Below are 66,352 nucleotides of genomic sequence, written 5' to 3'. Positions count from 1 at the left end.
AGTGGCCAGTGAGTGTATATTTTAAGGTTTTATGAAAGATCTTTAAAGACTGAATCTTGAAGGCTTTGGTGGCTGACTCTGCAACCGTGATAGTAATGGGTCACACACACCCACAACACACCCACACACACACAATGTCCCTCTTATGGAGAAATATACCATGAACTAATTATTTAGACCTTCATTTTGGTTTATTTCTTTCACAGGCCACAGACTGAATCTCTGCTTCCCCCAGACAAAAGTCCTATTTAGAGCAAAATGAGCCAGTTATTCTTTTTCCCTGCTTTAAAGCCATAGAAAGAGGATAGTGCTCTCTGTGCGAACTTCTCACCTCACTCTTACCTCTCCATCTTTCCCCTTCTCTGTCCTCATCCCTTCTTTTTTCCCCTGGACGTATTATTTCATTTAAACTTCAATCCTATTTATGGCCCCTCTTTCCCCGTAAACTGCCTCGGGCTATCAGACAATTCATCCAACAGCTCTGTGAACCTGCTCCACATGACAAAGATGCAGCAGGGATACAAGAAGAGAGAACATGAGAGAAAGAGAGTGAGAGAGAGAGAGAGAGAGAGAGGATAGAAACTAATATGGAAACTCTTCTATGTGATATTTATCTCATTCATTAAATTCCTTAAATTCTGCTACATTTTATTTCATGAAGGGTGCCAATAATTTTGAAGTTCACCATGAGTGTGGACTTTATAGAAAACAGTGCTGGTCTTTGCTTACTTGGTAATATTCCTACATGCATCACATTACTGTATAGTCTATATGACAGAGGCAGACACTGTAGCACACATGAATAAAATAAATGTTTTTTAAAAGAAGCTTGTGAAAGTGTAAAAAGGAAGATCGAATGGAGGACTTTGTTTTAAAGTGAGTGTGTGTGTGTGTGTGTGTGTGCAGCATCAGAAAAACATTAGGAAAATCTGCAAATTTGGCAAGTGGGAGGAGAGAAAAGTAAGAAAGAATAAAAGAACTCACTCTAGGAGGAACTATTTCTTTTTCTCTGCCTTCCTCCTCTCATTTATGCCCTGAATATAGTTTGTTGTCCACATCAGCAGAAAGATGGCTTTTCCTCTCATCTCCGGCATTCTAGATGAAACATCACATGTTTGAGAGGAAACGTCATCTTCGGCTACGTTCCTTCTGTTCTGCTCCTGTTTACCACCATACCAATTAAAGCCAGACACGTAAACAGCCGACTCAGCGGAGTTAGAGGCAAGCTGTTTGTAGATGAGGACTAACACATTCAGGTGTACTTTAGGCAAATCTCTCCATAAAGTACAAAATTACCTGAAAAAGCCTCTAAGCATCATCGTCCTGGTTCTTTTGAAAAAAAAAAAACCTTTATTGTCAAACACAAGTGCCTTAAGCTTTACCGCAGAACCTGGTTTGATCTCCTTTAAAGGAATAGCACATCCTGCTGTCATAGGGAAGGAGGAAGTAAAGGGAAAAGGAGGAAAGACCCAAGAGAAAGAACTAAGGAATAAGAGGACATGTTTTCAAATGATGATTTGAATGATTGCATTAAAAGGAAGGTCCTGTTTTGTACTTGATGTCGCTGACTTCTTACTCGTCTTTATGCACAGAGACAGAGCTTTGCTTCTAGGCTCTTCTTCACATCCTTTTATTTTGAATAATAGAAACTGAGATTGGACTGCTGGAAACAATAAAGATTTGTCAAAGATTGCTTTTTGCTTTGCTACACTACAATATCCAGAAGCTGACATAAGGAAAGTTATAAATATGAAAAAGAAAATGTTCTTTGTCTGAATTTTACTCACATGATATTCGCTACTCACATTCCCCATTTTTCTCTCAGAAAATGAACTGCAGTATGAAGTGAGCAGCATGGATTTTTTTAATGGTTACTGTTTTGCATGTATGGAAATTAACTTGCAAATATGTATCTGTCCAGACGTGCAAGCATGTGTGTGGGTCTGAGAAAGAAAGGGACAGCGAGAGAGAGAGAGAGAGAGAGAGAGAGAGAGAGAGAATGAGAGGGGGGCACAGGATGAGAAGGGGATGTGAAATCATTTGACTGCTGACTGTCCTGCTGAGTAGCCTGAGGCTCTACCACATTTCCATTGAGTTACTTTATGATCAGGCCACTATGTTATTGAAATATTATCTCTTTAGTGCCGGCTCATTCGGCCTCGAAATGGCAGCCTTGCACTGCACCCATACACACCAAACACACAGAGGACACGCACATTTGGGGTTCTTTTGATTCCAAAGTTCTATCTTTGGTCTAACAGGAAAAAAGATATTCATTATATTTCACACTGCATGATATTTAACCAGTAAGTGGATGCGTGACAGCGTGGAGCTGGATCTTTTCTTTATTCTTTTTTCCTGCAAGTTTCAGTCAGATGTTAACGTGAAGGTTAAAGTGAATTTGTATATGATATGCAAACTATGCACCAGTACAATCAGCAAAGTCTTAAACTAAATCAAGATTTGTGTTTCACTTTTTGTGCATCAAAGTATAGAAATGTGCATTTTGGATTCATGAACATGTTAAACATTCACCTAGACAATTAACAGTTCCAAGAACAACAGAATAAACAATGACTCAATACAATGTAATCCATCAATTACAATTCCTCTGCATTAACTTTAAAAGTGAATACAAACATTTCCATACAACATTTCATAGTAATTAAATGCTCTGTGATGGACTGGGATAGGTTCTGAATCCACCGCAACCCTGAATCTGCAACCCTGACCAGAAAAAATGTAATCATTTGAAAATGTAATCATTTTCATAGATAGATAGATAGATGTTCTTTATTGATCTTTATTGTTAAATTTGGGTGCTACAGCAGCAAAGGACATTGATGTACAAGACAAAGTTAAAACATTCAACATATATTAACAATTAACACAGTGCAAAGAGACACCAGTGATTAGTTGCAAAAATACAATATAATAAGGTGCAGAAGAGTAGCATCTAAATAATAGAATAGGTGCAAAACTACAACAAGGTGCAGATTAACAGCATCAAAAGAAGGAGCACAATCCTGAAAGCTGATTAACAGGGCCATTATAATTACAGCTACAGCTGGTGTAAAGCTTCACTTTATATTCACATATGCAACACTGTTGTGATTTCTACACGAAATTCATGATCTAATAATGTGAATACAACACCACTAAGCAAACATCTGGGTTTGTAGGGAAAGAAGCTGTTTGAAAATCACTCATCTAATTTATCACCATCCTGACACAGGCGTTTCATCAAGGAGGAGACATGCAAATATTTTATAACAGACTTTACCTTGAAAAAAAAAATATGAAAAGGGCTAAATCATGAGGTCAAGGAAAGGGAGACTTAAACCAAAACCTGACAGTATGTAATACTCACATAAAATTTCACAACTGTCTGTTGATACTCTGACTTCCTTAGCTTGCTCATAAGATTCCTCATGATTCCTCATCTTTCTGGATCCTGCTGATATATCTGAAGCTTGAAATCAGTGTTGCACAAATAAATTTAAACACGATTCAAGTTTAAACAGAATGACACTGCAATGCCACACAGCTGTCTAATGCACATGTTCTCCTGAATGTTCTGTCTGTCCTTTCTGAATCAAGCTGCTATCAGTTGCCTGAACTGGCCGGGTCTCTGCACTGAGAGCTCCCTCTGTTCTCACTCTTGAAATGAAGGTGAGTGTATCCTCTCTCTAAGCTGATGTTTGGTGTGAATTAGTGAATTTGCTTTGCTGTTGTAGCTGCTGCTGACAGGGTGATTTGAGTCTGCTGACTTTGTGACTCCATGGGAAGTAATTTAGGGGCAACAACTGGGTCTGTATGTGAGTGGCTTGCTTGAGATGGAGAGAGAGAGAGAGAGAGAGAGAGAGAGAATACCCAGTTTCAGTGTAAGTATACATAAATTTGCCCTTGGTGAACAAAGTGAGCAGGTGAATCCACTAAAACATGAGACAGATTTTCAGTGAATTATTTTCATGCAATGTTTCCATGGATGATTCTATGAAAGAAGTGGACATACAGTACTGTACAAAACCTGAACTTTTCTATATAAAATTACACTTAGATGTTTATATGTCTTTTGCAAAAATGTTGCAGAGAACTTTTGCAGGCCATTGAAGAAAGTAACATATTAAATGTAACATATTAAATGCTCACTATTCTAATAAAACATCATGGACGCTCTCTCTGATTTTGCAGAGACACAATTGAGCAAGACAGCCAAACTGTACAAAGGAACTGTGCCATGTTCTCCCAGATATTTGGAACAACCTACTAGCAAATTTACTTGTAAAACCACACAGCCTGAGAGAACGGATGCAGTTTTAAAGGTGAAGGCTGGTCACACAGATTAATTAATACATTTTTATACTGCTTGCTATTATAGTTAGAAACTTTTCATTTCAATTTGAAAACATATCTCATGTGCTTTAAATACAGGCATCCTGAAATACAGCCAATCATTCAAGACAATTCAATAAAACAGAGAGGGGTACAGCCATAAATAAGAGTGCAAACATCACAAAATATCAGTATTTGTACATGAATTGTGAAATTTGCATTGCTGGCTTTATAAATGTATCAGCACTTGTTGCAAATATGTGCTAACAGGTTTGAGTGTCAGCCCTACAGCCAGACAAAGATAACTTCTGATTACAGTGAGGACAAGTGACTACAGTAAGTACAAACGAGTTAGAACAGGGATGTACCAATGTGATACTGACATAGAGCTGATACTGGCCTATAATGCTATAATGCTATAATGATATAATTTATGGTGTGAACATGTGTATGACACAGAGCATTACACAGTGTACTGATAGCAGCACTGTCTCCAAAAATGCTATTAAACATACTGAGATTCAGTGTTAATTTCAACTTGTAGCATGAAGCCAAAATCCATTGGAATCAACGTGGATCAGCTGGCTTTTTATATTGAACTTTTATTCCAGTACTCCTGGAATATTTGTTTTCTTGTCGTTATTGATCTATAGCACTACAAAATAAATCTGATAAACTCAGACTACTTTGTCTAACCTTTCTTTTATGAAAGTGGGCGAAAAGGTCTTTGCTACCAGTCCTGATAACTATAAAGCCATCTAAAAACCACACACACACACACACACACACTACCCATTTCTCCCAGTTTTCATCTTGTTAAGTAAAAGAAAGAGAGATCAGATGAATGGACAGAAGATTTACATATTCATATACTTACATACTATCCTGTCTGCACATTGGCAGTTTTAATAACTTTTTCATATTGTTTACTGAAGTGGCATTCATTAGGTAGCGGCTGCTATCATCTGTCTGGCAATGGAGAGATTATTATTGCTTTAAATCATCTGTCAATATACCTGTGTGCCCTTGACTGACTGGCATTCTCTCTTCCTCTCTTTCTCTCCCTGATGGGATATGAGTTTCTGATGAAAGTTTTATTAGCACTGGGTGAATGCTACTGACCACTGCTGGTATCTCTCTCTCTCTCTCTCTCTCTCTCTCTCCCTCATTTCTGTTACCATTCTGTCTCCACTCTGTCAACTTTCTCAGTCTATTTTCCATCTCAGTCTCCCACATCTTGATCTTCTTCTGCTTTTATAAAATACATCATTTTAAGAAGGTGCAGTAGCTCTCTTTCCTTCACTTATCTCTATCTGTTATTCTGTATTTCTTCTGTTACTATTATGTCCTTTCATTTGCGCATTTATTCAGAGGCGGCAGTTACCTATATAGTGTTGACTTTATTTTAGTATATACTACACTGCACCTCTTGCTCTACCTCTGATAAATCTGCTTAGCTGAATACTACATCTTCCATATCTTTTGACTTTGAGTCTTTATTTTGATCTCTGAACCTGAAATCTGCAATGCATCAGTTCCTATATCATTACCTGGTCTGGAATCAGAGAATCAGACCAAGCACATACATATGTGGACACCTGACCAATCACACCCATATATGCTTGTTGAACATCCCATTCTAGATTTAGTCCCCCTTTATAATAACAACCTCCACTCTTCTGGAAAGGCCTTCCACTAGAGTTTGGAGTGTGGCTGTGGGGATTTGCACATTCAGCTACAAGAGCATGGGTACTGGGATTGGGTACTGAGCAAGGAGGCCTGGCACATTGTCTGTGTTCCAGTTCATCCCAAAGGTGTTCAATGGGGTTGAGGTCAGGGCTTTGAGCAGGTCACTCAAGTTCTTCCACACCAACCTTAGCAAATCATATCTTTATGGAGCTCACTTTGTGCACAAGGGCATTGTCATGCTGGAACAAGTTTGGGTCCCTCAGTTCCAGTGAAGGGAAATCATAACACTACAGCATACAAAGACATTCTAGACAGCTGTGTGCTTCAAACTTTGTGCCAATAGTTTGGGGAAGACTCACATACGGGTGTGATGGTCAAATGTCCACATAACCTACTTTTGTCCATATATCTAATAAAAAATTAAATATGAAGCAAAAAAAAATATATGTCAGAAAACCTAAGCACAAATTAAAAAAAATGGAATTACAGTTAAACAAAATAAAAATATTTACATAGAGAACATACAGTACCTGTATCTCAGTCATAGATTTGACAGTTTTACTCCAGACACATCACCAGATTAGTATATTGCATATATATTGCATTTTTTCCCTCCACAAAACACATTAGTGCCAACACTGGAGACTCCTTCCAAACAAGCTAAATAAAAATATCCTTACAGCATCACCATATAAATTACTCACATTTTTAAAAATCTGTTTATGTGGGGTGTCCAACATACAGGTACCATAGCATAATAGCAGTTAATTTACCCCAAAATACTCTTACTCTCAAATCATTTTCGACACACCAACTATACATGATGTACTCAAAAATTAATAACAAACTTTTTCACAGAGCACCACATAGTGTCACACTCTCCTACAGATTGCTGTTAAAACCAGGAACTTATTTTCTTTTTTCTTCTAATGTTTGTCCAAGAATATTACAGGCAGATTCCTTTCATCTGGTTTTACAGAATACATTTAATTATAGATTAAATATATTTAAACCAGTCATAACTGAGTACACAGTTAATTTTCTTGCATTTTTATTATAGATAGTTTACTGCAGAATTAGCTATAATAGAGATTTTTAGAGATGCTCATAGCATGCTTTTAATGCTCCTTAGTGCCTCCATATGTTGTGACACTAGGCAGTCTAAACTCTATTGACAATAACAGTGCATACGCTTTTAACAGCCTCAAGCTCTACTGAGAAAATCGTCAAAATGATTCAAACTCAAACTTTCATATCAGCCCAAAAAAATCTTATTTTTTCTTTTAACACCTGGCAAAAAGGAATGGAGCAGAACATGTGCGTTAGTCTGTGTAACTGCAGCTGGGCCTAACTGATATTTGGGGGAAAGCCCTTTACTACTCAATGTTTACAGTTCACTCTTTATGTCTCTTCTTTTTGTCTGTTTATTCATTTGGTTTGCAGGCAGCAACAAGCCGAGATCATTAAAGCCTTCCTGAATATCCACGTCCTTAGCACCCTTCCATTCTCTCTATCTCTTTCTTTCTTCCTCTGGTCCTGCCTTCTTCCTTTCATTTTTATACCGATGGGCACCCACAGCTTATAATAAAAGGCATAGGATTTTAAATTAGAAATTAATTTGGATAATTTGTCTCCTATGAGCAGCCTTCTCTAACGCGCCTGCCAGGAATATGTTAATATATCATATTCATATTAAGTAATTGCCAGACCCAGATGCCTGTGATTATAGCACTGAAAAGAAGGCTTATCTAATTAGCAAGAGCTGCCTCACCCATGTTAACACCACAACAGAGTCTGCTCGGAGCACAGAGTCGGAAATTCCAACCTTTCACACGCACACGCGCACACACACACACACACACACACACACACACACACACACACACACACACACATGTACCTTTGTGAGGAGCAGAAAGAACTAAATGTCCTCATAATGATAGGATAGTGTCAAATGTCACACGATCACCCAGTCCTCAAAAATGATTTTTTTTTTAAACCAAAAAAAGCCAAAAGAGACTATTCACTTCCCTTTAATTACCGAAGTTAAGGGTAAGGGTAGGTTTAGGTGTAGGTGTAGGAATATCATTAATAAATACAATAATAATAATGCCAATGGTAGGTCCTCACAAAGGTGTGTGTGTGTGTGCATGTACACATTTGCTGTCGGTACGTATCACTCATCTTGATTCCCTATCTACCAGTATGCATCCAAACTAGTAAACTGAAGACTGATCCATTTAACCTGCTCTGAATAGCCAACTGCTCTGCTGCACACTTTCCCTGTAAAGTGTAAATACAACATTAACTATAAATACAACATACAGTACAAATACAACATTAACTATAAATACAACATACAGTACAAATACAACATTAACTATAAATACAACATACAGTACAAATACAACATAAAATATAAACACAGCATACACCATAAATACAGCATAAACTATAAATACAACATACACCATAAATACAACATTAACTATAAATACAACATACACCATAAATACAGCATAAACTATAAATACAACATACACCATAAATACAGCATAAACTATAAATACAACATACACCATAAATACAGCATTAACTATAAATATAAAATACACCATAAATACACCATAAATAAAGCATTAACTATAAATATAAAATACACCATAAATACACCATAAATACAGCATTAACTATAAATACAACATACACCATAAATACAGCATAAACTATAAATACAACATACACCATAAATACAGCATTAACTATAAATACAACATACACCATAAATACAGCATTAACTATAAATACAAAATACACCATAAATACAGCATAAACTATAAATACAACATACACCATAAATACAGCATAAACTATAAATACAACATGCAATAAATGCAACATACACTATAAACACGGTATACACCACAAATGTAACATACTCTAATTACAACATACACCACAACATACATAAATACAAATTACATATATACACCATAGACTATAAATACAGTGTACACTATAAATGCAATCTACAAATACAACATAAGCTACAAATACAACATACACAGTAAATAGATCATGCATTATAAATACAACATTAATTATAAATATAATATATGGCCAAAAGTACCTGACCACTGCGCATCCCATTCCAAAACCATGGGCAATAATATGGAGTTGGTGCCCCCTTTGCTGTTATAACAGCCTCCATTCTTCCGGGAAAGCTCTCCACTCGATTTTGGACCGTGGCTGTGGGGACTTGTGCCCACTCACCCACGAGCAAGAGCACAAGGTAGGGCACAGAAATCCGGCAAGGCCTGGTGTGAAGTTGGTGTTCCACTGGGGTTGAGGTCATGGGTTCTGTGCAGGCCACTCGTGTTCTTTCACATCAAATCTTAACGCTACAGCATACAGAGACATTCTAGACAATTGTGTGTTTCCAACTTTGTGTCAACAGTTTGGGCTTTTTATTTACAGTTAAATTATTAGTAAATGTTTTTTTTTCCACACCTGTATTTAGTGCTGTCTGCTTGAGTGATGGATGTTAATACTGTCTGAACCTCTAAGAATATCTAAGAGTTAAGTCAAATCTACACTGTCACGTCAAGTATATTTATCATTTGCCCAGTATGTCATGACATATGCACATGCACACAAAAAGAGCAACCGCTATCAATCTAATTTAAACAAATATGATAGAATAAAATAGAATAAAATAACTACAAGGAGTAATATCATATTTGAGAATAAACTGATCTAAAGGGTGTCCCAAAAGTCTCCATGTATAGGGGACTATATATGCCGGCACCACGTCGGTTGTTTGTTAATAAGTTTGGCAGCAGTGTCGTGTGTGATGTGCTTGCCATGTTTCCATCGCAACCTTGCGACAGCTTCCCGAGCCAGCCATGTGTTCTTCTTTTGTCATAGGCCTTCTTAAAGGCTATCTGAAGTATGAAAAATTTTGGAAGACATTTTGCTAAAAAAGTGTTAGTTTCCCCTATGCATGGAGACTTTTGGGACACCCGGCACCCTAACCAGTATTTTGCTGTGGAATGGAAGCACACACAATACACTGCACACAAAGAGGAGGTGAAAAAGAAAAATCACACATTCACACAAACAGAGCGAGTGCAACACACACATACAAGTGTTTCCAACCTGCACTGAGCTCTATGGCCTGTGGGTAGGATAAGAATGATGCGGAGAAACAAAGGGCTGAAAGAATATTCAACATACATGAAACAAAGCCATACATCACACAGCACCATTCTAACCAAACACTCCTCAATTGCCATTAAGTATGCCTTTTCCCTTACTGATGTATGGCCACGCCCTCTTGAACGTCATGCAGTGTACCATGTACAATGTAATAGTTTTCACCATTACAAATACAGCAACTCTGTTTGCTATAAGCCTTCCAAGTTGTTTTACATCCCTGTGTTCAACGAGTGCTGTAGACACACATCAAAAACACTCGCACTGACGAATTTGTTGTGTTTTTGTTTCAAGGACAGAGTTTTCCGTAGGCCAGTGCAAATAAAACTTTCTCCAAGTCAGTTTTCAGTGTTGAAAGCGCATGTGAACATTCTAGCCAGGTCACATGAGGCTCACAATGAAGTAAACACACAATCAGAGCGAGCTTGCATGCTTAAAACACGCCTGCTGCCTCGTATGCATTTTTACAAATGTTTAATTAGGTCATATTAATTAAAAGAGCGCTCCCTTCTGTCTCTCTGTCTTCTTCTTTATCATCATTCTTCCTCTTTTTTCAGTAGATCTGCAACATGACCTCTAGTTAATTGAAACCCAAGAGACTTTTCTTGCATAAAATCAGATTTATCTTTCCTTAAAAGGGTTCTGATAAAAATAGTGTGAGCGCCGTGGCTGAGAAAGCGAAGGCCTGGAGCCACAAAGACGAGGCTCGCTGCCGCCCTTTGCCCTTCCTCTATCGGCGTTCTGAAACAAGTGCTACCGTTAACTAGCTGGGGATGCATTAATTAATTGCAGGAAAACAGACAAAATGACTATAGGGAAGATTTTTTTCAGAGATAGAGAAAGGCAGAAGGAGCGAAATGGATAAGAAAATGAGCATCCATTGTGCACGCTTTTCCCCTAGACAATTAAGTGATGAGTGTCATGGATGCCCTGTACTAAAACTCTAATTATATGTGTCATTCATGGTTGAGCACACATGACTCATCTGAGTCTATTCCACCTACATCTCTGTACATAATGTACAGAGTTAACATTTGACTTTTAAGAGTTTGTTATTCTAGAGGAATTGTGTGTCTTTGGAGCGCTTGTCTTATCTGCCCCTATGCAACCACTGCCTGTAACACTCACGCCATTTGATTTCACGTGTGGAGAGACACAAAGATGTCAGCGGTGTCTCAAATGGCTTACCATGCACTACACTTACACTACACACTGTGTGTTTGAGTATGTAGTACCTGGATTTTTGCAAGCTAATAACACTGAAATCAAACCCCAACAATTTGCAGTGACAGGTTAACACTTTCTCATGTACAGTCACCAATTTTAAAATCTGAAATGACTGGTTTAACCTTTTTGCTTCTAATCTGAGTCTGACCCTTTTAGCTGAATTTAAATCTTTGGTATTAACATGGTCAGTATAACATGTTTGCTTAAATTTAAATTGTAACCTGGATATTGAACGCTTCCTTTCTTTGTTTCAAATTTCTGTTTATTTCCAGTTTTAAATGAAAAAAAAAAACCCTTTCAGTTTTCAGTGTGATATTGGGCTAATAATAATAATAATAATAATAATATATATATATAAACATTACAATTATACTATATATATATATATATATATATATATATATATATATATATATATATATATATATATATATATATACTGTATAATTGTAATGTTTTGAAATGTCCAAAGATCAACATTTCATTTCTCACACTACAGCGCTCAGTGATTTTGCCATTGTTAACACATTTGCGCTAAAAGTACAGAAAAGAATACTGGCTATATGTTCTACAATCTTAGCGCTTCTAGCACAGTCTAGTATTAATAGGGTTTAAAGAGGTGTGAATGCACGGACAAAGTCTGCACTTTCAGACAAACTGAGCTCAAGCACTCAGAGATAAAACCACTAGTGAAGAGGGTGGGTCACAATCTTTGTACCCAATTACTGCAAACACATATTTCACATTCAGACACAGACGCCATGCAGAAACAGCCTGGGGGCGACCGTTATTGATGCTACACCCCCAAGGACACACACATATGGGCCCCTATCTCATAGCCTTTTATTAATTCACCATAATATACCTCTTTCATGCTAGCATTTACATTGTTGGGAAATAGTGCTATAATTAAAAATAGACTGTGAGTGTGTGTGTGTGTGTGTGTGTGTGTTGTTTGCTTGCAGCTGGGGTGATACATAAAACAAGCATGTTGTCCCTCAAATCTGCACTCCCAGGCTCCCCTCTCGATCCCCACACAAATTAATAGGCAACCACCACTGATGCGTTAAATTGCCTTGTGTTGGGTGCTGAAGACGACCAGATTATTTATTATTTCTGATTAAAGTACTTCCTTCACTCTGCTGTCAGGGTACAACGGCTTTCTTCTTTATGTTACATTTTAGAAAAGCCAAGACATTTTGAATCTTTGTTACACACAGGGTTTGAATAATTAAGTAGAAAACAGTTTTCTAATATGATCTTTGTATACATACATTATATAATATCATTTACATATAGTTGTCAATCTCCAGTTCTCCAAGCCATGGTGGTCTTTTCTATTCATTTGGTCCAACAATGCCAAAAGGAGCATGAAGCCATTTTGTTAATGACAAGAGAAAATAAATGATACATGTTAAATAAATGTTAAATGAATCATACGATATGAAATGTCAAGTTGAATAAGTTGGCACATTGTAGTATGTGTCCTACAAATGAGCTGTTCATTCTTGGGTCTGATAATAAACTGTTTCTCTGAAGTACTGAAGAAGAGCCCTGATAATAAGAAATAATTGTCAGAATTTTCAAAACGCATAACATTTTATGTAGCTCAATAAAATTGACTCCACAGTTTTTTTGCTCTATTTATTTGTTTGTTAAGAGAAAAATACATTCATACGTTCTGCAGTGCATTCCTGCCTCCTGTTTGCTATCATGCATCTCAGCCTCACCTCTTTTCATATGTGCGTCACTGGTCTTTGTGTGGGGATCAAGTGGAAGGTTATTGGTACTGATGGCATGATAAAATCCCCTCAGGAAGACTGGTAGTGATGTCAGGTATCAAGTCATCATGTTACCTTGCATTCAGTGAGCATATGGTTGCATTGAGGAAGAGATTCAACATGCCATCCAGGCTTATGTGAGCCTGTGAGACTCGTTTCTGCTGCTTCTCGATTTCTTTCAGTACACACCTGCCTTGTACATACTACCTTTATTTAGAGTGGCTTCACTATACCATCGTGGGATCACTATGCAACCTCAAGGTACTACACTGTAGCCCTTTTTATGTGAGAAGATCCAAAGTAGAGGTTCAACTTGAAGGCTGACACTCTGTTAGTGTTTGACATTAAAGGTATGCTGTGCTTTTGCTTTCAGCTGGTATAACAGTTCATTGCTGGGACCAATGCTACCTCAACTTTCATATAGTATGATTCATTGTATAATTTGCAATGATAGAAGTTTAGACTTAAAATGGAATCCAGAGTAATCTTGTCTCTCCCTTTCTTACCAAAGTGTGCGTCTGTGTGAGGGAAATACATGTAGTTTTCCCACAGAGGCAAAGTGCTTAGCATTCTGGATTTGTCCGTCTGTCTGTCTGTCTGTCATAATTTATTGACACTGGTGTGTAACAAGCGCCTGCCACCCAGATTTACGTGCTGATTTGAAAAATAAATAAGAGCTGTGGAGAGCAGCGATGACTTTAATCACAGACTGTAGGAACATGAAGGAGTGGGAATATGAAACATAGGAAGGAAATTAGATATTATGCCCTCAAGACAGCTGCAGCCGCTGGCCCATTCATTATTAGTGTGATATTTATTATTGAGAATTTCTCTCCCTGACTGAGTGTGGAATATTCTCCGAGCTCCAGCAGTCCAAGTTCTTTCATGAAAAGTGGAGCTACCGTCCAGAGCTGCCGTCTGATGCTGACCAGGCAAATCTGTAGCGGAAGATACATCACACACATTATCGTCACATGTACACGCGCACACACACACGTGCGCACACACAAAGAAAATGGGCAGTTTATATAACTTGAACTTTCTTCAGATGAATATTTATAGTTGATTTAATGGCATCCAGATTGACATGAAAGTCTTTGCTGAATTTGGTGAAAGCTGTATTTCCTGATAGATTCTTTTAAAACAGAAGTTTTTTATTATTAAGAATTTTTAAATGTTTAAAATAAAGCAGGTAAATGTTCAATATGTTGAATATGTAACATTCAAGATTCTGCACTATTTCTAGGTCCCTATTTAAATGTAAGCAAAGGTGTGATATTGACCATGTTAACTGCCTTGTACAAAAGGTCAGATTTTCCTCATGCCAGCTCGAGTACACACACACAGTGTCATTAAAGAAAAAAGTGGACATAGCAAATACTAAGAAACTGAAATTCATGTAAATATTTCAAAGATTTTATTTTTCACTCAAGTTATATATATACATATATGCATCTTAAATAAAAGAATGAAAGAAGGACAAACGAGGCATGCCGTATTGACTGAACCAGTGGTTTTACACTTTTCCTGCTCTTACTCACCTGATTTCACTTATCACATAATTGATGTTGGTTTTCTAGAACTTAAAAATGTGCAATCATCAGATTATCAAAATAGAGAGTAGGACTCAAAGATTTATGGGACATTTGTTATGTCCCATTTGTTATGTATTTACTACTAAAGGTCAAATTGTTCACTAAACTGCTCTTAGGGCCACTGCATTTAAAATCATGAACCTTTTCTAGGAAAGTTTGACATAAGAAATAACATTTTCCAGTGTCACTGGACAAGCAGAGCCATTATGGACCAATCCTCCTATTTTCAGGAAAATAGAATGCAGGTCATGGATCAAACACCTAAAGAGATGTGACAAATTGAGTTTTAGTTCCTTGAGATGTCATCACACCGATTCTCCTTCATTGCCCAAGAAAATGATTTTATATCTGTGCATCACTGTGGAGGTTATCAGCTCACCTTTCATTTGTTGCTGATGAAAATTTGATCTGTGTTGGCCTTCCTTTAGCTTTACAAGAGATAGAGAGCTCTAGAATGTCGATTAGATTATAAGAAAAAAAAAAAACAATTTATACTTGCATTAAATTTAAATAACACCACAAATCTCACCAGTGAAGCCAATGACAGCTTTATAGTTCTCTCTTAACTACTCAACTCCTGTATCCTATTTCAATTCTAAGTCAACGGTAATAAAAATGTCTGGTGAATGCGTGTAATCAGCCAATCATGTGGCAGCAGTGCAATGCATAAAATCAGGCAGCTACGGGCCAGCAGCTTCAGGTAATGTTCACATCAACAATCAGAATGGGGAAAAAATGTGATCGCAAGTGATTTTGATTGTGGCATGATTGTTTGTGCCAGACAGGCTGGTTTGAGTATTTCTATAACTGCTGATTAATTAATTAACTGCTACAATTGTGGTGAGCAGAAAAGCATCTCAGAATGCACAACACTTCCAAGCTTGAGGCAGATGGGCTACAACAGCAGAAGACCACGTCAGGTTCCACTTCTGTCTGCCAATTACAGAAAGGCGAGATCGCAGTGGGTACAGGCTCACCAAAACTGGACAGATGAAGACTTGAAAAACGCAGCCTGGCCTGAGGAATCTCAATTTCTGCTGAGGCACACAGATGGTAGGGTCAGAATTTGGCACCAACAGCATAAATCCATGGACCCAACCTGCCTTGTGTCAACAGTCCTGGCTGGTGGAGGTGGTGTAATGGTGTAGGGAATGTTTTCTTGGTCTGTTAATACCAATCAATCATTGCTTGAATGCCACAAACTATTTGAATATTGTTGCTGACCATGTACATCCATCCATGGCCAAAATTTACCCATCTTCTAATGACTACTTCCAGCATGATAATGCACCATGACACAAAGGAAAAGTCGTCTCAAACAGGATTCATGCACATGACAATGAGTTCAGTGTTCTTCAGTGGCCTTCCCAGTCACTGGGTCTGAACTCAATAGAACACTTTTGGGATGTGGTAGAACGGGAGATTCACAGCATGAAAGGAACTGCGAGATGCAATCAGGTCAATCTGGTCAACATTGACCAGAATCTCAAAGGAAGGTTTCCAACATCTTTTGGAATCCATGACATGAAGAGTTGCAGCTGTTTTGAGAGCAAAGGGAGGCCCTACCCACTATTAGTACATTGTTCCTAATAAAGTGCTTTGTGAGCGTATGTGTAAATGTACTATCAATGTATTAAAAACTACAGATAAAAATACTTACTCAGTAGAAATATAATAAGAACTACTGATAATAACAAAGACTTATTCTGATTCATGTCTGACTCATGTCCAACAGTATCTTATTCCACCTCAAAGAAGACTGGACTTTCCTTTTTGTCTCTTTGATTTCAGATGGAGAAAGTGTGCATCCCCCAAATTATTTGTTGTCCCGAATGCAGGTTTTGACCCACTTTAGACCATGTAATTTCTCTTTGAGCCCTTTTGCATGACCACTTTGGCTGTATGACCAGCCTAGGCCGTGTGTTAATGGATGGGATGCCAGTGGGCCCTGCTGAGCTCATGAAGAGGTCGCAGCATTTATATGGTCTTCTACAGGAGCCTATTTACTGCAGTGATGAGCTGCACATGCCCTCCATTATTTATGAAGGGAGGCCAGAAAAGCGGCCATGGGGGTCAGTGAACCCAGGTACACCTGGCATTAATAAGAGCCTCACCAAGGCTCGAGGTGTTTGTCTATACTGTATGTGGGTGAGAGAGAGAGAGAAAGAGAGAGAACTACACAGAAGGCAGAGAGGACATTAAATGAATTTTGGTTGCATTGCACCAAGGACAAATGCATCTTCAAAGTAACATTGGTGTGCTGGTGTGCTGTCTGTAAAACCTTTAGAGCTAATATATTAAACCTTTAGAGCTAATATATTAAAAAGTGTTCATAGAGGACGGTTTGAGCTATTCTGGTTACCTGTTACTAAAGCACTCTTGGTTCAAATGAGGATGATTAACAAGCCTTGTGAGTATAGCACTGGGAAAATGGATAATCTTACATGCCAACACAAATGCTGCACCCTCCTAAAGTCCTTGTAGCTGTGTAGCACGTGTTTGGCATATGCTGAGTGTCTGGGATGGAAAGTGCAAACGTGTCGGTTGATAGATGAAACTCTCTGCACTTTGAATGGATTTAAACCTTCATTATTCGTGTTGCTGCCATTCTTCTCCAGACACTAAGACAAATGGTTGCGTTGGGCGGCAGTCAGCTGGGGTTTTCAGACCTCGCACCGTCCAAATGGACCTTTCAGATACGCGGATAATAACAAGGCCTTCATTTCTGCACCTTGAGACAAATTGGTTGCATTTAAAAGGCTTATGATTTGAAATAAAGCGCTCAGAAAGATAGATAACACCTCCTTCACAACTGTGAACATTTCACTTTTGAGACAGAGGCCTGGCAGTGCTGCTGCTTTTCAGGCAGCTTAAATGCAATAAAAGCTGTGAAGAGGAATCATATGTCTTTTGTGGTGTTGAACATATTTTGTGAATATGGTGTGAAACAGTAAGCTGGAACGACTGCCCTTTCGATTCATTGATTTCACATGCAAGTGTTTGAAATAAAACAAATAAAGCCTACATGATAAAAATATTTTCATTAAAAAAATGAGGTTTGCTACTGATATGGATGACAGAGAAAGCTGCCTGATCAGTGAGTTTTTAACCAGCAGCTGAACTCCATATCCAAATTCAGCAATTAGACATTTTATCCTTATGGAAAACCTGCCAGCATTATGAAATCCTTAAATCCTAATTACCCAGTGTTTATCATCCACCTTGATTTCCTCAGTTTTCATTAGACCACTGACAGAGCTATTAACACACAACACACACACACACACACACACACACACACACACACACACACACACACACAAGCAGATAAGAGCAAGATCTGCCCCCTGCAGCGTGCTGTTTAACTCCTACCAGCCTCTGAGAGCTGAGACACTTGTACACTCACTGTGAAGGACACAATGACTTTTTAAACAGTTTCTTTTAACAGTAACACACATTCCCTCTTTCAGAATTAAGACACTTTGATTGGTGACAACAATAAGCTTTGAAATGAAGCAGACAGCCTCCACTGAATTTACATTTTTTTTGTCATTTCACCTGGAATATAACTATGAATAGCTGCTTTTCTCTGCTGGACCACTTTTGAGTCCATTTACTATCTCTACCCCTCTGTAGGTTGTCATTATACAGCAACAAACATCTGGTTTGGAACTTTTTTCAATGTATGAAATCCAACGCAATCACTCTCGCTCCTTTTAATTCACACTGATTTTGCATAAGATCATGTTTCTTCAGGAATAAGACATGACCCCTAACCCAACTTTCTGGGACTTCCTTGAGTTAACAGCACTGACATTTTATTTTTTTTTATTTTTAATGAACTTGAATAAGTCTTTTAAATGCAGTGATTTGAGACATTTAATTGATCAGTTGAGCTGGTAATGCTGATTTGTATAATTTGCTGGCTGTGATTAAAAAAAAAAAAAAGAGTGGTACTGCTTACAACAATCATTTCTCTAACAGTCCCTCTCTTTTACACACACACACACACACACACACACACACACACACACACACACACCCCTAAATTAGGTCTAAAGCCAAACCCTATGAACAATGTTGGTTTTCTTTTAAGTGCTATCTTATTCCAGGACTCCTAATCAAACAAGCCCTGGGCTATCGGAGGGGTAAACATCTGAGAAGCTGCTTGGCAGCCTTTCAACTCTCTGAGCTGCAGCCGACGGATAAGAGATGCCTGGCAAGCTACACACATTTAGGAAAATGCTTCAAACTGCTTGAATAAACTTCTCTGTTTGTTTTTAATGTAAAAAGAGCTACCCTTTCACCAAACAAATGGATAGCAAATATGGCAGTTGACATACTCATACACTCCCAAACAACAGCCTTTTAAAGAAACAGTAGTGTTACTCGCATTTCCCTTGTCCAATCACAGATTAAAAAAATGAACACAGATAAAAAAGAATAGAAATGACTGACTTTTGTGTGAAAAGATGCCATCAGTTAGTGGCACATGCAGGTGAAAAACAGATGATAACGATTCCTTCCCATCAAAATCCAGTTTGCACATGATTAGTAACGATTCTGCTGCTGCACAGTTTGTGTCCTCTCTGATCAGCTTAGAATTCAGTCCAGTGCAAAAATCTGGCCAACTTCACCAGACTTCATGTCACTGTGTCCTTGATAAAAGTGTGAGGGTCTGACCGTTCCCATAACACCGGTGTGACGGTGGGTGGAGAAGCCTATAAAGTTTGGTCAGAGGCCACTAATTTACACGGTCTGAGAGAGCAGTCTGCCTTTCCTGCTGCTGAGCACTCGTTTCCATAACTCTGCCAGCGGAGGAAGCTTCATTTTATCCTTGTTTTTGCTGTAGACATTAAGGAAGATCCCGAGGACCACCAGTAGGCCTCCCCACACATACCTGAACGAGAAACAGTAACACAATGATATACAATAAACACTATACACCAAATAACACCAAATAATAAAAACCATGTAGACCATCAGCACAATCTTAGAATAAAGAAAAGAACAAAATAACAGCAATAATTCTGATTTACTGTAAAGGACTACAATGGGAAACTATACACACTAAAACTCTTATGAATTATAGTGTTTGTTAGATTCTTTTTGTTTCAGCACAGTAAGCAGTAACCCCGAGCAGACCTATAAAATGCATTCACACTATATAATAGATATAAAAAGTCTACACACCTGTTAAAATGGCAGGTTTCTGTGATGTAAAAGAATGACATGATAATTGTATGATAATTACTTTTCAACATGAGATTGAATGTGATTGGTTCATTGTAGGTTTTTTATTTTTCCTATTTTTGCCTAAAATGTTTGATTGTTTTTCACTGAATTTTTAAATGTTGTAATTTAACATTGAGGGTGGAAAAAATTCTGACACGATTTATCTTGGTTTAATTATTTTCATCACAAAAACTTTCTATATCCACTGTACATACAGGAGTATGCATATAATATAGTCAAATATTTGCATATTCAAGGACTTCTGGTTTTATCCATAAAAGAAGCTGAAGTCCTTTTACTTAAAAGTGAAATGTGGGTGAATCATGCAACGATGACAATCCAAAGGCGAAATCAACAGAAAAATCATTTGATATGTTTTGTTTTGTTCTGACGCAGGCAGTGTATGCTATCCAGCAGAGTTAGAACAGATATGATATAAGGAGAAGGTGGTAAGGAGAAAATTATTAAAGAATTATATGTTATATATTTATAGTTTTATATTTAAATTCATTAGCTAGCCCATGAGGCTGGAGGAAGCTCCAGGGTGCTTGCTCATGTTCTGGTTGCCTGGAAACTTACAGGCTAATATTATTTAACAAGCTCGTTATCTAGTTCAATGCATTAATGCTGACTAATGAAAATAAATGAATATTAATTCCTGGGGAGGGGAAGATTCAGTGGAGACATAGTCCTCATCTTCTGCTGATGACTCTGCAAATGTCTTTGATGACTGCATCTTTATTTTTGCTTGACCTGCTATTTATTAGCAAAGTGACAGGTTTGCACTAGACTGTTTTGTATTTTGCTCAGGTTCCTCATTGCATAAAAAGGTGCTGCAAAAAAAGGTCATCTGCACAAGTTACTTTATTCAACTAGCAAAAATAGCTCCCACCGATGACCAGAATGCATCCTCGGCTGACGTGTAGGGCAGCAGGTGGTGAATAATGCATGCTACTAGTGTGCTGCACCACCACGAAACATATGACGCACCTGGACGGTGTTATGTGTTAAACGTATATATGTGAAAGTCAGCAGGGTGATTCTTCTTCCTCTGGTTGGTGGACAGGAAAAAAGAGCCTGCTAACTACTTTCTCAAGTATTATTAGGCTACTCAGTTGTCCACCCCGATTTATATCACAATCAGAAAGGGATAGACACTTTTAAACTGATATAATTTTGTTTTTATGATTAATACCTTCTAACATACCCTATTTGACCATTTCCTAATTGTGATAATGATGCAACATCTGTGTAACCTAACACACTAAATGTCTTGTTACTATGAATTAAATTTCTTTCTCTTCTTAACATTGTCCTAGCTTTTTTCAGTAAACAGCATCCATCCATCCATCCATCCACCCACACATAATACACAAGATAATTTTATGCTCATATGTCAGTTTTGCTGCAATGTTCATGCACCAAAATGCTTACTTACTGAAAAGTGAAAGGTTTTGAGAAGAACAAAAAAGACAAGACAATCGTCATGGCCTTTCTTCCTGTGGTCACTAAACAAAACAGATAGACAAACAAACAAAAGTCACTTCATTAAAAGAATAATTTTAATAACACTCGTTTAGGAACAGAACAGACTGGCATGTCTCACCTGTGACTGCAACGAGAGCTCCAAAAAGCTTTATCAAGGCCAGAACAAAGGAGATGCCAAAGTAACCCGTCAAAGAAAAGAAGAATGCATAGCCATATGTGATCACTGGATGCTGTTTAAAAAAAAAAAGAAAAAAAAAAGACAGACACACACAAAATCATATGTACCTCAATTAAACCTTCATTACAGACACAAGTCTGATTTAAGTCCTGGCCACAACAGTGCATGTACTTTTGTGTATATGAATGGTAGTCTGGAAAAACCTGTTGCTGTGGCTAAATTCTGACAAAAAAAATCTGGTTTTGACCAAAACTGAGGTTTTCTGCCTATAACATACTTTGATATCTCTTTAAAAAAAAAAAAATGTGGGCTCCAAAAGTATTCAGACCTAATCGGTTTTTTGCACACGTTGTTATAAAATTCACTAAAAAAACATACAGCTTATTATTATGTATACAGCTTATTAAAATACTTATTTATTATTAAAATACATATACAGTCATGTCCATAGGAAACAATCAAAATGTGACTGAAGTGTAGACTTTCAGCTTTAATTCAAGGGGTTTAAAAAAAAATTGCATTAACCGTTTAGGAATTACAGAAATCTTTTCATAGTTCCTCCATTTTCACAGGCTCAAAAGTAATTGGACAAACTAATAATCATAAATATTAGGATTATTTTTAATGCTTGGTTGCAAATCCTTTGCAGTCAATGACTGCCTGAAGTCTGGAACCCATGGACATCACCAAATGCTGAGTTTCCTCTCTTGAGATGCTTTGCCAGGCCTTTACTGCAGCTGCCTTCAGTTGCTGCTTGTTTGTGGGTCTTTCTGCCTTCAGTTTTTTCTTCAGTAAGTGAAAAGCAGCTCAATTAGGCTGAGGTCACGTGACTAAATCAGCCTTTTAAGAACATTCCATTTCTTTGCCTTAAGAACTTTTTGCGTCATTATCCATCTGTTCTGTGAAGCGTTGTCCTATCAGTTTTGCAGCATTTGACTGAATCTGAGAAGAAAGTATAGCTCTATACACTTCAGAATTCATCCTGCTACTTCTACCAGCAGTCACATCATCAATAAACACCAGTGACCTTGTTCCCTTGGCAGCCATACATGCCCATGCTGTAACACTTCCTCCACATGTTTGACAGATAATGCGGTATACTTTGGATCATGAGCCCTTTCTTTCCTTCTTCATACTTTTCTCTTTCCATCATTCTGGTACAAGTTACATGTCTTGCATCAGAACTGGTCAGGTATTTTTTCTTTAGAGGTTTTTAGCAAAGTCTAATCTGGCCTTTCTGTTCTTGAGTGTCAACAGTGGTTTGCATCTTGAGGTAAACCGTCTGTATTTACATTCATGATTGATTGTAGACTTTGACAATGATGCCTACCTTCTTGAAAGTGGTCTTGACTTGGCTAGATGTTGTGAAGGGGTTTTTCTACAACAAGGAAAGAATTCTGCGATCATCCACTTCAGTTGTCTTCCATGGTCTTCAAGGCCTTTTAGTGTTGCTGAGCTCCAGTGCATTCCTTCTTTTTAAGAATGTACCAAATTGTTCATTTGACCACTCCTATATTTTCTGTCTCTGATAGGTCTGTTTTGTTCTTTCAGCCTAATGATGGCCTCCTTCACTTGCATCGACACCACATATTGAGAGTTTCCATGAACAGCTACCAAATGCAAATTCAACACTTGGAATCAACCCCACACCATTTATCTCCTTAATATGTCATGAAATATTGAGGAAACCGGCCACACCTGGCCATGAAACTGCTTATCAGTCAACTGACCAATTACTTTTGAGCCTCAATATTTTTGCAATATTTTTGTTAAAGTATTTTAGAACTTTTGGCAGCAATTACAGCTTCAAGTTTTCTTGGGTATGTCTCTACAAGCATTGTACACCTGGATTTGGCCAGTGTCTCTCATTCTACCTGGCAGATCCTCTCAAGTTCAGTCAGACTGAACGGGGTGGGTTTGTGAATTGCCATTCTCAGCTCTCTCCAGGTGCTCTATAGGGTTGAGGCTTTGGCTGAGTCTCTCAAGGACATTCAGAGACTTTTCCTGAAGTCACTCCAGTGTTGTCTTGGCTGTATGCTTTGTGCTGAAAGATGAACCTTTGCCCCAGTCTGAATTTGTGTTCACTCTGAAGCAGGTTTTCTTCAAGGACATCTCTGTATTTGGCTGCATTCATCTGTCCCTCAACTGTGACCTTTCAATTCTGCAATTCTCCTTGTCCCTGCCACTGAAGCAACCCCATAGCATGATGCTGGCACCACCGTGCTTCACCAGAGGGACGCGGTTTTTGTCAGACATAGGGCTTGGTGTTTAGTGGTGGGCTGGCTTGCTGTCTTCATTTATTTATTTTTTTTACATTCAATATTTCTTTAATTTCTTTATTTCATTAATAATAAATGACAAGATTAAAAAACATATAAAAGTTTTATATATTTTTAATCCTATCATTTAAAAGTTTAATTTGTATGTGTAATTTGTATGTTTGAAGTAAGCAATTAAAAATTTACAGCGTATTCTTTATATTAAAATGCTGTAATTCCTTTTCAAATGATACGATTTGAAACAGATCAATCAAAGATTAGTTAGTGTCTTTTTGCAATTTAGAGGATATGAAAGTTTTTCCGAATTTACAGGATTCTGATGAATATCAAATTTCTTTTTTCTTTAAATGCTCATTTGAACGATTTACAAATAAATTCATTCATATCCAACGTGATAATTGAGGCTCTTTGTAAGTCTACAGAGAGAGCTATTGTGGGACCTTATACACACAGGTGTGTGCCTTTCTAAATCATGTCCAGACAGCTGAATTTGCCACAGGTGATCTCCAATTTCTAGAGACATTTAGAGATAATCACAGCAACTGGATGCACCTGAACTCAGATTGGAGTGTCTTCACCCAAGGGTCTGAATACTTAAATGAAACATTTCAGGTTTTAATTTTTAATAAATTTGCAAAAAAATTCTTAAACATGTTTTTGCACTGTCATTATGTATTATTGTTTATAATGACAAAAAATACATTCCATTTTATATTAAACCTATAATACAATGAAGTGTGCAAAAAACGAAGGGGTCTGAATACCTTCCAAAGCTATTGTACAGTTCAGTAAAAAGAACTGTTTTTATTTATGTTCTAAACTTGTGTATGCAATTTGGCTGCAGAGATCATGCTAGGAAAATAAGGAGTCAGTTTAACAAATGTGGCTGTAAGAACGGTCAGTCTGCCGAAAGATGTGTTATTGCTAATTTGCTGGCTCAGTTTGCTTTCTTTATGTATGTCAAGTTGTTGGATAGCAACATGCCATAGCAAAACAGATAATAATCCTAAAAGTTTCAGTGTGTGAACTGTCTAAATACCAGCTGTCATATTATCTGTGATGCACACTTACATTGTAGAGATGGAAGTAGACAGATTTGTAACATTTGAATGCTAATCCAATAAGGGAAATTTATTCAACAGAACAATACTGACTCAATGAATGAGCATTTATTTCAGCATTGATGTAAGAGTGAACAGTGCTCAGTCAAGTCAAGAGTCAAGCTGCAGTTCCTTCTCATCAAATGCCACGACTGGCATTCACCTCAGGTGATGCGACAGGAGAGACTGCTCATAATCAAAGTGAGCACTTTTTCCATCACAAACTTATAATCTTTGATAGAGCAGCTATCACCTTTTGTATAAATAGGTTACAAATGCAGGGTGTTTGCTTGGTATTCCTGTTTTCTCGGTTACGATAATTCCAACTGAGATAATATACATAGAGAAGACAGTAGAGTAACTGAGGACTCCAAAACTAGTTTAAAATGTAAATATAACAAATGTTAGTAATTTGCCATTTAAAAAATAAAATAAAATAAAGGGTACTATTATTAAAGATGGAAAGATTGCTGGATGGGTGGGACTTCTGTACAGGCTGTCAGTCTTCAGGCCACAAATAAAGGTTTGTATAAAGACAGACAGTTTTTTAAGGTCTTATTTATTATTTATATATTTTGGTTATTACATATTAAATTTGATGTAAATTAAATTAAATACAAAGAAGTTGCTTTTAGACAATCAATGTGTCAGTTTTAGACAATCAGTGTAGTTGGAATGGAATCTTTAAATGCAATTTTCTCCTTTTTCACTTTTAGAGGTAACCAGAATTTAAAATGCTATAACTTTACTTTAGTTGAGGTACATGCAAAAGAAAAACATATTTCAGATCAGCCTATAGTTTTCAGAACTATATATAGTACAAAACAAAAGAAAAGTCAAAATTTCTTCGCATGAAGGGATTTTCCAGGCTCACACACAAATATGTAGTAGTTAGCTAGGCTAACATTTTAAATTTTATTATTGACTTCCAAAACTGGATTAAAGTATTTTAAACAGTGTGTTCTATAGCTTGTATTAGTTCAAAATGTCCAAAACTAACCTGAGCACAGAAGGCCACAGCAGGTCCCAGCCCTCCCATACACAGAAGTCCAAGCAGAATGTACACGAACCCAATAGAATAGGAATACAACACCTTCAACACACACAAACACACACAGAAAGACAGGCAGAAATACAGACAGAGAGAGAGAGAGAGAGAGTCAGAGACAAAGATTAGAGTTCATTACTAACATGACTAATGTGTTTTACTCTGTGGACAACCCTACTGAGGTAACTTTACCATTTCTGAGTTTGATCCATTGTGCAGCTTCATGGCTTTTTCCTGCACATTTCCAATAGCAGCATCAGCACAAAGCGCCAGGGAAATAAGGAAAAACCCTGTGAAAATCAGACACATCACAAACAAGTTTTAAATACTGCTGCATGGTGATTATAATCACTATTCCTCTTACTAAACAATTATCACAATTACTCATCCACTTTAATAGGAAATGATTTTATTGCACTTGTATAATTATTATTATTTTTTTTTACATTATTAGTAGATTACACACCTACAATCCTTCACATGCATAAATCTCTGAATCAGAATTAAAAATCAGGATCACAATTAAGATATGATTAATTGGGAAGCTCTAGTTGTACGGATAACTGTAATTCACAGGTCGCTGTTCTTTTACAATCCTCTAGTAAATAACAAATGAACTTTACTGCAGTGTGTTGAACATGGATGATCAGGACACTACCTGTCACATTGAAGTTCGGGGTAACCTTGCTGTCAGCCAGCGTAAACCAGATGAGGCCAAGACTCATGCACAGAGCAGCCATCACATCTGCAAAACTGTATCGTTTCCCTGCAACACAAACCATCACTGTAAAACAGAAATGATATTCAAACAGGCCACAAATTCTAAACCCAGAACCAGCACCTCTGGTTCTGGGTAATTAATGATTAATTCAGTAATTAATGATCATCACTTCTTGCTGAGCAATGGTTTGGCATTCATTCGTAAACTGCACTTGATCCACAAAGGCCTTTAAAAGCTCCGATCAGCCATGAACATCAGTGTCCCTGCTGAAGCCCCTAAATAAGCAGCTATGGATGCTCCTGTAAATCTTTTGTGCTGTAGTTGGGTAGAAAGCGTTGAGTGGAGAGAAACGAGTAAGTCCTTCAGATCAGAAGCTGAGTGTAGCTACCATGACACTAGCTGCAGGTTGCAACTTTGAACGAGTTCAGCAATGGAGAAAGGTTTCCTTCATCAGTGCAGCAACAAAGAGGGAGATTGAGAGAAAAAAGAGTGAGAGGAAAAAAATAGCTTTCTTCCTTTCCTTGATGACCTCCTCATCCAGGAATGGAGGAGAGAGAGACGAGGAGAGAGAGAGTTGAGCCTTTTCGACCTCTTCTTTGCCGTGGGAAGACAAGGTGACACAGCAGGGTAGTCTGTAATGCTTTTAGTCTGCTTAGCTTTGATGGACCAGCATCTAGATTCAATGCAGAACCAACACACCAGACCCAGTGGAGCACCACGCTGCAATGCCGGGATTCGGAAAAAAGGAAAACCAAAAAACGATGGGAGATGAAAGAGGCTGTATTTCTGGCTCTATTTCATTTATTTTCTTCTTTTGTTCTGTGGATCCTTGTACTCGTAATTTAAAAAAAAAGACAAAGCCTGAAAACTCTACAAGCTGTTGCTGCTCTGAGGAAAAAGAATGAGAATAATGTGAGAATAACTCACATTATTAATACCTTGTTTGGACCAATTAAGGAATCGAAGCCTAATTCAGTAGCCGACTGTAGCAGAGTGAAAATAACCACATAATGTACGGTAGTATACTATTAGAATTTTGCAGTATAGATCAAAATATAATACTGGAATTACAGTGTAACAGTGTAGTACAACAGTACACAACATTTACTGTGAAACGTAACTTAAAGTTAAGATGCATTTGTTGGAACAATAATCTCCTTTTGCTCAGATGTCACACTGTTCAATTCCCTGGAACGATCATTTGTATAACAAGAATCTTTTTATTATCACAATTCAACAACTAACATTTTGATAAAAGTTAACAAAGGACACAGAGAGCAGCAGCTGACATTTTTCACTCACAGACCTATGTTGTCATTTACCTTGTATGAAAACTCCTCCAATCATAACTGGAATGAGTTTGCAGCATTTGAAGATGACTTGCGTAGGGTAGTTCAAGTATCCCAGCGATGTGTTGGAGAGGCCCATGGTCCCAACTGTTAGAAATGCTATGATCATGTATGTCTTTCCTGGGATCCTGAAAAAGTGGTTCAGAGGAAAACAAAATGGGTCTATAAGACAGCTACACTGGCCCCATTTCTTATATCACACTACACAAAGGCATTTTCCAATGCCCAATTTGTAAAACTGCTCAGTTGTAATCTTACCACAAGCTGAATGTAGGCGCTTACCCCAAGGCTCTGCACACCTCCAGGGCTATCAGGCGCAACTAGTCTCATTTTCCAATCTATGTATTTTCTCTGTGTATTTTGTAAATCTCTGTGTATTTTGTTATCTAAGCTATGAGTTATGTTTGAAATACGAAAATACACCTACTCGGCTATCATGAGCTCACTAGCACAAACTTCTCAACTGGGTTAGACATAGGGCTGCACAATATATATCGAAATTATCGAAATATCGCAAATGTAAATACTGCAATGTGCATATCGCAAGGCTTGCAAAAACTGAATGATTTTAATACTTCAAAAAGTTATGAAGAGGTAAAGTTTTAGGATGACGCAGATAGCAGAGAATACTTTCTTTTCCTCAAAAGAACATGAAACATGTATGTTGGTTAAGTATATATACACACACACACACACACACACACACACACACACACACACACATATATATATATATACATATATATATATATATATATATATATATATATATATATATATATATATATATATATATATATATATATATATATATATAAAATTTTAATTGATTTTTCTTCAATATCGTGCAGCCCTAGTTAGAAATCTGAATTAAAATCAGGTACCATCTATTATTTACTACCTTCTGACCATATTACAGAAAAAACAAAAGCCTTAACAGTTCAGCATTAAAAAATAATAATAATAATAATACTAAAATTCCATCAATCCTGAATGTTTTTTCCTCTGATAGTGTAGTATCAGTCTCTCTTTACTGCTCTTTGCTTTGTTTGCATGCCTGTCCCTCTCTCTCCTCATTGGCTGTGACTGCAGTCAATCACTATGTAGCCGGACTATATGTAACATAACTAGCTAGTTTAATGGTGCTCAGTGTGGAAGCTCTTACAGTGTACAATGCTCAAGATCTTACAGCTTTCCTTTCAGATAATACAACGTATTTATGAGCTTCCTCTAGATTTTGATTAACATTAACATTTTGCCAAAGCAAGCTGGACTGTCTTCAACAATCAGTAACATCTATAGACCATTACTGCGTGTTAATTTGCAATGCGCCCTTAAAACATCAGCAAGCCTAATAGGCCAGAGCCATGAAAACAGGACTAGTGTCTCTTTCTCTCTCTCTCCTGATTGGCTGCAGGCCTGCTTCTTTTATGTCTGAAGTTGGGTTTGATAATATCTGATGATTCTGAGCTGGTGTATAACACACACATGTACAAATCTGCAGCAAAATCCAACCTGCCACGCTACACAGCAATGACAGCAAATTACAAGATTGTCAGAGATTCACAGCAGCCCAGGCACACCTCATTTTAAAATATTTCTTTCTCCCCTGACCCAACAGCATCTACACAATGTTTGTGTGTGTTTATTTGCATTATCATATTTGCATGTGAGGAATATTTTTCTTTCAGTCAGGTTGCATTTGCATTTCCCACCTCCTCCTCTTGTCCTGAGTAAGCTGCAGCTCTACCAGGCCAAAAATGGAATAGAACCCGAACTGGACCAGGGTAAGGTACCAGCCGAAGGGTTTAAAACCCTCTACTGAGAAAATCAGCTCCTGAAAAGAGAAGAGACAAAAATATGAAGAAAACTATCAATATATGGATCTCGTGCATCAAATTTTGGGGCTCTAATGGTCAAATGGTCTAATCATTTTCTCAGAGATTATCATTTATCATCTTGTAGTCACCAAAGCTCTTCATGAGTTTATAGAGGTGAACTAGTGGAAGCACTATACTAAATCATGATGCCATTCTGTGGTCTTGCAGAAGCAGACCTGCATAGACGTGTAATATACACTCACTAGCCACTTTATTAGGAACACCTGTACAACCACTCATTCATCTAATTATCTAATCAGCCAATCATGTGGCAGCAGCACAATGGATAAAATCATGCAGATACAGGTCAAGCGCTTCAGTTTATGTTCAAATCAAACATGGGAAATGAAAGTGATTTCAGTGACTTTGATCGTGCCACGGCCGTTGTTGCCAGACAGGCTGGTTTGAATGTTTCAGAAAGTGCTGATCTCCTGGGATTTTCATGCATGACAGTTTCTAGAGTTTATACAGAATGGTGCAAAAAACAAAAAACATCCAGTGAGAGGCAGTTCTGAAGGCAGAAATGCCTTGTTAATGAGAGAGATCAGAGAAGAATGGCAAGGCAGGTTTGAGCTGACAGGAAGGCTACTGTAATAACCAGCAACGGTGGTGAGCGGGAAAGAATCTGAGAAAACACGTTGAGCCTTGAGGCAGATGGGCTATAACAGCAGAAGACCATATCTGGTTCCACTCCTGTCAGCCAAAAGACCAGGCGACATTATATATTGGTTTGATTGATGTTATGCACTGCGCTGCTGCCACATGCCACATGGCTGATTGGATAATTGCATGAATGAACAAGTGTACATGTGTTTCTAATAAAGTGGCTGGTGAGTGCATGTTCCACCAAACAGTAATATATTGCATCTTCAAAGAGCTGTGTTTTGGCTATTTCCAGAACACTAACTAAAATGACTACAGGAATAAACACTTACTTTTTTTCATTACTGATCTAACCCAGCCTCATAGTTCAGTTTAATCTATGCTACAATTGCTCCAGTTTGAATCTAATAAAACAGAGCATTGCTGCTGTGTGACTAGAGGCAGGTGAAAGTTAATACATAGCTACAGCTTTCCTATGAACAATGGCAAAGTTGCTACTGTATACGTTTAGCTTTGCTAATAACAACTGACAATAGCATCCAAAATAACAATACAAGGCATAAAGGCTCACCATGAGCATTGAATAAGTGTACAAAGAGTGCCAAAGCTAATTTGCAAGATCATTTTAATTAAGGTTGCACTGATCTCTCTTCTTCCATGGCATAACACCAATATCACATCTGTGTACCTGATACTTCACAATACAGAAGAGCCTTGAAACCGAACCTGAAGTCTCATTTATCAACTGTGTGTCCCCATATTTTTGCAGGTAAATCATGAATATGCACTTTTGCACAGAATGTTGATTTATCAGGTACACCAGATTTAGTCCCTTCTTTTCTGTTAACAATAATAATAATATAATATAATATATAATATTATAATAATAACCTCCACTCTTCTGGGAAGGCTTTCCACTAGATTTTGAAAAGTGGCTGTGTGGAATTTCCTGTTTAGCCACAAGAGCATTAGTGAGGACAGGTACTGAAGTAGAAACTGCTAGTGGTAGAAGAGTTAAATGGCAGGTAATGTCAGCATAACTGACTGCTGACTATGGTGCTCACAATAATGTAAAGTAAAATCATAATGGAAAATCAAGACAGATCTGAAGATGGACTGGAATGATGCAGGCAATTGCTGATGTTGGCGTGCTTGAAGATTTGTCACACACAGCTTTGTGTAGTGTTTTAGGATGTGCAGGAACCTCTTTGCTGAGAGTGATGAGCAGTGTCAATTGCAAAGTGCAATCTCTGCCAGCAACACACCACGCTTTTGGGGAGGCCAACAAAATGCAGCAGTAGCATCCCCGTGCACTCTCGAGTCCTTTCTACTCTAGGATTTTTTGCCACAGGAACATTTCAATGAAAAATCAGTGACAGGTCCAGCATTTCCCAACCAACTCTGAGCTGAATAACGACACGTCTTACGTCCATTAATAGTGCTCACGTCCATTAATAGTGCTTGCAGCAGAAAGGACGACAACAATAAGAGATTTTCACATTATTAAAGGTATTCTAAATGTAATTGGAGCAACACCTTATGCATAGCCATAAAGTTGAAAAGCATTTAGCGGTGTATCTTTATGTAAATGTGCGTGGCCATGAGTGATTTAGAATGTGTAGGATTCATCAACATGTATTGCATGTGATAAATGCCAATTTTCCAGTGTGTACTGGCAGTTCTTACACACAGAGTTAGAACTTGCTCTATGCATCCTATGATAAATGAAACTCCTGGTTATCGCAAGCTTCTGTTGGCAAGTTATGCAAAACATCAGATATAAAGATGGCCTGGTCTGAGGTTATGTGTATCCTGGGTTCACTTGCGAAATCTGTGTTGAGTCAATCAACATATGTTTATGTGCATCCCTACTAACATAGAGCTTAATTTTGTCAAAACCTTACAGGTGAGAGACACATGCTCCATCTATTATAAATTCTTAAGGGAGAACAGAAATTCATGTCAGTGCTGGTGAGAGAAGTGAAATCCATGTCAGTGCTGGTGAGAGAACTAAAATTCATGTCAGTGCTGGTGAGAGAAGTGAAATTCATGTCAGTGCTGGTGAGAGAACTAAAATTCATGTCAGTGCTGGTGAGAGAAGTGAAATTCATGTCAGTGCTGGTGAGAGAACTAAAATTCATGTCAGTGCTGGTGGGAGAAGTGAAATTCATGTCAGTGCTGGTGAGAGAACTAAAATTCTTGTCAGTGCTGGTGAGAGAAATGAAATTCATGTCAGTGCTGGTGAGAGAACTAAAATTCATGTCAGTGCTGGTGGGAGAAGTGAAATTCATGTCAGTGCTGGTGAGAGAACTAAAATTCATGTCAGTGCTGGTGAGAGAACTAAAATTCATGTCAGTGCTGGTGAGAGAAGTGAAATTCTTGTCAGTGCTGGTGAGAGAAGTGAAATTCGTGTCAGTGCTGGTGAGAGAAGTGAAATTCATGTCAGTGCTGGTGGGAGAAGTGAAATTCGTACCTGAAGGTAGCCATAGATGAGGTAAAAGAGAAACACCCCAGTCACGCAGATGAAGAACTGTGTGGGAGTGCTGAAACTGCTCAGGTTCACCCCTAGCACTCGGAGCTCCTCTATGGATTTGATGTGCGGGGACATCGCCTCCGTGGAGGAGGGTATCGAGATGGAGATGTGCTTTCGGGAGTTATAGTTGATTAAGCTGAATTTGGAACTCATTGTGTCTGGAGCCTCCTGTGGATTTACAAATGATATCATCAACATCATGACATGTCCTTAATATACAAAGGACTACATTACTGTTTTGGGGTCATTTGGGATGTGGGCAAAATGTAATAATCTAAATGATAGCTGAAATATGAGCGACTTGGTCACACTGAATGAACATTGTGTTATGATAATGTGCTGTGGATACAAGGTGGTTTCAGGAACCACTCTAATGTACTCTAATGTAAAGCTCTTATTTCTCTTACTCTGATTAGTCAGGTTCAGCTCAAGGATCAGGATCTTCCTGGGAAGATTTACTATTACTCGTATAATGTAATGATGAACAAAGACAAATCAGTGTACTGCCATCTGTTACGTGTAAAACCTGTGCCATGTGGTGACAAATGTCCCAGCTGATCTAAAACAAAAAGCTCGGTTTCTTCTCTTCATACTACTAGATCTCGGATTGGTCTGGACTTGAGTAAAGGCTGGCTTTAACTCTGTAATGGCACTCACACATCACTCTCTCTCTCTCTCTGGCTGGCTAGAAATTGCAGCTTACCTGAACTAAAGACAGTGGGCAAATTCGTGTCGATTCGTGGAAAGCATCAGAGCACTGAAACGCGCCTCTGCTCTCAGCCTATCAAGTGGCCTGGAAAGAAGCTGGAAAGCCAGCCATGACCACTAGCTACAACGTCCAAACATCATCATATTATTCATTTCCCAACATACGGAGGAGACAGCTGGCTGGGTGACGGGACGCTAAAGTGACACGTGTGCCACCTCATCATAAGCAAAGAGGAACATTTAGCAGAACCGGTGAAGCAAGCTCAAAGCTAACTGGCTACAAGGCTACACAACACTTCCGGGGTTGATAGCAGCAGGTTAGCTCTGTCGCTCCCGTATTTCCGAGTTTAAGACAGAGACCGCTTTAGTCACCAACGCCAGCGCTAATTCTCTCCGTTCATTCTACAGTAATGCTGGGATATTTCATGTTTTCGAAGCTGTTGTCTACATAGCACCTGAATACGGACCACTAAACGCAATTCTCTTCCTGCTACTGCCGTTTCCCGGCAGCGCTGTGCGCATGCGCAGGCGAAAGCCAACAACTTCCTGCGGAGGCGGAACTCGGATGTTTGACGTGCCGCGCTCGCGCTGCGTTGCCACGGGGTGTATTCAAATGACCACAAGGTTACCTTCTTTATTTTATTCTCCAATTTTACTGAACGAACTCAGTGTTTGTTACTAACAGTCAGTACACTGCCAAAGCCAACAGCGTACCCGAACCCCGGGCTAGACACGGAAAATAAAGATGATTTCATGAGGTCATAAATCACCTTATCGTTACATCTTTCCTGACTATAAGACTAACCTGTAAATAGTCAAGCTTCTATTCATACCTTGTTTATTTCCTCGGATGATTCCATTGAATATTTTCTGCTATGTAATGATGTCCCTACACATCTTAAGATGGACTCCTGGGAGATTTGTTGAGAAATGAAAGGAGCTGTGTGGAACCTGTTTGTCCAGTCCACCCTGATTCCTGACTGTCTAAGCTCTTCCGATTCCTTTTCAAAAGCCATGTGGAGAAATGTACAGGGCATCCTGGCAACCGCTGCAGATTTTACTGACCAAATGCTGCCGTAACTGAGGCCAGATCCACTAACAGTGACCGATCTCCAGTATAAGGCAGAAGGTCTCTCTGTCTGGCCATTCATTTCCCCCTACATCCACGGTAGATGACAGGAGTCTGCTCCATCCTTGGCGAGAGGTTAATTCACTCACGGATGGCATTATTCCCTCCCAGCCCCTTTCCCAATATAAAAATTCAGAGTGGACAGCCCCATCCCTCATCCATCTCAGATTTGATTGGAGTGGTATTGCCTCCTGTCCCGCTGAGCCCGTCTGCCACTACGGCCCAGCTTTATGACACTAAATAGCCCGGCTACAATTTTTCCATCTATCCAAAAAATACTCTTAATAACTCATTCCGTTGAATGAGAGCCGTCACTCTTTGTGCCCTGCCACGGACAACCTCGTCCGCCGGATGTTTACGGGGTCACTGAGACCCAGGCCTCGAAATGCCCAGAAAGCAGGGGGTTAATTAATATTGGTGAATTTACTGTTCTTTCTTGGCCAGCCTGCTCAATGAATCATAGTCCCAGAGAGACACCTGTACCATATTTATGGCCTACTAATAGTATTCAGCAATGCACAGAGCTGTTTACATGCACACAGCACTTTTCCCACCCAACTTTGAAAGCGAACTGATTTATCAACAGCGATGGATTTGTGGAAAATTTTACCTTTTTTTCTGCCCCCCTATCATATGAGATACTAAATAATGAAATGAATATTTATTGATTATTCAGAAAGGTACATATTCTTGTAATGGCAATGCAGCAGAACACATGGCCCTGATAAATAAAACATCGAATGGGGAGGGAAATACAGTGGCTTCTGTAGCAGGTCAGTCTGGATCCAATAAGGCCTGTTGCATGGTGAATAAGGCAGAACTCTAAATCTTCTGGGATGCATGAATGGTCCACTGATAATGTGCACGCATCTGATTAGAATTCATATCCCCATATCTGTCCCAGTGACAAGGGATGAGTCACTGTCACACGAATAAGAGGTCATAATTACAAAGCAACATCAGAAAGAGCAACGTTTCTGGCTATCAATCTGCTTTATTCCAGCAGTTTAAATGGGAAATTTATAAATAAAAAAGAAAACAAGACAATGATTCAGAGTTACAGTGGCTTGCAAAAGTATTCAACTCCCCAGAATTGATCAGATTTGTCCGAATAACAAATAATAAAAACACATATTATTCCTGTCAGTATTTCTATGGCAAACTTATGTTCTCTTATAATGAATTTTTGGTCAGCAAGTATTTTAAAGAAAATCAAAAACTGAAAAATGCTGGTTGCATAAGTATTCAACCCCCCAGGTTCTGGAAGCAAGCTCCAGACGAAAGATATTGTCTTAATGAGGACATAACTGACTTATAATTGGCCTTGGTGTGAACTTAATGCAGGCCATAGCTCAATTAACACCATCCCTACAGAGAAGTATGGTGCTGGTAGCATCATGGTCTGGGGAACCTGGGCTTCTTGTCAAAATTGAAAGGAGAATGGATGGAGCAAAATGCAAGGAGATAATATAAAAGAACTTGGTTCAGTCTGAAAAAAATTCACAATAAGTAAAACATGGGAGAAACTTCAACTTTCAGCACAGCAGTGGTCCCAAACACAAGGCCAAAGCAGCAGTGTTAAAAAAAATATAAAAAGGTGAATATTCTACAGTGGGCAAGTCAAAGTCCAGATCTGAATCCCACTGAAAATCTGTGGCACTGTTTGAAAATTGTAGTCAACAAACAACCTGCAACCAACCTGAAGAACCTGGAGCAAATCCGCCAGGAAAGAATGGGTGAAAATCACTCCCAAACAGTGAGCAAAGCTGGGAAGAATTTACCCCCAGCAGACCTAAAGCTGTTACTGCAGCAAAATGTGGTTCTACCAAGGAGACTGGAGGGGTTGAATACTTATACAATCAGTATTTTTCAATTTAACATTTTTTTAAAGATCTGTGACAAATAATCCATTTTATTTTTAAAATTTGATTTAAGATCATATTGGTTTGCAATAAAAATAGAGGCTGGGTATTTGTCAACAATCTGTGTAAATGTCATTTGTAATCCTAATGAATCTGATGACTTTTAAAGGGGTTGAATACTTTTGCAAAGCAAGGTATGAATTAAACAGCATAAATAGCTGAGCCGATTCTGATATACATATCTCACAAAGCAGAGTGTTATACTCTTCAGAGCACATGGTCACGATAAGGACTTCTTTGTTTTTCCCGAAGCCACGTTTACTTCACGTTAGTAGTGAAATCGGTCTATAGATCTTTGCTGTCTCTCTCTCGCTCTCGAAATCACAGTTCTACCTTCAAAATTGAAAATACCAGAGGAAAAATTACACTGACGGCCCTTTCAAGAAATAATCTTCAAATTTATTTGTCATATAAAGGTTATGTCTCCTAATATCGAGGGGAGGGATCTTCTCCAAAGGCTCCCTTTAATGTTGGCCAATCTCATATTAAATTGGGGCTTCCTTAATAAGGCATTTGTGGGCGCTGTTATCCCAGGCTAAAAGGCCGTTTCTGTTGTCCTTTTCCTGCTGCATGAAAACAGATGGTATCTCTGCTATATTACTCCTCTAAGAGCTCATATCCTCCCTCATGTTATTTTCTTTGATCTGCGAGACTGCTCTCACTTTTTTCTCTCCTCTCTCTCTCTCTCTCTCTCTCTCTCTCTCACTCACTCCCTCTCTCTGCTATTTGAGGCCTCAGCTCACTTGAACAGGAAAGCTTGGCCTTGTTTATATACCAGCTTTCTCTCAGATGGACTCTCTTGACCTAATGTATATTTTATATCTTTTTGATTAAAAGAAAAGATGACAGCACATCCCACACAACACTCCGTCAAAGTCATGACATTTCTGAAACCGTATAGGTTGCTTTGAGATAGCTATATTTGCAATTTTGCAGCACGTTAATAACACTGAGACTTTTATTGCACTGGATTACTGCCTCAACATTCTATTTGGGTCAGAAATTGGGTCACAGTTTTACATTTTTTACAAAATGTGAATAATAAAATATTAAAACCCATACTAAAATGATGCTCTTGGTTTGTTATTGAATGAAACATGAAAAAATGTTTTTTTCAAAAGTTTACATTAACAAATTTACATTAACACATTTAAATTCACATTTATATTACAGATATTATATTATGGATTTTATATATTTTATTACTGACTGGTCTCAGAGATTATGAAACAAATAAGTGATTTCAATATCTGTCACATTACATTTCTCTCCACACACACACACTATCATCAAGCATGCAAATTTATCTTGTGTGTATATTTATTTCATTAAATTGCTAAGGGATGTGAAGTGACATGAAACAAATAGAGCATCCAGTGATGCGCAGAAATGAGGACATGAGCGCTAACTTGTTTGGTTCCGTGTAACTCTACTGATTTCTCTGTGTTACATTTTGTACTATTGTAGTTATTTTAATTGAATTTAATTTTAAAACTTGTCTTTTCACTTTCTAATGTGCTGCACATTGACACTGCTACTTTCATTTTTTCTTTTCAGGCTCCTTGTTGCTTTTTTTTTCTGCTCAGCTCCTTTCAGCTCCTTTCAGCTCCTTTATTTATAATACACACTAATTTGTACGACATCCTGTATGAAACCAGTTCTTCTACAGAAGAAATACAGTATGTGTTCCTAAGCTTTAGCAGCTGTTCAGACCTTTTTTGATTTATTTATTTTTCCAGAGCAGCCAGGAGAGGGAAGCATACCCCTATCTGAGTGTGTTTAGTAGGTTAGGGAACTGGCCGAGCAATTGAACGTGTGGACTGTGATTAATTATCTTCGTTTTTATTAGGTCATTTACTAGAGTGATTACAGTACAGAGCTGGATGTCTGAAAAAAGTTTCATATTGTACATATACAGTGCATATTAAAAACACACCTGGAAGGAATTAACTCATCAGATGCTTTAGCTGAAGGGAGTTAATACAGGAAAAGACAGGAAAGTAATTCAGTGTCTGGTACAATGTTTACATTTTTAATAACCTTTCAAGTATACAACTGATGTGAATTGTCATTCATTTTTGGAATGATTTTATAGCTTATCATAGTTTCTAATGTCTTACATCCCTGTAAATGTATGTAGAACTAATATTTTAAGCTATAACAATTATTTTTTTCTTTATTATAGTATAAATGAAGCTGATGTGCAATGCAGTTTTCTTCACTTTCTAAATTGTGTTAAAACAAAGAAAGAACTTTTGAACTAATTATAATAATCCACATTACAATAACTCATTACATTCTCTCTTTTGAACCCCTACATCTTTGTGGGAAGCAGGTTCCAGGGATCACCCTACAAAATGACACATTCTGAAACGCCCCATGGGAAGTTTATTTTTTCTGCCCTGGGGCGAGAGGAAGAAAGCTCAGCTGCGTGATGTCAGAAATCTTTAATGTGGGTTTGAATGATAGGCACTGGATTGGCACTGGGTGGGGGGTGAGGTGGTGGTGGTGGTGGTGATGGTGATGGTGGGAGGGTGGGGTACACATCGGGGTAGCACTCATCTCCACAGTTTGCTCGGTAGGGTGGGGAGGATCTCTGGGGGGCCAGTGGCACACCTCAAATCCTCTCCGAGGGCCTCTCTTCTCATAAAAGGACTGAAACGGATCATGTGGTCAGGAAGGAGAAATGAAAGAAAGAAAATGAAATTACAGAGCTCGGTTGCTGCACAAATCATGCATATAATGTTTTATGGCGTGCCAAAAAGAATTCAACACCTGTGCTTCACTGGAGCTGTTATTGCATATGAATCACCAGATTTAGAAGAGGCGTTTTTCTTGGCACAGGCAGGTAGGGGCAAGAAGTGCAGAAGAAGAAAAGAGAGCGAGAGATGACTTGGGTGGGATTCATGAATGCCTGGCCCGTAACCGGTGTGCATTATAATTTAGCATAGCAGGTGGCCACACAGCAGCTTTATTTGGGCTGGTTATTACTCCGTTTGTTTACCTTGCTGAGGTTTCGTGAAATGTTTCACAGACTGTTAAATGAAGAGAGTCATTGCTTCTCTCTCAGATTCTTGACACTAATGAGTTTTAATTAAATGTGGCTGTCAGAGCTTCACAGCTCAACACATGCATGAAAAGCCATATTCAAGTTCCTAACTTGACTTTGTTTCTGAGATTTCACTGCTGGAACAAATTCCAGACTGCACGTCTCTGTAATAACAATCACTCCAGAAAACTAAAACCTCTGCAGCTGATAAAAGGATTTTTTAACTGTGTGCTCAGCTAAGTTGCTTGGGAAAACACTTTTGACTGAATTGATCTTGGTTGGTTAAGTACCAGACACGGCCGCCAAAAGGAAATTGGTCAAATCTGGAAGGCCTTAACCTTTGAAAGTTTTGCCATGCATACCAGAGATGAACCGAATTCCAAAGAGCTCCCCGTAAATCAGATGATTTTATTATTGAAACTGTCTCAGGGTAACTATCCAATTTTCATTGATTAGTTATTTGAAGGAAGAACTGGTAATGTAATAGCAGGTAATGATTTATTTTATCTCCAGGATTAAAAAAAGTCTAAAGTATGTGCATTTATATTCTCTCTCACTCTGTCTCTCATTTCTCTCTGTCACTCTATCTCTCCACGTTGGCATGGAATGTACAATTACATATAGTTTAATATATCTGCCAAGCAACCTTAAACAAGCATCCTCAGTCCGTGAGGTGATTTGTCTTCCCTAGCCATTACTCCGTTGTACATCTTGATAGCCACGGATTGCTCGCAGCCATGTTTAAGCATTAAATAGTGTATTATTATTTCACATAAATCAAGCAGGGTGCAGGGGGAAATTCATAAATTTTACATTTTACACAGACAGTATTTTAAAGTCTTCTGCGGGACATCAGTGTAGAAAGCTACTCTACTGACTCACACACATACACTTCAACAGGACAAATATTCAAAATATTACAGCCTGTAAATACATGTCCTAACCACTTTTGTGTAAATTAAATCTAATAAAGTGCTCTGCTACCTTACTGCTGCACGCTGCAGCTATGCAGCTCTGTCTGAGCTCGCAGTAGTGTGCAGTTTTAAACAACAGAAACATTAAATAAAACATTATTATCTCTGACACTTCAAACTCCCAGTAGTTCTCCAGCTCTGTCTGAGCTGGTACGGGTTTCCGAGACATCTGAATTCAGATATTCATGATGCATTATGATTTTTGAAGTCCACTTGTGTTCCGGCTCATTTTGCCAGAACAATTCCACTCTTCCTCAGGAAATGACTTCATACTGAAAACCAGATGCCAGTCTGAGATACAGCTGAGAAGGAAGTGCACTCACTAATTTTGATTAAAAAAAAAAGTATTGAACTGTTTTACAGTAAAATATGTTCTGTGATAATACAATAATAAAAAAAATAGACAAACTATGTTAGCATTAACCATTGTTATTGCCAAGAAACCACCCATAAATGCATTTGATCATGTGATCTGTTATTTTTACAGCTTATGTTGTATAACATAATTCATGTATGTAACATATTTTGTGTGGTAATGATTTTTATATACAATCAATTGAAACACTTTTTTGCAGCAAAACTAGAACGGTAAGAATTATGTAGTTAAATAAGCTGTACAGTATGTTAAAAATCATGTCGAACAATAAGAACATGAAGCGTCTGCAATTTAATTAAAATCCATACAGTTGTAAAGTGCTGCTAGGTTTTTCTGCCTACTGCTGAAAGACGATACACTTAGCTATCCTAAATTCAGAATTTAATCCACTTTAATTATCCCAACAGTCTGTTCACTGTGAGAAATGATATCTTATCAAGTGAACATATCTTGAATATAGTCAAGTTTATCTAATATTCCATATTATTATAAGATCCTGATTTCTAGACACTTTTTTTTTTAATTTCACGTTTGAAATTGTCCTACTGGCACATAATTTCATTGTCAATATTCTAATCTCATAATGAGAAAAATGTCGATATTTTCACTTGCTCAGATATTTTTTGCAGTGTTCATAAAATTATTGTTATAGAAATTACTCATTATTGTTCAGACTCATCTATATGAACAATAATGTGAGAAACACAGAGTACTAGTACAGAGTACACAGTGTGTGTGTGTGTGTGTGTGTGTGTGTGTGTGTGTGTGTGTGTGAGAGAGAGAGAGAGAGAGAGAGAGAGAAAGAGAGATGTGTATTTTGGGCAAATGATTCTCTCCTGACAGGTTCTGACAGTTGTTTTATTTGTGATTAATGGGAACTTACCCCTTGTCTGTGCTCCGGATCTGATGGCACGCCGCCATTCTCTTGATCGACGTCTTTTTTACTTTCCCATAGAACGAAATGTTCCTTTGAAAGCAAACTCAAGAGAGACATGGCGTTTCTCAACATTATGTGCTCTTTATTTTCTCTAATCAGGATTAACATTCATATTCATATTACAGAAATGATGTTCAAAACTTTTTTTTGTGATTTTTTTTAAAGGTGATTTTAATCCTTGGCTCCATGACCTGCAACTCTGGCTGTACTTGCCATCAGGGAGATCGCCTAGCAGGAATGGCTTTGCATCTTCTTTCTTTAAACACTGTCTTTATGGTCAATATTTGAAATGAGACAAGGTATACTGACTGTTTAAAAAAAATTGTTATGATTTCATTGCAATAAAATAAAATCAAGTCGAGTTGGTCAATGATTCTCACACTTGATATCTTCTCGATGCTAATACATGTTTCAGCTTCTAGAAATAATATCTTTTCAGACTCCAAACCAGTGCAAATAATCCTACAACCCAAGACCTTCATCTCTTTGTCACTTTCTAATGAAGCAGAATTTTACAAACAGATGACCTAGTTTTTCTTTCTAATAGGGCTGAACACCTTTATCTCAAATGAACATCTTGTGGTAGGAATGTGGAATCAGAGTGAGTCAGTAAGAGGAGTGGCTGCTCTGACAGGCTCAGGTGAAGCAGCTCTTTGAAGCCTAAGTTCAGGTTGTTGAGCTGCTTCATTGGAATCCAATACCCTGAGACTGCCATGATTAATAGCTTGTGGTGTACCACTTCTAACGCCTGTAAGATAGATGAGCTATTGAATATCGGTAATGGTCCTTTATACACACCCATGCACACATACTCTCTTACTCACTCTCTCTATCTCACACACACACACACACACACACACACACACACACACACGGTAAAAGGTGCAAGCTGTTAAATAGATGTTACAAATAATACAAAAGTCTGAAAAAGAGTCTTATGTTTAAACATTATACAGTAACCATTAAATCACGCACTGAATGACAATAAAAAGGTAACTGTAAATTTAGTCCTTTTATAAAGATGCTGTAAATCAGATGAAAAAAAACCACATTTAAGATCATCTACTGCATATTGTACATTAATAGTACATTAAACTGAAGCATGCACACATACACACGGTTTGTCATGGCAGGAAAACATCTTGAACTAAACTGACTGTTCTCACGTAGTCATCAAAACACTGAACATCATGAACACACACACACATACACACACACACACACACTTTACAGATTCGTGTAAGGAGCATTAAGTGGTTTCTCCTTGCTCTTATCTGCCTCTTCCTTTTTGCCCCATGGTGAAACTCTCCTTGGCATGCATGATCTCATTTGTAGCTGATTTCCTTTACTCCAAGTCGGCTTATGAGATGTTTCCAATTTCCAGCCCTTTCTCTAGCCTTATGAGAGATGCCATGCGTGCGTCGTACACAGTTAAGCACACTAACATATCGGTGAGTTCTGGTTTGCAGTCATGTTTAGGCTAAGAGGCATGAGCTTTGTGGGAAATAAGGAGTGCTGTAAAGAGCAGGAAACGGTTATATCTGTTCCGTTGTGTGTATCATATAGCAGTTAGGACATGTCTCTGAACAGCACCGCTCAGGGCAGATATGTGGGAATTTTGAATGCATGACAACATATTCATGCATTATCATGTTATTTTCAGCATCATATAAAACAAGCTGGATATTTAAAACGAACATTAGATTTAAAGTTACATATACATTAATTAGCAAGTCAGTCTTTGACTGTATTACTAGCATGTGTGATGTAACAGCAATGCTTGGTCTCTAAAACATGTAATAAATTCCATGAAATCTGCTTTTTGAAATGTGGTTGTAGCTGCAGTATGTACTTGCATATTTGCATATTTGTTTCCCCAAATATGAATATGAATCATTTCACATTCAACTGGATGTGAAACTAAAAACAAATAAGTTTTCTGTGCATAATACTGTGAGGTATTTTTATTATTATTATTAATTTTTGGTTATTATTTATCCATAACACAACATACAGTCTGTCCCTCAGTGAAGTCACCTTAAGTTGTTTGAAATGAAACATAGACTTTTCTTGTATAGACTGTACGTATTCGAAAGCAGCACATTTAGTATGAGCACATGTTACACCGAGGCCATTAGAAAGTTAAAGGTAAAAGATTAGGGCTTGGGCTATTTGAGGAAATCCATCTGTTTGTCTTACAGTAATTTGAGGACATTTCAGAAAGCCCAAAATGCTTCCAGCATAAACCATGAAGCTTAAATGTGGCTGGAAATAAGCAATTGGGAATAATAAGGTCACATCCTGATTGGCTTTTTGTTTATGGTCTTGCATTTGAAAAAGGATTTGGTCTTGATTAAAGGTTTAACTCGGGAGAATCGATAAGCAACCGCTTTAGTTATGTAAAGAGAAACTGTGTCACTATAAAATGTAGGAAACAGGACACTAATAATCTTGTTTGGATGTTATTGCATTTTGTTTAAATCTAATATGCTCCAAAGTAATAAAAATGTTTTTTTTTATTATTTATTTGAAGCCTGTTCAATGCATAGAGGAATATCCTTCAACCAACACTCTGACTAGATAGGGTTTGAGATCAGAAGATAAATATGAGATGATTGATCAGAATTTCAGCTTTCATTTGCTTATATTTACATCTACATGTGTTAAACAATTTAGAACATGGCATCATTGGGGGCAGACCACCCAATTTTTTCTCTGATCAAATTTTCCTTCTTTTTTCAAAATGGCTTTCTTTTCTCCCATATACAGCATTCATGTTGGTTTATCTTTTTTAACACTAAACGCAGTCTTCCCAGGAGAAACCTAGGGCTCAAACCAAGAGTAGACATTCAGAGCTATTAATTGTTGAAACAATCAATCGAACACGGTAACCTGAGCAACAAGAAACCTGTTCCAAACATGTTCCAATAATTTTGATCACTTGAATAATTGATCGAAACAAAAGCTGCCATGTTCTAAGTTGTTTCAGACATCTACACGTAAATATCAGGAAATGAAAGCTGAAATTCTCATCTATCATTTCATGTTCATCTTTTGATCTCAAACCCAAATGTCTTCACTGTAGAGGAAAAGAATTAGCCTTGCTGTTCCAATACATTCATTCCAAAAACTTATTTTTAATTTTACTGAAATCAAATACTGCCCATGTTTCTTTTAATTAAAGACTGAACATAAGTGTATTTCACTGACAGAATGTCCACAAACTTTTACAGTTTTTATTGTTGTTTTTGCATTCTCAAGGATTGCATTATTATATATATATATATATACACACACACACACACACACACACACTCACACACACACACACACACACACACACTCACACACAAACACAAGTCACTCCAGAATGCCAGTCAAGCAGCTGAGAGAGTCAGACAAAAGTTTTTTTTTTAAATAGTATGTCGACATGACATGATTTTGTGTGTGTATACATGATCTTTGTACACACACTCTCTCTAATAGTTGATGATCTCATTGCTGTGATGCTTTTGGGAAAGGGATTGCTGACTCTGAGTGCGTTTATGCAGGTGATAGATGTGTGTCTGCTGGCTCAGGGGCCTTGTTTGACTCCCCCTGTAATTGAAGACTAGCTTTTGTTGTCTGGGGATTTGTTCTCCATAATACAGCTTCAAAAAAGGAAAAAGCAATTGTGGGAATAGACTCTGAATAAAATTAATTTCGGGACTATTATTATTGCAGGAGGAAGAATTCTAATCAGTTGCAGACTCCTTCCTGCTTGGTTAGCGTGACCGTAACCAATTACAACTGAACTCTGCGTTACAGTTTCACTTCCTCCTTTAGTCGAGGAGCAAGTGGACAGACAGAGAGAGAGAGAGAGAGAGAGAGAGAGAGAGACAGGGAGAGATGGCAAATGAGATATAAAGTTTTTCTGGACAAACACAACTTGCATGTGCTCTAAATAAAAGAACCTACACAAAACAGAATATGAATGGTGGTGAAGATCTTCAATGGATCAAAAATAGAATAACACGTAAAAGAATAACTTTCACAGGATCACAGTTACACAGATGAGAATGTGACTTTATGTCAGAAGATTATCAAGATCAAGTTCTATCTTTACTGGTTATCTTTGTAATATTTCAGTTATTGTAACAAGAAACTAAAATAAGAAAAGAAATCACTGATTTGCAGAACCAAAGAAGATTCAAAAACAGGATAGCTTAAATTCTTTAATGATATAAAAGAATTAAATTAAAATGAGATGTACAGGTCTGATACAGACACAACCATGTCGGTATTCATAGCTGTATTCCTGTATGTAAATGGAAGAACTAAAGTTTAAAATAAATAAATACATCAATTATTATTATTATTATTATTATTATTATTATTATTATTATTATAGATTAGAAAATACATGTTTAGATTAAAAATACATATTTATCAGTATCAGCAGAGATTTCAGAATTCCACTGTGGGTGCTCTGAAATTATCATGCATTTATAAAGTTATAATGGACAGTATTATTGATATTATTGATATTAGTTATTCATCAGATTTCTTAGGAGGTAATTTAAACAGAATGTTAAACATAGAAGTATTGAAATTAGAAGTGTATATATATATATATATATATATATATATATATATATATATATATATATATATATATATATATATTATGGAGTATTTCCACATTCACATTTCCAGACATAGCAGTTAAAAAGTAAGAATATGAAAATATGAAAACATTAAATAAAGCACTACTGAAGTGTAAGCAAATTTTACTTGCATAGTCTCCGTGATCTCCACATGGTTACATACCTGACTCAACTCATGAAAGATGGGAGAATCAGTGATGTTGAATCTGGAGTGCTGGAGAAGAGATCATACTTTAGGAGTAGAAAACTGGGTAAATTCTGTTTTTATTTTGAGGCTTTTTGGGTGGCCTAAATGAGGAAGGTCCATGAAATTAATATGATATGTTCCTTAATAGTCTAAACCAAGGGGCTAAATGGATTTACAGAAGTTTTCCTAAGGTTTTCTTGACCAGATGTACATAGTATGATATACAAGATGTTATGAGATGATAAAGACATTCATATAGCAGCATGCACTTAGTCCCTGCTGTTGCTACTCCTCGGAAGGAAGTGGAAGTTGCTCTCAAACTGTGTCAGGACTAACAAACATGACTATTTATTCCGGTTAAGTAATGCCTCATATACTGTATTCCACAGAGAGGCTGCAGTATAAAGCACTCATAAGGTGAAAAATAGCGTCACCAGCTGCGAACATGAGGACCCAACTCACTAAACTAATACAAGCAGAGCAGAATCATCCTCTGTCCCGCTTTGGATCATTTTCCAAACAAACAGTATTCCTGGAAGAATTGATTCAGTTAGATGGTACATTGATCACCTACACTGCCTGCAGAAAGGAGATGGCTTTACAAGCAATAAAATGAGGGACAATTATATTATTCTACTGAAATAAGACAGAGTACAGGCACAGAGTGCCAATAGCGAGACAGGGCTACACCATGGGCCAGCTCTCCACTGTATGAATGTTTGTGTGTGTGTGCGTGTGTGTGTGTGTGTGTGTGTGTGTGTGAACATGTGCCTTGCGTTCTCAAGTGGCATGATAATCCAGTGAAGTTTCTCAGCTCCGTTTCCTCCTGCAATCAGAGAGTGGCGGCTCACTGCAGATTGTGTTCATTTGTAAAAGCATCCAGCCAAAATTGCAGCCCAGGGCTGATAAGCTATAAAGATGCTGATCAGAAGTGGAGCTAAACAGACTATACTGGAGGGCAAGACGTGTCACCAGCAGATCCACAAGACCAATGACTGTGTACACCTGATCCCACCCAGTGCTTCCACCTAGAATATACAAAACCATAACGCAATGAGAAAACACGGATGAAAAATCAGCTGCTGTGCTCTCATTTGTCCTGTTTTTTTTTTTTTTCCTCTCCACATTGGTAAATTACTGTGGATTTGCAGCTAAACACATTTTGGATTTGAATATGTTGTGGGTGAAATGCATTACAATAAGTTTATTCACTCCATGGGCATGTTTTATGAGACTGCATACATTTATTGATCCTTTGGGGTGAAATTTGAATGTTTTCAAGCAGTGGAATATTTGATATATGTTTATTTTTTTCATTAAAAATCTGTACTATACATCACTCTTGCATTTAAACATGTGCTACATCATGATAATTATATTAGTTGTTGCCTTACTGTTGCTTACAGTATAAGTTGTTAATAAGCAATACTAAAAAAAAGCAACTTTAGTTAATAATAGTGTGATCATGTAATAATCATGGTGTGAATGCTTCATGAAACTGGCATTATGATATTAAAAATAAGATAAGAGCCAAAAAGAGAAATTATATAAATTATATAGACAAAGAAAACCTTTACAGCAGTCAAGAGGTCCACGTCTTTTCCAGCCGGTGCGGCAGCTCTATTGTAAGATGGCATGCTCGTCAGAGAGAAGAGTACAACGGCATCAAAGACGTAAACTGGAGTAGTGAAGCCTGCTCCGTGATGATTGACAGCTTCACCTCTCTCTCATTGCCCTGAGGCTGATTGACAGCATGGTTCATCTCACATTTAGCGAGCAAGCTAATGCAGCAAATTCCTAGCAGACGACTGTGGGCCCTGCCGAGACTGCTCCCCCAGTGGACTCTCAGATCCCAAAATAAATGTTTTTCCATCTGTGAGTCTAAAACAATCCAAATATAATTAAGTGTAAGTATATAATTAAGCCTGTTTAGAAAGCAATCATTTACAATAAATTAATACATCGACTAATTACGTGTGGGAATAATGTGTCTGTTGTGCTACTGGTTTATATTTGTGTAGGTGTCTGAATATGGCGTTGGGCAGAAACCGAATCACCTCAGTGGAACTGCTGAACTTCTGCCAAGCTGAACAATTATTAAATGGTACAGTAATGACACACAACTGTCTTACTCATTTTTGTTTAGTAGTATGTGTATGTGTAGCAGTAATGCTGTGACTGGCCTTGTCTCAAACAAACAAATCTATTTTTTCAGTTTCTTTAAATCTTTAAATAATAAAGAAATACACACACACACACACACAAAACCCCTTTAGTTAAGCTTTAATTACTGTTTAACAAATTTTATATTCCTGAAACATTATGTGGCATCATAAATAAATGATGATTCATTATTTTGGAGATTAAACGAACTCATTAAATCATTATTAATTTTAAGTTTATCCAGCTTTCCCAACTTTGGTCCAACTGAAATTTATAAATATGAATGCAATTTTATTTATTTATTTATTTAAAATTTCATCATTTTTATATTTTTATTATTTTTTATAAGGTCCTGGGGTACTACTTGCTTTATTTGGACACAGCTGAAACATAAATGTGAGATCTCTTTCTCTGTTGTCTCGCTCTATGAAAACATGAACCTGAGACAGAGAGAGAGAGAGAGAGAGAGAGAGGGAGAGTTGTCATATTGCAACTTTCACATTGAATAAATTAATGCGTGTGTGAGTTTGACAATTATCTGTTTTTTTCACTCTTTCTCTTTTCTTTTGAAACAAACAAACAACAAAACAGCTCATTATAGTAAATTGGGAACGAAAAGCCCAAACATGTCTCTACTTTGGCCTGATCTGCCAAACACACATTTACACATGATAAGCATGTTAAGAATGTTAGTGCCATGACTTTTCACAAAATGTTAATTGACTTAAATTTCTTGTTTCTGTATCTATAGCAACTGTCACTCATCATTTCTACATAGCATTAAATAGATTGTGCACATTCATCTTCATGCCTGAAATAAAGTTGGTGGAAATATATAACCATAAACACTAAAAGAGTGACTTTTCACTATGTAAGAAAACACAGAGGTGCCGCGGAGAGGTTTGGGAATGCGCTGAACACTGGCCCAAAGCTGTTCAGGTGAAAGACAGGAGTCGATATATCACTGACTTGCAGCTCCTGTCAGCCTGCCACTTACACACAATAAATGACTTTACACAAAACTAAGCTCAGCCAGCCTATGCAGATAACAGAGTCGTTCATTTCCACATGTGCATGCTAAACCTGCATGATAAACGCCATGCCTTCCAGCACTTCAGCCTACTCTTCATCACACCGCCAGGGTATCTCTCTCTCTCTCTCTCTCTCTCTCTCTCCTTCTTATTGCAATGCAAACTCAGTCACCCATCTCTCTTCACCATCTCAGACTGGCAACCACGATCAGCCATGAACAGAAACTGGTATTTCTCTTATTTTTCCCAGGAGTGCTACTCAGTGCTGCTAGATACTACTGTAGCTTTATCTACCTTTTGTTTGTATGGAGAATAGATGAGCATTTGATCAATCTCTCACATTCATGATATTACATCTGGTCCTTCATAAACCAAAGGAGTTATCCATAAACTAAAATCCACCAAGGGGCGGCATAGTGGCACAGCGGGTAGAGCTGCTGCCTCATAGCTCCGGGCGCAATCATGACCTCGGGTTACTGTGTGTGTTTATCTCATGTTCTTCTCCCCAAAATATCCTGGTAGGTGGATTGGTGCCCTGCAATGGACTGGCTTCTCATTCAATGTGTGTGTCTGTCTCATGGCCAGTGTTCCTGGGATTGGCTCTGGATTCACGGCATAAAGAGGTTACTTAACAGGAATGAATGAATAAAATCCACTAAGGGTTAGCCTTATTTTTTCTTAATCCCAAAGACAGATGTTTCATCCTAGTGCCCTTATAGTAGCGTATATACTGTAGTAAGATTATATAGTAGGGAATATATGCATATCTGTTGCAAGCAGACAGTTAATAGCTGGTTCCCTGGCCTCTGTCCTATAATTCAGAGCATTAAATCATTCAGTGCAGTTCAATGCAGTGATATGTGTGTGTGTGTGTGTGTGTGTGTGTGTGGGTGTATGGGTGTTGGTGCTAAGGCTGTGTATAGCAGTCTCAGAGGAATCCTTATCATTTCTGAATTATCACTGAAGAACATGTGCATAAGTACTGCTTCCACAGTATCTAACATTTTAGAATTACAACCCTGATGACAGTGCTGCACAAAGTGTGAGTCATCAATACCTCTTTGTGCAACCTTATATCATGAGAAACTTGTGCAAGTTTAAACAAATGAAGGTGGTGTTGTTGGAATTTGTTTGATTTTATTCAAATTATGTTGTAAGAAAAAGTACATACACTAACCCCACCTCTAATCTCTAATCTAAACCCTAATCTTTGTATCAGATTCTTATGAACACAGATTCTTGTGAGCTTCTGATTGCAGGATCATCCCAAGAGGACTAGTGGTGAGGCCTCAGTGTTCTCACCGCCGCAGCCCAGGTTCGGTTCCTGGCCAGAGAACTAACCCCAGCCAGTGGGGGTTGCACAAGACAGAGCACTCCCGGTGCCGGTCCCAAGCCTGTATAAAATTGAGGAAGATTGCATCAGGAAGGGCATCTGGCTTAAAAACTGTGCTAAATCAAATATGCGGATCAATCCGCCATGGTGACCCCTAACGGGAGCAGCCAAAAAGACATTGCAGGACCACATTGGCTTGTGTGTAACAAGCATGTAACTCCAGGCTGTGGTGACGTGTTCTTTTGTCGGATTTGTATACTTTGCATTTGAAGTGTGGAAACACTGCAGTAGGGTAACAATAACAGACCTGACTCCAGAAACTTAGACTTCCTTAATCCTAAAGTACCAAAGCCACAAAGGTAGAATGCAAAGAGCAGGCTTCTTTTGCTGTCTTGCTTCTCTCAGTGGGGGAAAGAAAGTCTGTCACACTGCTCTTCAGGAGCCAACACCTAAGGCTGCTCCCTACATCGCCTATTGGTTCAGGAACATCGCTGCTAGTGTGATGTCTCCTCAGCGCAGGGCATACCTGGATGAACAGGACGCATAAGACACATGGAAATGCCTTTATATGCTGTTTGTTACATCAGCATCGTTGCTGAGAGAAATTTTTATGTTTTCTGCAAGCTCATTCTGCTTAACATAACAAGGGATCAATGAGTTAAATCACCAATGATTTAAATCTCTATATATATGTTGTCCATGCTCATACTCATGCTTAGGACTGGAGTATCTTTGATATTATTTCTGTAGTTCCTGATATATTTTCGAAATGGTTTATGATATTTGATCATTTTTAGAGAATCTTATCAGTAATGTATTTCGATGGATTCTAAGCCTATTCTGGGAACACTGGACGTGAGGCAGGAATACACCCTGGATGGGACACCAGTCCATCGCAGGACATCTTACACACACACACACACACACATTCACAAATTCATTCACACCTAGGGGCAACTTAGTGATCTGAATCCACTGGCTTGTTCTGGGGAAGTGGGAGGAAACTGGAGAACCTGGAGGAGACCCACACATACACAGGGAAAATATGTGAAATTCCACTCAGACAGTAACCTGAGCTCAGATCAAATCGTGGACCCTGAAGCAGTGGTGAGGCAACACTATCCACTACAGCTGCCACCCAGTCATGTCCAAATCAAATGTCTGCATGGAATGAGCCTGCTGAGTCTGCGGAGTCCATCCAGAGCCTATCCCAGGAACACCAGGCCCGAATACACCCTGGATGGGACACCAGATCATCACAGGGCACAGTGCACACACATTCACACACTCCTACATCTAGGGGCAATTTAGAGTAGCCAATCTACCTACTGGTAAGTTTTTGCGAGGTGGAAGGAAAATGATGAACCCGGCAGAAAGCCACAAGGATACGAGGAGTATGTCTACCTGTTTGAAGAACCACTGTATAACTTTAAACCAGGTCATGCATCTGTTGATCTACACTTCTGTCCCGTTTAAAATCAAGCTGTCTAAAGAGAGAACAGCAGAAAAAGAGGAAGAAAGTGAAGGAGAACAAGAAAGGCTAAGAGGGGAAGAAGTAGGAAGCCGCATAATATAGATAGAGAGATAGAAAGAGAGAGAAAGAGAGAGAAAGAGAGGTCCTCGGGTCCTGCCTCCCTTCGTCATTCTTAAATCATGTGTACAAGCTGTTTCCAATAAACTGTTAAATTTGATAAAGCAGTCGGTATTATATTACAAAGCCCAGAAGGCGCTCAGGCTTCTGCTATTGTGAATACATTTTGCTCTGATAATAATGTTGCGACTTCGAGCGGCTGCATAAGGAGAACCTGCGCTTGCTGGAAATCATGTCCGTGGTTGACACCTGTATAAATGGACAGGCGATGAGATTATAATATATTTATACTTGGTGTATTAGAGTTGAAAGACTCATAGAAGTGAGTACAAGAGGAAGGCACAAGAGGTGTTGGCCCTGCACCACAGGGCGCTTGAATATGAAAATTCCTATATGAAGAGCTGTCCTACTGTTTTATTCAGCTCTCTAAGCTCCCTGAGAAGCAGCAGCTCACTGAATGTCACTCAAACATGATGGATCCCGATTAGATAAGGTGGAAACAAGGAACAGACGGAAATGTTTAGTGGTGTTCTCATATGGTTTCTGGGTGTGCATGTGTGTGTGTGTGTGTGTGTGTGTGTGTGTGTGTGAGTGAGTGAGAGAGATTTCATCTGTATTTGGGTTAATGGAAATTGATAAAAGCAACAGTGTAATCTTGTAAAAGAAAGAACATACATGTAAAACATACACAGACAAAAAAAAAAAAAACATTTAATATAAATCATCAAAAATTTCCACATAGAATAATTCATGTGGTCACCTATATTTTGGTATTAAACCAAGAAGTTAGATTTTAATAAGAGTGCAATATTTAAATAGAATGCTAAAATGTGTTGTGTTAAGATTAGTGAGTGCTCCAGAGAGGAAGTGGTGCTTTCCTTATGTGATGTATATCCAGTGATTTAAAGGCTTCAGTGCTATAAGGATTTAAATGTGAGACAGAGAGAAATGACTGAGCCTCAGGAGAAATCTCTGCGGCAAACCTGTCCAAATAACAGATCACACCTCAACCTAACCTGGTCACTTACACACACACACACACACATGAACACACAGACGCATACCGTCACATGTATATACACACACGAATACATGCATAGACAGAGGCACACGCATCTACTCGCACATGCAAACACACACAAGTGCCCACACATATCAAACACACTGTGCTCTGAATATATTGTCAGATATGAGCTAATCAGAACAGAAGATACACTGTAAAAGAAAATGTTCTTAGAAATTAATACAGTTTTCCAAATGCTTATGTGCTTGGAGTTTTTTAGGGACATGTTACATAGCACATTGATCCTGGTTTGGATTACTTTAATATATCGGTTTATATATATATATATAAAAAAAAACCCTGATGCCTGCATTCATGAGCAACAGCTACATCCTCATCAGACACACACTGATATTAAGCTTCCTTTTTTATCAGTAGGATACAATAATATCATCCCACCATATGTATGGATCAACAGCTTCACTGGATTTGTTTCAGACAAAGATAGAGTGACAGATACATGAGAGAGTTTGTCAAAGAGGATGAAATTTAATGACATAAATCTGCTTAAACATTTTCTCTTTTTTGATTCTATTTGCACTTGGATGAAGATAAGTTTGGCCACACAGCAATTTCACCCTTAAACACAAAAAACCTGAATATTTTTAACAAAATGAACACATCCTTATTTAGCTAAGCACACTGTGTGAAATTGCTCCCTTGCTCACTATTTACTAACCCTGTTAGGACACTGTATAGGGCAGCAATTTTTTATTTACATTTAGATGAATTTGGCCACTCTGGTGTCCGTTCTGACAAGCTTAAAGTAATCACTGCACTGATTGGACTTTGGATTTAGGGTGCACTATGGGGAATGATATTATGAACTATACAGGGAATAAAAGTTGTCATGGAGAACCTGGGCAACACTAAACTATGGCTATTCTCCAAATAGTCAGTGATTTTGTAGTGATGCCATTAGGGATCAGATTCAAGCATGGCAACAGCACTGCGCTAATGTTGTCAGTTAAGTAATTAGTTTAGGTTACCTTCCCATCAGCAGCCAGTGATTTGGCTAGCTAAGTTCTCTAACAAGCTAGTTAATGTCAGGCTAAGTATTTTGTCATATAGCATTATATTTAAAACCCAAGCACTAGCAAGTATTAGGATTTTATAGTACCAAGTTGGCTGAGTTAGGCAAAAACTATCATACTATCTAAATCAGTAGCCAAGGGTGTTAATAAATTAGCTGAAATTAAGCAAACTCTTATATTGTGCTTTATAGCTTTTACACTCCGAAATAATTGGTTATCATTTAATAGAATAAAGGAGACTGAGCTACAAGATGTGAATCAGCAACTAAATTGTGAGGAAATAGTATACATCTTCGCCTAGGTCCAAATAGCTTTTGACATTTTTTTCTCGACTTCTTCTGTTTTTATGCAGTCTATATTGAAATTCATTTTTGTCTGTTATACACTATATGGCCAAAAGTATGTGTCTGACCATCATACTCACATGCGCTTGTGGAACGTCTCATTCCAATGTTATACCCCATTTGCTGCTATAACGGTCTCCATTCTTCTGGGAAGGCTTTCCACTAGATTTTGGAGCATGACTGTGAGAATTTCTGCCCACTCAGCCACAAGAGCTTTAGTAACTTTGAGCACTGATGATGGGCTAGAAGGCTTGGTTCATAGTCGGTTTCTAATTCATTCAAAGTAGGTTTGAGGTCAGGGCATCATGCAGGCCGCTGGTGCTCTTCAGCATCAACCATGTCTTCATGGAGCTCACTTTGTCATGCTGGAACAGGTTTGGGTCTCTTAGTACCAATCTAAGAGGAAATCTTAAAGCTACAGCATACAAAGACATTATCTACTATTGTGATGTGATTTGTGATGGTCAGGTGTCCACATACTTTTGGCCAGAAAGTGTAATTATTCGATAAAAGTAACCCTACAAACATTATGTGCTACACCAATATTTTTTGACATCATCCTGATGGTTCTCTCCACACAGTAGCTGGTCCTGATAACAGACTACTTCGAGGGCTCAGATGTTATGTGGAGGGAGAAGCGTGCTGTAGCTGGCAAAAAATGCAACATCCAATTATTTTTTAGACTGTGAGTGTAGTTTCTCAGTCTGAAGGTTATCTCAACCAGCCATTCTGCTAACAGCACAGAGAGTTTCTGTGAAAGCCTTGCAATTACTAAATAATTTAACTTTTTCAAGAAACCAGCAAACACCTTCCTCCATAACAAATAATAATAATTAAAGGAGTCAAACAAACAAGACCAGACAAAATACGGATGTCTGTCTCTAAAGATCTGCTTCTGAATGTCTTATTTGTCCCTTCCCTGTACATCAGTGGAGATTATAACAGGTCATGAATATCACCGGACAAAAGGGCAGGATCTTGGTGATGGAACTGTTTGAGACATTTGAGAATCACAAATTACCTCCTGTTCAAGTGTTAACATGAACATATGACACACACAGGAAGTTTCCATGTAAGACAAATAAAAAACGTCATTCTTAACATAAAGGATCTCAAAATTACAGAGGCAACTGGAAAATATCCAGCATGTACCTTGAGTGTACTGAATGAGAAATTATTATAGAGGATGTGAGGTGGTGACATGATTATTCAGTGACAGCAGTGAGACTGCAGGTGTATTTAACACAGTATTTAACAAAAGGAGGAGGACAGTTGGGCATCTGAACATCTCTAATTCATATAGGAAATAATAAAAGTGCCTAACATCATAATCAACAGAACAATAACTGAACAATAAAATACAAGTTAAAACAGAACGAACATAAAAAGGTAAGGAACCTCTGTGGTGCGTTCTCATGCAACCATACAAAAACAGTGTGCAGTGCAGTGTGGTGTGTGTGTGTGTATTTGTGTATGTGTGTGTTTGTGTGAGAGTGTGTGTGTGTGTGTGTGTGTGTGTGCACGTGTGTGTGAGTGTGTTTGTGCGTGTTTGTGTATTTGTGTGTTTGTGTGTGCTTGTTGCTGTGTACATGTGCCATGTTTTTTTGTGTGTGTGTGTGTGTGTGCTTGTTGCTGTGTACATGTGCCATGTGGTGTGTGTGTGTGTGTGTGTGTGAGTGTGTGTGTGTGTGTGTGTGCGCGCGTGTGTGTGAGTGTGTTTGTGCATGTTTGTGTATTTGTGTGTTTGTGTGTGCTTGTTGCTGTGTACATGTGCCGTGTGGTTTGTGTGTGTGTGTGTGCGTGTGTGCGTGTGTGTGTTTGTGTGTGTGTTTGTGTGTGCTTGTTGCTGTGTACATGTGCCATGTGGTTTGTGTGTGTGCGTGCTTGTGTGTGTTTGTGTGTGTTTGTGTGTGCTTGTTGCTGTGTACATGTGCCATGTGTGTGTGTGTGTGTGTGTGTGTTTGTGTTTGTGTGTGTGTGTGTGTGTGGGTCTTCCTGTACTGTCAATTGCAGGCCTTCACTTTTCCGCACTCTCCCGTCCTGAGTCTCATCCCCCAAGGTGGAGGGAATTACCATGTCTGTTCCTATATTTAGCCCTTTTAAGGTTGTGGTCTGAAAGCTAAAGTCAAAAGATGCCATTCTTTATTAATGTCTAAGGCTATGAAATGGGTCACGTTTCCTGCTGCCGGCCCTGAGGGACTCACCTTTTCAAACATAACGAATGCCTCAATTAAAATCCTTTTCAAAAACCATACTTATTTTTTTGACGACTCCATCTCCCTCCATTTCTCTCTTTTTCTCTCTTCACTGTGCAGTTTAGAGAGATGACACAGGACAATGTAGCGAGAGTGAGATGGTAGCATCTGAGAGAAAAAATGAGAAATGAGAGAAGCTGAAAAACAGGAGGGAGGAAGGGACAAAGGAAGGAGGGTAATAAAGAGAGACCTGTAGCACCAGTAGATGGCGGGGTAAGAACACTAATCAGTGCTATCAGACAGTTCACAAAGCTCAGGGGATCCATCAGTCTGCATGCTTTTCAGCTCTACTGTGTCACAAACTCCCAACTAAGATGCATATAAGTTCTATATTTACCTGAAGTTTAAAATTTAAAGGCATAAAATTCAGCTTTTGATATATGACATCCCTGCTTTCTGTGATTAAGACACATATAGGAGTAAATACAGTTTTCTTGCATGAAAGCATACTGAGCAGCTGTACTAATCTGATTTAGGTTAATGTGATTCAAAACAGTCACATTACACTTGACAAATGTGTCATATATGCTAGTAATTATATTTTGTGACTAGATGGTTCTACCATAAACTGTGTTAAGTATTTCTTATAGCAGCCCTTCTAGCCACACATAGTTTACTTGCTCTCAGGCATCCTTAAATCTTTTTTTTTTTTTTTTAAACTGATGAATCTGCCTCAGAGAAATAAAGCAAATTGAATGACTAGTTCTTCTGACTGTTTCAATTTGAGTGGCAACACAAATTAGACATGCCCTTTGCATACTTAAAATGAAAATGGAACCGAACAAAACACCACTTAAGAAAGTCAACTGATGGCAGGCATCTAAACACGGAAGACATACTGACTGTCTAGCTTACTGAGGGGCACGAAAATGATCAGCATCTAAACTCCTCTTTTCCCCATGGCCTGCGTCTGCTTAGCTCCACTTTTTCTGACTGTTTCCAATTAGCCTTAAGGGAGGAAAGAAAATTTGAAACAAAACACAGCTTTTTTTTTTTTTTTTTTTTTTTTTCCCCAAACCTCTTTAGTGGTTTACAATTGCATAAATACTTTGAGCAGTTGCATAGCCAGGGACACGTATGACTCAGAGTACTGTATATGTTATGCTTTCATGAACATAATCTGCACTTTCAGATTCCTTCATGGATCTGTCCCCAAATGAACTAATCATCTGAATATAACTCTTTTGGTACGTAAAACTTTACGCATTTGTCAGATTTAACATATGATCATTTTGCCAATTCAGAATATGCTTTTAGCTACAATTTACTATATATATATATATGTGTGTGTGTGTGTGTGTATATGTATATGTGTATGTGTGTGTATGGTCTGAACCAATAACAAAGGGTTGGATATTCCATGGCTGTAATCCTTTACATTCATTTAACATAAGAAAATGAATATGCAATAAAAAGGATTGTATATTAAGCTTAAGTGTTATATTCCAGCTACATGTTTGCTCACATTTGTGTGTGATATGGTTTCAGTAAAATGTAGACACATAAAACTTTGTTAAGCTGCTGTTAGGTGTTGGGTCTTTGTTATGTGTTCTCTATTTTGTGTTTTAATTCGTAAGAACTGAGAAATGTCAAAGAGCTTTTTGAGAAAGGTAGGGGCTAGGATTTCTTTAGACAGCTAAAATCCAAAAAAAAAAAAAAAACCAAAACATTAAACATTTTGGAATTACTTTATTTATTGACATTTTGTGAAACGAAACCATTTTTAGCCAATGCCCATTTTTAAGGATTATTTCTGTTATTATGCGCAGCAGCAACACAGATCCTTTTGTAAAGAATTAGGATTATCTCACATGCGCTAGGGTGAAAGGTTAGTGAAAGGCCAGCCTGAGTTTAGTGTTGAATTTAGAGTTAATGAAATACTGTCAATTTTCAGGGAAATTGTTTATAACTATGACTATGAAAATAGGCTTGATAATTATATAATTTATTAAGTTATATAATTATAATATAATTAATGGCCAGAAAAAATTCTCTAAACACTAAACTAAGCTTTTGATTCAGAGTTTACACACTCCCTTAAAAAACCTGTACAAAATTTAGAGCAAAGAAACTGTAAACCTTGTGACCACCCAGGCTTTCAGCTTCCTGTCTAGCTGTTAATCAGTCTCGAAATGGTCATATCACACATTTCACATGACTATTGACTGCGATTTTGGGCTCTTCTTCATCCTGACAGTAAAACAAATGGCCTGCCTGCACTCTGTGGAAATTGGAAGCCATTTGTGGCTGTTTGGATCTCAAACTTGTGACAAATAGGCGAGCCTGGAGGTGTATAATGTATGATATGACCCATAGGAAATCTGAAACATATAGATAAATGTGCATTTGTTTGTGATATTACTGCAAATTATTGTTTCATATGCATATTCATATGTATATTCAATATGATTTTTTATATGGGTGCTATATTATTACACAACATAGTGTTACAGTGTCACCACATCTCATTTAGATATTTTTACTGCCAAAGTTACTCACAGTAAATTTAAAATACAAGCCTCAACATGTCACTAAAACAAATCAGTCCTAAATATGTGGAAGCAGGAGAAACTAATTTACTATACTAATAGTTGCCTAGCAGACCTGGTGCATAGTCCATGCTAATTAATTCTGACAGAAAATGAGATATCTGGATAAAGCATAAAGAGACCTAAAAACCTACTTTAAGTGAACAATATTTCTTTTTCCATTTATTTTTCACTGCTGCTTTTAATAGAGTGTTTGAAGCTGCATTGAAAAGATTTTCCCCTTCTTCTTTTCTAGTCTGTCTTTGGAAAATTCCAGTCTATTATGCAAAATAAGTTTTTTTCCCCCAAAATTACGTCTTTACAGTTAAAGGTCTAGACACGCAACTAAATGTCGTACATGATTAAACACTTATCATGCTACTTACGTACATATGTCCATTTTCTTAAAGTGTAATATCTATGAATAGGATTGCTTATGGTGTAAAGAAAAAACACGAGCTTGTTATTTGTCTGAAAGTAATGGTTTCTAAAAAGATATTGAAGACAGTTGAGTTAAGCAGACATAGTGAGAATTTAATACTGAACTGTGCACATCAGTATTCAGACCTCATAACTGCATGGGAATAGCTCGCATGGGGAGGAGTTTGCCGAAAACAGAGGAGCGTCTTTGGCATTCTGACATAGGAGTCATTGCTGAATTACCTTTTTTTTAATGGATAAAATTATGAACAACACTTACTTAAAGGGAGGATCCTTCAAACCATGGGCATGTTTTCTTTTCTGGACAACACACAAAATAACCAAAACTTTGGCATTTTATTAATGTACTATGTACTTCTAGTTCGTAATCCCAAAAAAAATAATAATAAAAAGAATGTGCTGGATCAAGTGCTATTTTTTGAGCTAAAAAAGTAAACCAAATTTGCAGTGATAGGTACACTAAGAGTATTGATGAAGCAATATATTGGCAATGTTGCAGATGTTTATTTCAATGCTTGTTATCTACTCATTCATATATCATGCTAATCTTTCTTTTATTTATTTATTTTATTGTTTTCTTTTATTTGTCTCTCACTTTTATTGTATACAATGTTGCACTGTATTACATTTGACAGCAACAAACAAACAAACAAACAAATAAATAAATAAATCTGCTTCTTGAGTCCCCAATTTCTATTCCCCAATCTTTTATCGCCCGGTATCTCTGTGTAGTGAGAGTCTGAATAGTGAGAACTTTCCTTGGGTAGTTATTAATGTATCTTTGAATGGAAGTCATCAACTATGAACACAGCCTTTAGGTAGCAATGTTTAACCTCTCAAACTCACAGGACCTGTCTGAGGGTCCAGACTTTCATTCTTCTCTCTGATAACTACATCTATTTTCTGTTTGTTTCTCTATAGTTACTGGATTCATATTTGTTTCTAAATAACATGCTTTAAAATAAATAACAATAATAAATGAGAGTATAAAAGTAAGGGTTTGATATGGAATTTTGAAAATAATACAGCTTCTGATAGTTTTGATTTTCTAACTATACTGTATCTTTATCATTTCCCCCATCCTATACTGTCTTTCAGTGAACTTTATGGAACGACTGTACAGATTTGATGATTTCTCTTCATCAGTTAATTCCCAGTAGATGTGTTAGAGCAGGAAACTAACCAAACTGTGAATATACTAAAAAGATGGTTGCTCATTTTGTGTTTATTGGATTTTAATGTAAATATTAAAATAAGAAATACTTGAATCTTCATGTGGACCAGTTCTACAGCTAAAGTGAGCTGTAACCTAAGGAACAGTTTTTCATACTGTAAACTGCTCCATTGAACTCCATTCATCTCCCCGTTGGCCTCTCCTAAATACAGATATCAATTAGGCTAAAGCATGCAGCAATAGCTCCCATGCTAACCATCAGGGTAAGAATGAATGGATCTACTGGGATATTGACTGCAGCACTGATGGCTTCGTAAGTGGGCTGACCAAGGGTAATTAAACCAGCATTATCCTGTTAGCGAGTTTACAGGCATTTGGTGTGGAGACTGGAGCATCGTAGAGCAGCTGTGTAACAGAGAGACAGTATGTAAGGCCTGAAACTGTACTCTCCCTAATCGTGCTGGACTACTCTGTATGTGAGAGTGTCCTTGATGAATGTGGAATTACACCAAAATTACAGAGATAATTACTATATGGCTAAGATTAATAACTTTATTATCTAGAATATTTCTCTTTAAAAAGGCAGGAAAATGTATATGTCACTCTGGAAAATCTAAATTTACCAAGAGTCAATTAAGCAGCTTATTTTCAAACTCATTATTCACTAATACCACCTTCGAAAGGCACCTTGAAAAGTGAATTTAATATGTAAAAAGGGTCAGAATGTCTCAAGTACAATTATGTGGAAATTTGTTTTAGAGAGTATAAAGACATTAGCGGCTCTCCTCATTAAAGATTATATTGAAAAGCTTATTTAGTAGTGCTCATGCAGGCACGTTTATCCTTATTTAATTAGAATAATCAATAATTAATGTGGAACTATTAAAACGTTCCTCTGGTTTTAGCCTATTCATTCAAACATTTGTAAACCGCATGAAAACACACACACACACACACACACACACACGCACACTAAGAAATGGAGTAATTTCATTTAGAAACAGTTTTTTGTCTTTGTCTCTTTTTATACTGAAGATGATATACTCAAAATTATTAAATCATTCTGGCCTCATACTGGCCTGAGATCCTTCCTGGCCCCAATTCTTATGCCATTTTTAAAACTCGTTTGTATTTTATCACTATAGTATAATTACACAGTTCAGTTTAGACAAGTGTGATCCTGCTGGTTGCAAAGTGTGAGCGCTGGAATTGGTGTCATTCCAGGTGTATCACACTCATTACAGTTTCAACGACATAAATAGCCCTTTATCTTTTGCCATTAAGATTCAGATCAGTTCGTCATTAGAGGAAAAACACTTCATATCACATCATATCAGCACATGCAGCCTGTGAATAATAACACTGTCATTGGATATGATGTAAATGTCAACAGTTTAAGAGTAGTTCTGCTCAATCAAATTACAGGAGGAAGTATTCCCAACTCTATGCACAAAAAGATGTGTGTGTGTGTGTGTGTGTGTGTGTGTTGAGTAATTGTTCTTTGCAAAAGAGGAGATGCTGAGAAGACAAGCAGGAAGTGCACTTTTTTAGAGTCTCATCAGTTTAAAGATGGCTCAGGTACAGTTTCTGCAAGCAGACCCATCCTCTTCTGGGTGACACTGGATAGTCAAACAATACTAATGTGTCTAACGGATGTTCGTTAATCATATTGTGATTAAGAGTAATGGGATGAGCACACAACAGTCTTTATGATTATGAGCACACATATCTTAGTGTATCAGAAAAAGTATCAGTCCTTAATTGGAAATAAATCTTCATAAGTGTGGTGTGGGGGCAGCAAATAGCTGATGAAGAGACTGAAAACGTACAGCTTAGTCTCAACTAGGTAGCCTTGTTGTTATCTATATCCATAGATATGTTTAATTATGAAGCTGCTCATATTAATCTGTATAGGCACTGAGATGTGATGTGCACTGCTGAGATGATTCTTACATTTTGTGCAGGCACTAGAATAATTTGCTACAGCTGTGTATTGCTAATGTAAGCACATCTTCCTGGTTATATTTTGTTGCTATTTCCAGAAATGAAAGTGGTGACACAGGTGGAGTGACCCAGTATTGTAGATATTCATAAAATGCTTCTTCACTCAACTACTAACTAAACACAACTGACTGAATTATTTAGGTGTAACACACATATAACTCATACATGTGAAAATGGGATCCATCTTGCTCTATTTTGTGACGCAACCTGCTTCTATTTCACTCCATAAACATGCATTCGACTCACTCAGTTCCACTTTCTATATGCTGAATTTTATTTTAAATAATCAAAAACAAAAGGTTATGATTGTATGGCCTGTAAATAGTATATACTAATAGTAGTAGTAGCAGCAGTAGTAGTAATTCTAGTATTACTACTACTACTACTGCTGCTACTACGGCTACTACTACTATTACTAATGCAGTTACTGTTAATACTACTAATGCTAGTACTACTACTACTATTACAAATGCTATTACTAACACCATGACTACAAATGCTAGTACGACTATTGCTGCTGTGACTTCTACTTCTACTACTACTGCTTTTAAAACTACTACTTATACTACTAATACTACTGATGCTGCTGCTGCTGTTATTAATACTACTACTACTACTACTGTTACTACTACTACTGCTGCTGCTTACTCCTACTTGTACTACTACTACTACTTCATCTTCTACTACTCCTGCTACTGCTACTACTACTACTGCTGCTGCTGCTACAACTACTGCTTCTGCTGCTATTACTACTACTTTTACTACTGCTACTACTACTATTAGATAATAATAATAATAATAATAATAATAATAATAATAATAATAATAAGCAGTGGATAAGGAGAACAGAAGGTTGGTTGATTTGATTTTTCAAAGCTTGTGCTACTCATTAACATTTTTAATCAACCTGTGTAATTATAGCATTAAATATCTTCCGCATGAAGAATGAAGGTTATAGAACATTTTATGGGTGCAGAAACTCCATTTGGCAGGAAAGTGTGTAGATAGGCCAGCAACTCTCTAGTGTTTATGTGTATATATATATATATATATATATATATATATATATATATATATATATATATATATATATATATATATATATATATATAGTATGTGTAGTATGTAGTATGTGTCCTTTCTGGGAATTCCACAATAAAATGACTGTTATTTATCATTACAAAGCTCTTTATCATTTAGTCAATAAAAGGGCTCTGGTGCTGTCTCTCCTCTGGCTCCACAGTGGGCTGAGAGTCAGATATCTGTATTAGTCTGCCATAGCCCAGGGGCCAGCTGTGTCAAAAGCTAAATCATGATCTGCACTGGCTTTCTGGCTAAATTGTGTATGAAGGCCTGGGGCAGAAAAGGTGCACTCACTCATTACTTGAAACAAAAAAAAGAAGAAAAAAAGAAGTTTTTTCTCTCTCTTTCTCTCTCTCACTCTCTCTATCCCTCTGAACTACAATAAAGACGGATTTTTGCACTGACATGCACATAGGCAAAATTAGGGTCACCTGTCACCTGCACATCCAATATTTCCACCACCGGTGAACTTTGAATGCAAATTGCATCCATGAGTTATTTAATTCTGTAGACTAGATGTGTGTGTATATGTACATGCCTGGAGGTGTTTAGAAAGAGACAATGGTGTGGTTGGCCAGGTAAACAGGTAAGGTCATTTTGACTCTTCTCAATTCTATTCATCCATATATTGTCTATTAATATTACACTCTGCTTGAATGACTGTTATTCTGATGCGCCACATGCTGTGTCCTGCTTGAGGGTGAAGTTAGGGACAGAGAGCTCTGTTTTGCACATGCAGCTGCTGAAGGACTGTCTCTAGCAATGCACACAGAAAGTGTGTGTATTGCATAAGGGTTTGCTGAGGCCAGCCTCACTCCTTCTTCCACCTTCAGGACATTATCACCTTGGCAGCACACACAGGGGCTGCACCCGCTTCCCCATGGGCTGCACTTCCTGCTAGGGCTAATTAATTAAAAGGGCAACTTGGCCACAATGGAAACTGGGCCCTGAGCCTTTTCGCTTTTAGTCTCACACAGTGGATACCTACACATTTATCACATCTCTTTCTGTCTCTCTCTAATGACGTTTGGCAGCTCCATATTCTATGTCCACAGAAGAGAGGACAACATGCAGATATGAATGTATAAGTCTAAGTGGGTTAAAGATGTGACTTTCCTGTGGTT

The 66,352-nt window shown here is 37.8% G+C and overlaps 1 protein-coding gene across 3 annotated transcripts; it reads right to left on the bottom strand.

Moving 5' to 3' along the window:
* Nucleotides 1-14,641: 14,641 nt before the first annotated feature.
* slc35b3 (solute carrier family 35 member B3) lies at nt 14,642-34,924 on the bottom strand. 3 transcript variants are annotated; one of them, XM_026924663.3, is made up of 10 exons: nt 34,798-34,924; nt 33,197-33,424; nt 29,956-30,077; nt 28,214-28,368; nt 26,829-26,936; nt 26,363-26,460; nt 26,123-26,215; nt 21,684-21,795; nt 21,516-21,585; nt 14,642-19,742 (listed from the first exon to the last, which is right to left on the bottom strand). In XM_026924663.3, exons 1-10 carry the CDS (start codon nt 34,822-34,824, stop codon nt 19,592-19,594), a joined length of 1,164 nt encoding a protein of 387 aa, XP_026780464.1. In that variant the 5' UTR covers nt 34,825-34,924; the 3' UTR covers nt 14,642-19,591. The 3 variants fall into 3 exon arrangements, with proteins under 3 accessions (XP_026780464.1, XP_026780465.1, XP_053084050.1); XM_026924664.3 differs by lacking the exon at nt 34,798-34,924 and adding an exon at nt 33,960-34,511; XM_053228075.1 differs by lacking the exon at nt 34,798-34,924 and adding an exon at nt 33,664-33,934.
* Between the last annotated feature and the right edge of the window lie 31,428 nt (nt 34,925-66,352).

Source organism: Pangasianodon hypophthalmus, chromosome 22 (assembly GCF_027358585.1).
Source record: "Pangasianodon hypophthalmus isolate fPanHyp1 chromosome 22, fPanHyp1.pri, whole genome shotgun sequence".
NCBI classification, from domain to species: domain Eukaryota; kingdom Metazoa; phylum Chordata; class Actinopteri; order Siluriformes; family Pangasiidae; genus Pangasianodon; species Pangasianodon hypophthalmus.
Note: the sequence above shows the minus strand (reverse complement) of the source record. Positions and strands in the feature narration are given on the sequence as shown.

Coding starts and splice junctions, on each gene's coding strand:
- slc35b3 (XM_026924663.3), bottom strand. CDS start 34,824: ATGGAATCATCCGAGGAAATAAACAAG. Junction 26,461..26,828: donor CCCGAACTTCAATGTGACAG/GTAGTGTCCTGA, acceptor TGATTTTCACAG/GGTTTTTCCTTATTTCCCTG. Junction 21,796..26,122: donor CTGTGGCCTTCTGTGCTCAG/GTTAGTTTTGGA, acceptor TTTTTTAAACAG/CATCCAGTGATCACATATGG.